This window comes from Lonchura striata, chromosome 3 (genome assembly GCF_046129695.1).
Source record: "Lonchura striata isolate bLonStr1 chromosome 3, bLonStr1.mat, whole genome shotgun sequence".
NCBI lineage: Eukaryota > Metazoa > Chordata > Aves > Passeriformes > Estrildidae > Lonchura > Lonchura striata.
In genome coordinates, this window is record NC_134605.1 from 7408645 (window position 1) to 7480733 (window position 72089).

A 72089-nucleotide genomic window follows, 5' to 3' on the forward strand; every position below is an offset into this window, starting at 1 on the left:
GTCTTTTTTGGTACCAGCATGCAGCAGTGTTTGCAACAGCTGTACATGTTCAACTGAAAGGGAAATGATGGGTTTTGACAAATTTAAGTTCCAATATTAAAAGTCTGTACTATAAAATTCATCAGCCATGAATCACTTGTGTTATAGATTTGACTTTAAGACCTTCACTGTCAGGGCAGGCTATGGACCTGTGGTATGGTCATACCCATGCTAAATGTCCATTCAGCAAGCCCTGATGTCACCTCTCTCTTCCTTTCTAATTTAAAGGGGGAAACAAAAATTACTGATAGAATTACAGTTTTCTAAAGAATAGAATTAATGCACAGAAGTTGGGAAGAATAAAAAAAAAAAAAACAACCATTGAAGTAAATTCCTAAATCAAGTGAAGAGAACCTTTGACAGCAACTGCAGCTCAAGGCTCCCATGACAATGAGAGCAGTGAAGCAAAGTCTTGTGCTTGACTTGTTTCCCAACTTGCATCTGGGAACTCCTTGGATGGGGCTGGCATGAAACCTTCACAGCAGGATGACCACTCAGAGGCTTACAGCAGACACACCACAGAGAAGAAAAATGTCTCATACCTACTCTGTGGATCAGATGAAACTATCATTTCAGAGGAGGTATCAAGGGAGAGGATTAAGAGCAAGGAGCAATCTGATGTCCTTGGGCCAGCTAAGCTGCAGTCTTCCTTGTCTAGTGGGTAACTACCCCAACATTTTGGGGTTTAGTAATCATTAAAAATGAGTGTGGCAAGGAGGAACAGCCTGAAATAACAGTTGTATGTATATGATGCTTGCCAGTATCCTCTGATAGCAAAATGATCTCTTTGGAGGGCTTACCACTTCTTCTAACAATCCAAAAAGGTGTTAGGTACAAACTGGGCCTTTTTATCCTACCAAATTTGTCCAGATTTTACCCTGCTAGAATCATATAGCCAACAAGCAAAGAAAACCTGGAGCTTTTTGTTCCAAGCACCAAGGGGAAGCAAGTTCCCTAGAGCGTTGTGGACTTTGCTGGAGCAATAAAGTCTGCACCCATTCAGCAGTCCCCAGTGCCTGTTAAAGTTTCTCAAAGAAGCTTGGGTGTTTGTGGATTTATCTCTGAATTCAGAAAAACAGAAGAAAGCTGTTGGCAGAATTTAGCTCACACAGACACTGTAAGAAGGCCAATGACAATGCTACACCAGCCCTGCATCTCTGCTTATCTCCACATTTAGCAGAATATTTTCTACTCTACTTCAAAGCATTCAGCTAGTCTCTAAGAGTATCTTTTAGTTTCATCAGCCAGATTCTGGTCTTTAAGGTACGGAGACAAATATATATATTATTTAAGCCTGGAGACAAATATAATTTTTATGTGATGAATTCACTATTTTCAGTTCTCTCTAGCTTCAGGAGAGACTTTTAAAGTCTGCAAACAATAGGGATTCCTCTTAACTTTTATTTTCTAAAAAAACTCTCAAATTTGAAAAACACACTATTGGAGATTTTTGTACTTAGAAGCAACATTAGATCAGTCCAACTTCCTTCATTATCACAAACAAAATTTAATGCAAATATGATGCCTATTCTGGCCATTATCTCTAGATCTCATAACAGAAAAATTCTTTGGTTAATAGACTTTTCTTTATGTTCTGTAGCTCAGAACACTACAGTACTCTTTTAATGTGTCTCTTCACACATGATAGACCTTTCAGGGGTTGTCATTAACGGACATTACTGTTTCTCATAATAAATTGGTATAAATAGGAGATTCCATCCCAAAATGAGTAGTCCCATTAGGAATGGGAATGGGTGTATGTCCCAGTTTGCAGTGTAAAACTCTAACATAATAATGTATATTAATTTGTAATATTAAAAGAACCATTTCCACAGGTTTTCTCCTATGTATTAAGTCAAAAGTTTCAGGCAAAGTAAATGCTACAGAAATCTTAATTAAATAGATTTAAAAACAAATATTAAAAAAAAAAACAAACAAACAAAACAAGCCCAAAACCACCCAAAAATCCCAATGACCAAGCATCATCATCAGAACAGCAGGTCTGGTCTATTAAATTTCAACAATCACGATAGGAAAGAAAAGGCAGTGAATTACTTACAGTTTGTCTCTGTGCCAGCTTCAAACAAACAAACAAAAAAACACACACAGAGAAATCCAAGTTAGTTTTTAAATATGTCTACCTTTTTAATCACAATTATACACACAAGGCACAGAGACAAACAGGACCTTGTTCAAGTGACAACACGTGTAAATGAATTACCATGCTCCATGTTCACACAGCCCATCTTTATAATCTCTGAGAAGCTGAAGAGTCTTTCTCTTGCACAAGCAATTGCTGGGATTGTGATCAAAACTCTTTGGGGTATGTCCTGATACACCAAAAATTGGGATATTTGTGCAATGGACAGTTACCTGTGATGTCTCTGCAGCTGGTTTCCCTTGCTGGAAGTCAGCAGGCTGAACCTTCCGAAAAAATCTCAATATCGCCACAGCACGAGGTGCACGTGAGGCTTTGCCACGGCCACGTAGGACTGCTTTTGGCAAGCATGCTCCAGGATGACCACGGGTCTCATCCTAAATAGTCTGACTGTAAATATGCATGGAAGACCTGGGAGCAACAGGGAACACCAGGCTGGCTGGTGAGGACAAAGGGCGAGCTGGCTCAGCCCGCACTCGACGTGGTGATGTGCCAGAGGCTGAGCACACAGGCAGCCCAACAGCAAGCAAGGAATAAAGGAGACTTAAAATTTCTTTCCACAAGTATACAACAAGAAATCTCTTCTTTGGAGCAGTGACCTCATGCCAACACTGAACAAAGCACAGCTGTGTTCCTGGAAGACCCTGGCCTTGCAGAGAGGGTCTGGCAGAGTAGCTGTGGCCTCAGGGCCACGCCGTGGGACGTTTTGAGGAAAGAGGTGAGCCTGCACTATCTGTGGCCACCCTTCCCCATGTTGCAGCTTCCATGCAAACAACATTCAAATGCACAGCTCAAAAGCTGCAATACTTTCACAGGCTGGCTGAGTGGGGAGCTAGGGCTGGGGGTGCATTCCACAAGGTATTCCATGAATGCTTCCCAACCCTCCACCACACAGGCAGTGCTGCCTAACCCACTCCACTGTTTCTGAGTCTACCTACTCAAGTTCTCACAATAAATCAAAGCAGCCCCTCACAGCTTTCCCTTAAGTCCCCATTGTTAAACTCATACTAATTTCTCATCTCACACAACAGCATTTAATCACTGCAGAATAAACCAATTTAATCAAGACAAAACACGTAAATGATTAAAACCTGCAGCTTCAAATTCTGTATTTCTAGATCTACAAGCTCAACTACAGAAAATTATAGGTGACATGCTGATCCAGGTCTGGATTTCATACAGGAGGAATTGTAGCCCTGTCATTTTTAACCTGGGTTCCAATACCTGTTGACCTAAACAGGAACTGAAATGCAATGATCCTGACAGGTCATTTCCAACTCAGCATTTCCAATTCAATCTTATTTTATGATTCTATAACCCATCACACATATGCCAAGCACACCTTCTAAATTTCATCTAACATCTATGCTGACCAACAACTGCACAGTAAGTTCTGGGACATGACAGAGATACATATGCACAAGTTAAGTAAGCTGTAGAACTTGGAAGGTCATTCTCTATGTAAACATACTGTAAGAAAGTTTTAAACTTCTTTTGCATGTTTACTAATTAGCTCAAAAACCTTTATGTGAAGGCATTTTCCTAAAGTCTTTCAATCTTTTCCTCATCCATGCAAAGAGATTGGCTTGGCACAGAGAAACATCCTCCCAAAGTACAATTTCAATAAGCTTGAAATTTTTCAGATAATTAACCATAAAAAGTATATGTCTGTTAAAGCGCATATTCACTACACAAGAGGTCACAATGTCATTTTTACAGGAGCAAAATCCATTCCCACAGACTCTCCACTTGGTAGAAAACCCTGCTATCCCTGAAATCTGAATAAATGATGACGTGCAGTGTTTTGCAGTCCCTTGGAGAGAGGGGAGCAGGGCAGTGCTCTGCTGAAAGCTCACATTCCTGGAAGCCCTCCCATCAGCACACTCCTTAGTAAAGATGCAACCACACTTCTAGGTAGCTGCTTTCATTACCCAGTTCACCAGAGTAGTCCAAGCTTTGCTGAGTGGCATTTTAACCACATTTAACATTTTCACCTTCTCACTTGCATTACAGGTGGTGTCACAACCAGCTCTTTGGTTCCACAACCTTTAGATAAAAGAGCTGAGACCTGGACTTACACTGAGGAAGGTGGTCCCAAAAGTTTTCACGCTGTTCAAATAGAAAACCAAAAGGTTCCTCAATCTCCAAGATAAGATGAGATGAGATGATTCAGATATGGTATAGTTTTGGGGAAAACTGTAATTAGCACAAACCAAACTCAGATAAAACAGTAAAGCAAGTGCAAAAGGCAGTTTTGTCAAGAGAGAAGCAGTGCAGGGAGGGCCAGCTAGAAGGGCATGCATTGCTCACCCTTGTCATCAATTTGACACCCAGCAGAATGGTTGCTATGGGCTCAGCCATCTGATCTTCACAAATGTCTAATCCAATTTAAATACTTGCTAAGGAAAGAGGTTTTAAAATAACATATAGAAATGAAAATTGAAAGAGAATGAAAGGTGATGTTTCTAAATCCATAAGGCTTCTAACCATTGCAGGATGGAGGAGAAAAATAGTGTTTGAGCAGCAAAGATGGCCACAAACTTTTCACTAAGAAGCTCAGACATTAAACAGTATGCCAGAAAGAAAGGGAAGAACATGTCCCTGCAGAGAAGTGATGACTAAACTTGAAGGAGAGAATCTAATTACTTGGCTTAAGCATTCATTGCTGCTGTTAATTAGGGTATCTCCCAACAGAAAAGCAAAGTCATGATTTAACACTGAGGACTGTATGACTAAGGGCAATGAATAGAGCTTTGAGTGGAGATGCTGATTTAAAAGACTGTGAGCAACTCTGAAGCACAGTGCTGATCGGTGTCTACTTGATTGTTACTGATTAGTTAATTGCTTAGTTATTTTTGGCAAAACTTGCTGTACCACAACAAATTATAAGCTATTACTGAGTCAAGTTAAAATGGACATAGTAAGACTAGACAGTGTTTTGAGGAAACCAAGAGGAGCCTTTTGAAACAACCTGAGGGGGGCAATTATACTGCAGAAATTCTGAGGAAAACAAGAGGAGCCTTTTGAAACAACTTGAGGGGGGCAATTATACTGCAGAAATTCTCTTTACACAAAGCTGAAGACAGCTCACTGCTGAGTGCAAATTGCTCATCATACAGGTACAGACATTATCTCTGTACTCCAGGAAAAGGCAGCCTGAGGAGAGCCCAGGTCTATTAACCAAGGCAGATGGGCACAATCTCTTATCCTGTACATGCGGAAGGGGATGCCAGAACTGGCCCTATTAGGATGGAGGGATTTGGTCTGTAGGATTACTCAGGCAAGAGCCAGGTCAGATTCTCTCCTGTCACCCCAAGACTTCTGTAAAGGAGGGTAGTAAAAGCTCTCTAAATACAGGGCATGGAAACAAGGTTGGCCACTAGATCCATTCTCTGCCCAGTCTGAAATGGGAATCAACTCTTGTGCCTAACCCCTTCTCTTTCCACCTACAATAGGTGTCCCCAGGGAAGCAAAGGAAAACTGAGCCACATTCAGAGCCTCAGACCATCTTAGGCTGCTTCATGAGGTAGCACTGGTCCTGGGAGAAGCATAAGGATTAGAAATGGAACATTTGTGAAGAACTTAAAACTGCCAGAACACGACTCAGGGCAAGCTCTGGAGGGCACCAGTGCCTGTGAAGCACAGAGTGCATCCAGCAAGTGATGACCTGCTGGAAAGTGACTTCCAAGGCATCCACCAAGGGCTGCAGCCAAGTAGTGCTTCAGGGCGGTGCTCGACCTCTCTAGGCAACCGTATCTCTGGAGCCAGGGCCAGTCTTAAATTCCAGCCAGAGATACCAGACACCTGAGAATTTAAGGAGGTCTTAAAGTGACACAGATACAAGTCTTGGAAATAGCTCTTTCAAAGTTTGTGCTGGAACTATTTACAAGCACTTTTCCCCTGCTTTTCCTATACCTTCCAATATAACAAAACAAACAAGCAAAACAAAAATCTAGTTGAGGTGACCCAGAATATAGATTAAGGCTCCTTTAAGTATGGAATCAAGATGCAGCTAAAATCATTTAGGGGGAAAAAACAAAAAGGCTGAAGTTGTTGCTGTTTCTTGCAAACACCTGAGTTAAAACCCTCCACACAGAATGTTTCCCACTGGCTTTTTCCTGAACAGCATAAACACTGGCAGGACTCATCTGATGGTCAGCATTGACTCCACCACATCTGGAACAGTTTACCCATGGCCTTCATGCAAAGCCATGCCCACAACATCAGGAAAGCAAACCTGCAGTTTAAAAGAAAAGCTGGATAGCTCAGGCTCAAATGGACATTTAGAAGAACAAGGATGAAAGCGTTCTCCAACACACAGCGTGTGCCAAGGCTGGGGGTGGAGGGAAAGAGAGCATTATCACAAGCACTTCTAGGGCAGAAGAGGATTTAGCTGAAATACCAAGGTGTCTGCATGCCCGTAGTATGAATGGTTATTCACTTGAAGGGAAAGTCTGTCTTTTTTCCTCTTGGCACATAATGAAACTGAAGACAAACGATGTATAAATAAAACAGGGTGCTTCTGTAGTACAGAATGATAACAATCTCAGCAATCCCTCGGCTCATGCCAGGAAATTCTCCTCACACACTGCTTGCAGGTTTATCAGCCTTATCAAATCAGACACAAAAAATAAAATTACAAAAGTGAGGAGGCAAAAGCCAGTGTCTCCACAACGGAGCTTCTAAGGAGCAAATGCCACTTTATGTGGGAAAACCCAAAGTATGGCTTAACAAAGACTGGGTTAGGCCATAAAGGGCATTTGGCACTCAGTGCCACACCACATAAATACATGTCAGACAACCCTGAGCACAAACACTGAAGTGCAGCTACACACACCTACCTCAGCTCTACCGCTCGCTGAAGGGAGAGTGTCACACACGTGATGCTCCTCACTACAGCACAAACTGTTTTACAGATGAATCAAGTATCATCATCCTTCTTCCACGAAGGGGAAACCTGAGCAGCAACACATCCCACTTGCCCCACGTCCAGCCAGATTCCAAGCAGCTCTTTGTGGTCTTGTGAAGTCTTTGTCCCACTCTTGAAATCAAGATGAATTTACATATTCCTACTAAACTAATATATGAGAGATACAACTAATGCTATTCTGAAGATCAAAGACCTTGTAAATACCAGTTTTTATTCATTTGGTAACTTTTTAGAAGCTGCAAAACCCTCACTGAAGGTTTACAACTTTGACTTCCCAGATACCCCAGGACATCTGATGGGAGTGTGAAGTGAAAACCATCTTCCAAGCAGGCCATGCCAACATTATTTCATCCACACCCAGGCTATCAGATGTTGGAAAGCTCAGATGTGAAACCACACTAATGCTCCTCACACCACCAGCTGCTTCAGAGGTGAAGTTACAATACAAACCTTTCCTATGGATTAGTTTGTCCAGGTCCTCTGTGTTCAGTGGCAGCAATGTCACTTCAGCAATCTCTACTGTGCTTAGAACTCTTCCATTCAATCTAGGTAAAGAAATGCTTACTGGACACTTAGAAGCCCAAGAAAAACCCTATAGGAACTGATTCTGCTGTGCACAACTTGTGCTAGTGTAACAGACAATTTCTTTGCAGGGCCTCTCCTGCATCTATTCTATACAATGACATGTTCTTTTCTAGATACCTGCAAAGTGACAACACAACAGCTTTCTAAGAGACTCCTGTAATTCCCTTCCCTAGGAAAGTGACACAGAAGATGCTGATTTTAGGAACTTTAGCTTCAGAATACCTGGTGTTTTGAAACCTTTTTGAAATATTACTGTGCCTGTATTTTCCTTAGCTAAATGCATAAAAAATATAATATTAGGTATCTGCCATAAGTTTTACAGAATTTGAGATTAATATTTCAAAACCACCACTACAACAGACAAATCAATTTCCATAACTTTCATTTCTTAATCAATTATGGATTTATTCAGGTGACTTTAAGACACATAGGCTTCTCCATGTACCAATGAAGCTAAAACTACAACGGCAATCTTTATATAAAACAGCCAAAAACACATGGTTTGCTTTCAAGGTTTCAGTTTTCTATTAGTTCACCAGTGATGAGCTATAAATACTCCAATGAAGCCTAGACTGAATGTATTTTTAGGAGAAGTGGTCTAGAAAAATATATAATTAACAAATTAAGAAGCCCAAAATAGTTCCACAGAGCAGCCCACGACACTTCTTCAGCTTGTCACATGGTTGTTGCTGTGCCCAGCTATAACTGCTCACCAGCAGCATTTTGCTCAGTTTTCATAATTAGCTATAGGGTTTGCACTAATTTGCTCTCAGAGCAGCTCCCATCAGGCACAGAGGAGAAACACTCTCAGTTTACAGGATGACATCTACATCTGTTTCTGAGTGTGTGCTCACGGGGATTGTGCTCTAGAAGACACGTTCATGTCACAAAAAACATGTCCAGCCCACAGCTGGAGAGACAAACACTTTAAGAGATTTAAGTGAAAACTTGCTAAACTAATTGATGAATTTCAGAGACTGATAAAACTTCTGAAGACAACGTGTATCTCTTCACTCAAGTATTTTAGATGAAACAGAAAAGAACTCTAACATCAGTTACTGATTACTTATTGTTCTTGACATGTGCAACTAAGTATTTGTAAAACTATGCATTTACAGCATGGACTTAAAATAAACTCATTAAACCCACAACTTTTTGCTCCCAAACAAATATAAAAAGAAAACAATATGGCAGTTTATACCCCGTTTATTAAAACAGAGCCGTCTATTACTTATTACACTGGTTGGGTAGCCATAAATCACATTATTTTCTTACTCTATCAAGATGCAAGACATTTTGGCAACCAAATAACAAAGACAAATTAGGCAGGGTGGAGAAACATTTAAGCTGCAGTGAGTTAAAAAACATCTAAGCTGGGGGAGACCTAAACCAGCAGAGTTATACAAGGTGCTGGCATCGGGTGACGCTCGGCATGGCGTGCTTGCCAGCCAACTCCTCGAGTGCCCCGTGGGCCTGCCAGGCCCCTTCAACTGGAATGTCAGAAAAGGTCCAGGGACCGTCTGGATGCCGCTTTTTTGGACATCTACCAAAGAGCGCACCACCAAAGCTACAGTTTCTGTGTAGGGATCGCATAGTTCTTTGTAAGAATGAAGGCTTCTGGTAAGAAAGTTTATAGTGCAATCTGAATTAATTTGTGCCCACAGTGTCATTATTCATTTTCCCCAAACAGTTTAAATATAATTGTGTAGGAATTTGATATCTCCGTAAAGATATTACAAAGCAGTGCTTACACAGTTGGTGACTACATAGATTCAATTTTAATAAATACATCACTTCAAGCTTTTGCAAAACTACAGGTACGAAAGCAAGAAGTGGCAAAGCAGCCAACTGCTTCTGTATCTTCTGAATGCTATTAAAATTCTCAGGGCTCTAAGGAGTTCAGATACCCTACTGCACAGGAAGCACACACTGTGTTCAGTTTAACAGCTGCTCGGGGAAGAGCAAAACCCATTTCTGCTTCCTCTTTGCCAACGTGCCACCAAGTTACAGCTCCTGCTGAGAAGTCAGAGAGGTTGCTTTACTCCAGACAAGCATGTTCAGATATGTTTCTGCTTGTCAGCATAGCTGTGTGCTTAACATGGAAATTTGTAACACGAGCTGTATTGCGCAGACATACACACTTTTTTTACTACTGTAGACAAAAAGGGGTCAAGCACCAGGAGCTTCAGCTCATAAACTCATTGTGCTGGCCCTAGGGAACCTCGCTGGTAACAGCTGTAGCCTTAATGCAAATTTACAAAGTGAACACTTACTCAGCTCGAAAACCGTACATACAGTAGTTACCCTGATAACAACAAATACAGTAGCAGGTCAACATCCTGTTGCTAGACAATTTTTGGAGATGGAATATTTTATAAAATCACAAATAGCAATGCTTCATTGAAATAACAGATTTAATTTGCTTCTTGAAACAACTATTCTTAAATCAGTCTGACAATATGCAAGCAAATTAAGTAAAAGCACCAGATTTCCTTTCAGTTTTCAAAAGATTGTAAGGTTTAAGTCATCAAGAGACTGTTTGGGTTTTGATTTTTCCTTTTTAAAGAGTCTTGATTTAAGACAGTGACAGAGGAAAACGTCTAAAAAGCATCTTCAAAAGATTCTTATCTCATTGCAAAACACTCACTTTATGTATTTTGACATAAAAACATCAAATCTTTTTTCTTTTCAGAGTCCTCATCAGGAGCATTTTCAATTTTAAAAAATTGCTTAAAAATCAGACATTTAAAGTCAACTACATTCAACAGATACAACTCATGGTCAAGCTAAATGATTCTCTGTACATCAATACTGCAAAAAGGAAAAGAGTAATTAGCAGTGTTACACCACACTCCATAGGAATTAATCCTTTAAAAGCCAACTGATTTGATTTCTATTTAAAAATAAACAGGTATGAAAAATCTCCTTTGGTCACAGTCCAGAGACAACTGTTTAGGTAAGTGTGACAACAGCAAGAAAAAACACACCAATCAACTGGTCATAATATATAAGTGCAGGTGAAGATGCAAATAAAATAGCCCTCTTAATTGCAAAGCATGCCATACACAGATAGAAAACAGACAGAATTTTGAGAATTCCAATATATTAATGCTTACCATATTCGTGTACTTCAGTAGCTTCAAAAAAGACCATGAATGTAAACATGCTTGGAGGCATCTTATTAACATATAAATATACATGTGCCAGATACCTGCAAACTAAGGTTTGGCACATACGTGCTCACTTCACAACAAAACTTTCAGAAAATGAGGCTCAAAAAGTGCTTTCATAATTTTAAATGTGAATTTTAAATGTCTGAAGTGGAGAAACACTATTCTAGAAAAGAATCAACTAAGATTCAGTTCATATTTTTCCATTAAATGCTGTCTTTCAAGACAACTTTGGAAAAAAAAATAACCATGATGCCTGCAGATATTTCTCTCTGGCACTCAGCAACTTCTGACAATGACAACTTCTGTCTTACATGCAATTCTGCAGCAGAGAAAAGCTTTAAAGCATTCTGCAAATATTTTGGCTTTCACATGGAAACTGGAGCAAACAGGTTTTTTACTACAGAAATTCAGAACCTTTGCTTGTTTCTAAGTAGTGCCGAAACTCAAAGATAAATATGGACTTAAGGATGAATGACAGCTGTAAGGTCTGACTTCACATTGTCAAACACTACAGATAAACAGACATATCTTTTCACAACTCTATACTTCTGATTTAAGAACTATCATTTTGTAAGCAGCAAGTCTTCACATGCAAATAAAAGTACATAAACACTAAACATTAATTAGTAACTTATTTTCTTCACAAGTTCCATTCTGACAAGTAAATTATCTGGACAAGTGTACTTGCCTTACAAGTATTTTCAAGAGTTATGCATTTAAAACTGATAAACACCATAGACCTGATAAAACTGCTAAGAGATCCTAAACTCATAAACCCTTCCTGGATACTCAAAATGTAGTATATTTTCCTTTCTCCAATTCCACAGGGACATAAAATACCTTTAGTAAGATTCCTCACTAAACCTTCCTACAGAGTAAGCACTTTCTATAGCTCTTTTTGCTGAAACAAGAATCACTTCAAAAAAAACATTTGACAAGATTGAGGCTCAGAAACTCATCTGTCATGTAACCAAATTAGACTGGAATAATACAAGTGTACCTTTTTACATTGAATCCTACTGTTAAATTAAAAAAAAAAAAAAGCTGTAGTTTGTACACCTTCTTAAGAAGTTTAAGGTTTTCTAAATGAAACCAGAATGAGAAACACAAATGAGAAATCAACTAGTTGCATTCTCCACCTACTAGCATTTTAATGCCTTTAGAACTGAAAATGTATTCATTAAGCAATACACTGTAACTGGAATAGTCAACACTCAAGTCCACCAAAATTTAAAAAGCGATTCATTTCAGCATAACCACACTAGCAAATTATTCTGTATATTTCAGTGAAGCAGAGCTTTAAAAAAATTGTAGAGAAATAGATCGTTCCTTTCTTGTGTTTTAGGGGAGCAAATCTCTCCATAAAGATGATTTATACAAATGCAAGAGCAAACTTTCTGAGAGAAGGGTTTGGGGGTTTTATTGTTTTTTTTTTCCCAAAGATTTCACCACATGATTGAAAATTAGATGAATGTGTATTCCTGACCACACTGACAATGTCACAGCTAGTTCATGATAAGCAACTGCAACGAGTGTAAATGAAAAACAGGTCCCTATACTGGGACAAAGCTTGGCTGCAGGCTGACTGTATGACACTAATATTGAAAGCAAGAATTTAAGTAAACTCATCTGGCATTCAGATCTGACTGAGGGAACAGTGACAACGACACAGTGAAGGTACACTTAGGTGCAATTTCATGCTGGTGACTTTTTCCTCTTTTTATGCTTAGAGTAGATTTTAAACCAAGAGTTGCATATTCAATGACACGTACACAATTCAAAACTTAAGAGACCAAGAGCACAGTTATACACATAATTACATAAACTTAGTATTTACATATTCTAAACAAAGTTCCATTTTAACAGTTGAAGTCTTTTAACACATGAAAGAAGATAAGGTACTACAAAGAATGCATAACGGGATCACAAACTTTCCACAAGCATATAAACACATGTTTTAAAGTGCTTTCTGGGTGCTTCAGATTAACCCCTCGCAGTACAAGCTTTTATGTAGTGCTGTTCCAGTCATTACAAAATTATTTAAATCCCTCCTCTTCAGGTGCATTGTGAGTTCAGGAATAATGACAACACCATTGTAGAACTTTAGGCTCTACAACATAAACGTATACATTACTTAGGTTCAGATGAAGTTGTCAAATACTTTGGTTTATCATAGCTTGGGATAAATATTTGATAGAACAAAAATTGCACCTCTCCACTCTTGAGTTTATTTTTTTTTTTAACTAAAAAAATACCCCAACATAAATTGACAGTATTCTTTGGTAAAAACAGGACATTTGGCCAACTTGTGTGTACATCTATTTATCAAAATAGCGTAAAAGTGATCAAATGCCACTGCTGTACTGTCAATTTACAGGAATAAGTATTCCTCAGTGGGGAGTATCAAAATATTAACCTTAGCAGTTACCTATACAACAAGCTGAAACACCTTCAGCAACCATTACAGGGAATCAATAATGTTTTAGAATACTTTTTGCTTAACATTTATCCTTTCCATTACAAAAACCTGTAAAATGCTCTATGCCTGCAGACAAGTCCACTACCTTGCAGTGACTACAGAAACGTTATTCAATGGTGTACACTGTCAAGTTGCTTTAACAAAAACCAGGAATAAGGTGTGCTGACCAACTAATACTCAACTGCACAGTACTTGTGCATTACCTATCCTAAATACTAAGAAAAGCCTATTAAAAATTCATTTAACTGCTACAAGTTACGTGAATATATAAAAACAGAGCAGATATACAAGTATAACACTGAACATACTGTACTTTATTAGCACAAAAAGCCAGAACAAGGCACAGCAAGCAGAAAAATACATCAATAGAAGGGTTAGTGTAGCATACAAGAATAACGTTTATTGTACTTGCAGCCAAAATGTTTCCTACCTCGCACAGGTCACTGCCATAGAGAAGTAAGAAATAAAATACTGTAGCAGCTGGTAAAGAAACTAGGGAGCACTCAGAATTGGTACAAAACATTAAACAGGGGTCAGGGCATTCCAACAAAATTTTAGTGCAAAATATCTAAGATAGAACTACTTTTAAGTTCCATCTCCGTGTAAATAAGCAAACAGAAGTTAGAATCTTGTTTCTAAGTCATCTGTTGAAACTATCATCAGTGCATATTACGTTAAAACATTTTTAAAAGCGCAGATGGAAAGATATTTACAAATAAAGTGTACCAGTACCTTTGAAACCTGACATTTGCTTCAGATATGTCAGATTTTGTACTCTGATTATAATAATTCATCTACTTGACATGTTCTCCATAAAAATATCAGACGACTTTAAATAATTAAGCATTTTTTCCTGTCATTATTACCTTCCATTGTAAGTTACTAGCAGTCAGGCCACCAAAATCTGTTTTGGAAAAAACCCACAACCTTCTGTTGCACAGCAATAATCTAATTCTGTGTCCTGACACAGAAGCAGCAATTCACACTGGAAGGTATTTTTAACTGTCTGAGACAGCATTACATTTGCTAACAATGCCACTTAAATCTCCAAGTGTTTGTAACAGAATTACAGTACTGAGCAGGCATATTCAAGTCTTAATGATTAGGAAACCTTATACACTGTGAAAAGCATGATTCATCTGTTAGCATCAAAGCACCATTAACTCTTAATGGACCGCTTCTAATGAACTGCTCTTCATTACAAGAAAATATTCACTAGTATTTGGAAACATGTTTGTGAGCTAAATTATTACTTTGAGTTGAAGAAAGTTTTGAAGAAGAGAATTAAAAAAAAATACTTCAAATATTAGCAAAAATGCCCCTCCAATAAAGCCTTTCTTTAACAGCATTACATGAATGCCCCATGGGAAATGCCTCATAGTTTCTTCATCCAATTACTACAGCTATAAAAGGGAAAAGAATATTTAGAAATTAGCAAAAATATTTCATTAGGCCTTAATGAAAAACGTGCAGAATTGTGTCTGCTTATTGTTTCCAAGAGGCATCACAACTTAGTTTGATTAACAGCAGGCAGCATCTGACAGGATACTAACACTCAGCTTAAATAGGGTATTGCAGAAAAGCAAGACGTCATCGGTGCGCTTGCTGCAGTTAAACTGTAATACACAAAAAAAAAAAAAAAAAAGCATGTTCCAGAAGCTTATTTTGTTTTCCATTTACTTTGTTTTTATAGGTTCCCGCTCCAGCCATCGCACCCTGACTTTTTGTTTATAGTGATACTCCTTTAGAAAGTCTTGCAACATTGAGGGTAGAGGAAGGTCATCAATTCCATCGTACGTAGTGCACCTGCAGATTACTGCCCGGCAGATATACTGCAGACTAAAGGGGAAGGTCCTGTTCAGAGATACAGTAAGCAATGGCTCAAAGAACATGCAAGAGCTGGGGTCTTTGTAGTGTTCCAGAAGCCCCGTAACGGTTGACGAGTGGAACACACAGGGGTCGTGGGCATCAAAGCTGAAGTTGTGGTTCCACTGCTCGATGCGTGCGTGCAGGGAGCGGTTGTAGCGGCGGAAGCTCACCGAGAAGAGGTAGTCCTCCTGCGCAGAATCCCTGAGCAAAAAAGTGCCTTCGGGTTTACCCTCCAGAAGTGCTTCTGCTTCGTAGCGGTCCATGACGCCCCAGTAACACGGGTTACCTGTGATCTGGAGCAAGTCTGGCACGAGGCAGTGGATGTAATCGATCTGAGTATGCACTTTCCAAGCCCCCTGCCTGCTGATATGGCCATGGCTCTCTCCTGACATCTGACGCTGCTTCTGCCGGCGCGACTGCAGGCAAAGCGTTGTCGTGTCCTCTTCGGAGTCACAGTTCCCTGGAGGTGTTATGGTTTTGTCCCCGGTCAGCTCAGTCATCCCGGGGGCTAACTTTGGTCCCAGTTTATACAATGGATTTACCTGTGCTGTAGCTTCAAAAGTGTGTATTTGGGCATTGGGAGGGGGATCAACCCCTTCTTCAATACTAAGCCTACGTCTCTCTCTGAGCCGGTCTTCTTCATCTTCTGTGGAAACCAAGGAAGGATCAAATGTGTCAAAGAAAGTTGAATGAGGGCTCACAGGTGCTGTGTGTTGTTTAATCAGATGCCACTTCTGGGCCAGATCTGAGCCTGCAGGAAAAGGGCATTTCTCAAGCATTAGTTCAGAGAGATGGATCTTTCTTTTGTTAGAAAACAGAGGTTTGGACTGTTTGCTATAAGTTCTCATGGGAAAACACAGCCCAACAGTGTCTTGGAGACGCTGTCGCAGAGAACGGCTGCCTACTGTCCTGCTGGATACTGTGTCCATGTCATGGACTGAGCTCACCCCGTACCTTCTCTCCCTCCTCTGCAAACCACTTCGTGTTCTACCAAACCTTTTTTCAGTATCCAAGGAGCTCTGTGTTTTGGTAGAGCAGGAATGCTTCTTCTTCCCACCCCAAGGAGCATGCCGAGAATAAGAGTCCCTTCGAGCAAGCCTGGCTCCTGTAGTGACACATGAGTCATTCTCTTTCTCAATGCTTATTTCAACAATCTGAGGAATTTCTGTGACACAGTTTTGGTTCCGCCTTGCTGAATTCTTTGAAGGACTTAAGCCTAATTGCAAAGCAATGTCTTCTCTCAAAGGGCTGCTGGGCTGTTGTTGAGTCAAGTCAGTTATCTGGATGGCTTTCTCTTTACCAGATGAGCAATTATTGGAGTTCACAACTATACTCTCATTTTGGCTTCCACCCTCATGACTAAAGAGATTCTGGCATCTGTATTTGAAATTGTTCCACATCTTTCCCACTTTATCCATGGATTATGTTATCTAAAACAAGAGGAGAAGAAATAGTAAAATAAAAATATAGTTGTAAAACAGGAGGATATATCTTCAGTTCTCAATTAAGTTACACACCCTAGATGACTACTATTAACTGAATGCAATACATTTTAAAATAAGTGCCCTAGTCTTTGTAGGATTATGTGGAAGCAAGATGCATCACACCATTTTGACATTTAGAAAAATATCCCTATTTTTGAATATTTTCTAAATGAGTGTTTAGAAAAATCACCACAAAGAAGTGTTTAGGAAATGAGAAACATTTCATTTACAAGTAGGCCCTCCTATTTTTCTGTAGGCATGCAGGTAGGTCTGCATAGTTGTATTTGATGAATAGGAAATACATAGTCTATAAATTCTTCATTTAAGAAAGAATTTTTAAGTCATTTGTTAGTTATGACTCTCTGATAAACTTCCAATAAGAAGCAGTAAAACAAATCCTGAATAAGGCCTGTTCAAGTCACTCCAAACTAGCAGAGCTGTTAGTAAAATCCAACAAATGCACTGCAAATGTCCAGATACATCGTGTAAAACAAAATCTCCAGCTGCACACCACATAAATTCCAAGACATAGCTTTGTAAGATTAAAAGAATTAGGACAAAAATAGAAATTTAGGGGGGAAAAAAGCATTCATCCTTATTAGATGAGACAATCACCAAAAGACAATTTTAGAATTATAAAGTCTCTGATACATTAATGTAAGCCATATGAAACAGCTGAAAAAAAATCCACCAACCAATGGTCGGCTTTATTACTTAAGATATAAAAGAATGAAAGAGCCCAAGGAGCTTTTCTATCTTTAGTAAGAACACTTAAAAAGAAAGCAGCTTCACAGCAGAAACACGATGACAGTGAATCATGAAGATACTGTAAAAAGATAAAAACATTAGCAGTGTGTATTCTGAAACTACATCTTTAGAAACTGAGTTTGATAATTGGAACAAGACTGCCAAAATTACAGGACTGCCCTAGGACAGAGAGAAACAGGCTAATTCTGTACTAAAAAAAGTCAGGCAATGCCAAACTAAATTAGATCTAATTAAGTTCTGAGAGAAGTGCTAAACTTAAAAGAATAAAACACGTCATCTTATCTAATTTAACTCTTTATGGAAACTGCTCTGTTCTTTGGAAACATTATTTTGCAGCAACACTCCTCTGTTGCTGCACTTCTTTTCTGTTCATAACTGGAGAGGAATCTGAAGCAGTGACTAAATGCACTGGGGCTCATGACATAAAGTGGATGATGAACAAGTAGGCAATGCTCTGGTGATCCAGCCTACAAGTCCTTACAACAGGAGCATAGCTGTAAGCCTACGACTTTATAGCAGAATTCACTGAGACTGGAGGAGAGTCAGAGGCATAGTTTACAAGAGAAATATGAAAGAGAATGAATGTGTAACACCTGACTGTGATAGGAACAAAAAACAAAAGCTTTCTATCTCACTCTATCATCAGATGATCCAGCAAACCCAGCAAGCCAGGTACCTAACTTAAAAATTGAGTGTGGATGAGGAGCTGGGGAGAAAGGGGAAATCAGGCCTCCAGTCTCTGCAGGTTGCTGGTACAAGTTACCTACAACACAGTGCTAAAGGACAATCTGCACAGCACTTTTGTGGTTATTAAAGAGGCAGACACTTGCAGAGCAATGTTACACATGGAAGATGCTACACAGCTCCATGTATACATAAAGACTGTAAGCAAATGAGCAAAGAATGTCTTCCTGAATAAAATAAAAAATCCTCAAATTGTTTTTCTTTCTGGAGTTGTCTGGATCAAGCTGAGGAAATTCTAGGAGCAACAGAACTACTAAAGTCAGACCACACACAAATTTGCAGGAAGCCCCCAACATGTATCATGTCATTTCAATGATCATAGCTGTTTGTGGTGTCTCAGAATACCCATGCTGACCATGAAGGAGCACATGTCTGCTGGCTGCCAGCCTGTCAACAAAATATATACAAGGCTGACTTCTACACTTTCATCTCAAGTTTTAAATTTTTTATTCTCTTCCTAGTCAGAGAGATGTTTAAAATTTCTGGGAAGAGAAAAGAATGAGATACTATATAAACTCCATTCCCTTGGCAAGTCAGGCGAGAAAATGTACACGTTTTGTGACAATGAACTGGAATTACTTTTCTATCCAATCACATGCTATTCAGTGGTGTCTTTTATTCTGAAATTGCTCTTTATTGCTCTTCCTTTGCACTACTAGTCTAAAATGTCTTAAGACTGTTAGATGGGTGGAAAGTTCTCTACATGTGCCCAGAAAGCTTCAAGAACAAATAAAAATAAAAACCAACAAAACACTCCACCCACAGCCCCCCAGCATCCCGGCTTGACAGACTGTACTTCTCAGAAGTTAAACTTAAAAGGTTAAAAGTACTTTTTGTCACACTCAAGAGAATAAAGATACCTTTCTTACCCAGAAAAGCAAATGAGTCACTGTGTCTTGTCTTGAGAATATACCTCAACATGAACTTGCTAGATTCCTTCCTTGACTTGTGGACATGTTTACTACAAAGGGAAAAGCAGAAATTTTGTTAATAGTTAGAATATCTTTTCATTTAGACATCTACTGTTAATCACTGACATCAAAGGGATATTTTACTATTTATTTCTGAAATGTATCCATGTAACTGCACGCTCTTTATATATTTTTAATGCATATTAATATAAACAAAAAGCTTCACAGAACTTGCTTTTTCTATACATTAACAACATTTGTCAAGTGCAGTCATGGGCAGGACTCTGAAATAAAACCTTTGACAACCAAGAGCAAAGCCACGGTATCTGCATCATTGAAGTGCCAGGCACAATGGGCATAATCAAGCCTATGAAATGGTTTCCTCACATTTTGGTCTCAAGTTGTGGTTGGCAGTGCTGTCAGATCACCACATACTGTCTCTCCTTGTTTCCAGCTGCTACATCACATCAAAAGGCAGCTAAAAATACACACTTTTCTAATATTACTTTTCCAGGTAAGCAACTGCTGTACTCTCCACAAGGATGTTACATGATTGTGAAGCAAGAGCAATATGAACCATGATTCTAAAAATGGGAAAGTGGAATACAAGACAAGTTCTTTATTAAAAGAGTAGGTCAGCACTTCCCTAAAATAATCATCATTGTTTTTCAGAAATCCAAGAGGAGTTGAGGGATTTAATATGCTCACACCACTGTCAGAAATCTAACAGTAACAGAAGAGAATAACTTGCTTCTCCATGCTAGATCCAAGCCCAGGAAAGCAGCAAGAGTTAACAGAAAACATTGGGAATTTACATGAAAGCTCTACACACAGAACAAGAAGAAAAATATTGAAATGTGATGCACATGTACTTCAATGAAAAGCTACAGGGTTGAGCAATCAGTAGGTGGATATTAAAAGTTCATATTCCTAGGTAGAAACTCCAGAGCAATGGCAGGAAAGTCCAAGTATTACTAGTTTCCATTCACCTCTAGAAGTGCTAAAATTCCTGAAATATTTTTAAAGTTAGGCCACACTATTGCTATTGAGATTCCATAAAAGTAACCTTTTCAGAGAGCAACAGAGTGACAAGTACAAAGTATTTATACCAGATGAAGATCAAAACACAACTACAGCTCTTCTGCAACTGTAACATTTACTCTCATTTCTTTTGTTCTGCATTATGTTCCTAGTAAGCCTACAAACACAACAGTCAAAACCATTAAAATTTGTTCAGTGCAAGGCATTAACAGAGCAAATGCAAGGTAAAGTTGGTAGAATAAGGGCTATCCAACTTTAAACAAAACCTTACTTGAAACATTAGCTCATTCAGCCCTCTGAAGTTCACCTTCACTGCAAATAAAACCAGTGATGCTGTTTTACTGGGCATAGGTGGCAAAGGGGCTGCATGCTAACCATTTTAACACATCAAAAATTCAAAAAACCCACATGGATGCTTATCCTGAAGTGTCACACTTAATGGCACTAGCTTTATATATCCCCATTCTCCTCAGTTCTGCTCAGAAACATGAGCAGTCAATACAGCACCTATCACATCACCACTGCCAGCCAGCTGACACGGCCTGTTGGACAAACTGCCAGGTGGCTCCAGGAGGGAGTGATTTCTTTGGGAATCAGCCTTCCCTAATGGAAAACAGTTCCTTGAATTTGGGCAAATTGTCTCAGTTAAACATCTCAGACTTGCGTTAGAACAAAAGCTGAGTCACTGGTAAAGTATTTAAAATTTAATCTAGTGATTTTAAATGAGTTTAAATCCATGTGCAACAGATGTGTGGTTTCACAGATTTCTCATGGCAGCACTAAGTTTGACAAAATAAAAATTATTTCTGAACTGGTTCTAAAGCCATCCCAGTTTTACAAAGGAGCACCGCCAGTGGTTATTCTAGCCTAAACAGGAAATCCATTTCATTCCATCAAAATCCACAAAGTGAATTCAACCATTCGTAGATTTTCTAAGAAAAAAAAACCCAATTATTTTTTCTAAGAAAAGTAGAAGTTTTACTGATCTCTTTTCAACTAAAAATTATTTCTGCCCACATTGACCTGGCATAAATGATCTTAAAAATAACAGATAATAAGCACTCTACATGGATTACAGAAGCGTGAGCAGCAATACCTTAGTGCTATATTCCCATTTGCAGTAAATTTAGAGACATTCCAATGCATGAATTTTGCATGAGTATAGTCGTCAAGTATTCTGAGCACACAAATGCTGAGACAACAAAGAGATTTTAAGCAGTATGATAAATCTACAGTTGCAACTTGTTTGTAATCCTAAAATACCACATATTAACAGATTACTGTGAAAACTCAGACCATTCTTCCCAGAAATGTCACAAGATCTAGCCAGAGCTTTCTGCCTGTGACTTCATAGGAACACTATTCTAAGTCAAGGCTGTGCTCTGTCTGAAAGATAATACACTCATTTCACTCTCACAGTTCACCCTATTTAAAATTTATTCAGTATGGTCTATTATATTCAAAGTATTAACTGCTAACAATGTACCATCTTCACAGAAGATGAAATAGTGCACAAAATATGATACCTTACAGAACAGGCTCAAAAAAAAAAGAACCTACAAGATTATTTGTTTTGGTATTTTTGTAAGATGATAGCTTCAAAACACTGAAAGATAACAAGGTCAAAACATTGAAGGAATACAAAACCAGATAACTTTTCCAAGTCAAAAACCCAGTAATCTGACAAAAGGAAAAGAGAGCAGGGAAAGAAATCAGTCTCCCTGCTCCTTGCACACTGTTTAGCTCAATGTTAGCTGGAGCCTATACAAGCAAACTGGCTACCACATTCCATGGCCCTGGTGCACAGACCATGGAGGTACAAGCAAAAGCCTGGAAGGAAACGATGCTTCTATTTGTGTCATTCCTCAAAATTATTTGCTTAGCAGTGACAAGATTATTAAAGACATTTGCTTCCATGAAGGGATGCTTGCTGGAGAGGTCACTGTCCTGTCTGCACGCTGCCAAATGCCTGCTGCAGGTTCCTGCTGCAGGTTCCTGCTGCAGGGATGTCCTGAGCGAGCTGCTCCCAGGAAGGACAATACTAAAGATTACAAAGCAATTTCCTCCTTTCCAATGCATATTCCAGAAATAATGAATTACTACTGTAATACTAGAAATAATGTTTCTTAAAAGACAAAGAATTTGTTGGCTCAAGAGGAACCATGCATTTTTCTACACACACAAAAATGTGCTCACTGCAGACAGCTCAAAGAGCTGATTTAGAGGCCTGGAAGGAAAAGGTGGCTGCTATTTTTTTAACTAAACAAGGTAAAGGGGCCAAGTGTCTCAAGTGCTCATGAAAGCCTTATTAGGATAAAGTACTACTGGTTTTTAACTATTAGGCTTTGATAAATTGGAAGGGCAGTTGCATAAGAAAATTAATACAAAGGTTAGAATCCTCAAACCAAAACTCAAACCTCCCAGAAAAGAGGTAAAGGATACAGAGCTCCAATTCCAAGAACACATAGAATTGGCCTAAGTTGGTGCTGCAACCAAGAGAAATGGCATCAGCCTCTTCCTGGCCACCTGTGCTGGTGCAGGAGGTGGTCTGTACACCATATGGCTGCTCAGTCAACCAGCTCAAGGAACTGATCCAGACTAAAATGAATTCTCAGAAAAAGTCTCAATCATTTACTCCATCTGGTTTATGACTTCTGTACAAACATTCAAGTTAACACATGTGAGGAGCAGATGAAGAGGGAGGAAGCAGCAGCCAGGGCAAGACTGCTTCCTTCCACAGCAGCACTGGTTAGCTCTGCTGAAGTTATTAAGCTCTTAGATGGCTACTTTGAAGAGAAGAGACATCTCCATTCCCAGCTAAGAGGCTCTGGCTGCAAAGAGATTAGAATTCTACTTAAGATGCTGCTTTGAACACTTGCATTGAAAGTTCAGCCACTGAAAACCTTTACTACGAAAATAAAATGCTGAGTTGGCTTGATGCATTGTGCTAAAACACAAGGAAAGCTGCAAGTTTCAAGGACTTGAGCTGGCAGACTGTCAAGTCTAAGTAAAATAATGATATTTTGCCATTGTTCCAACCTAGAGTAAGAAGTGAAGTCCTCCCCCTCCTTGGTGCAGATTTGCAATGAGCAAAAAGCAGTCTTAGCTTGGACAGCTGATGTTCTGCCAGTTTCTTCCCAAGCAGCTACACAATGGTAACTTCTGACCAAAAATACTGCTCCAAAACTTTGGGTTTCCAGAAGGACAATTTTGGCACTATGTGTGTTCACCCTGGGTTGAAAAGTACTGTACAGTTGCTATCTGTTTCTTTGCTGTAAGAAAATCTGAAATTCCTGAAGCACACAAGATATCAATAGATGAACAGAAAGTTATGGCGCTGAATCAAAACTAGGGGCAACTGCTTTTTAAATACTCCTTTGCCTCTACTGACACAAGTCTAGGAGGCAATAACCACGAGCAAAGTTGGTAGTTCTAATTATGTAAGAATTACAGCACAAACATGAGTTTCAGATACTAAAACATAAATAACACTATACAGATTTACCAAGAACTCCCATAGTGGTAGATTTCTAAGCTAGAAACGACAAAGTCAAGACAATGGCACACATTATTTCCAAGTCAAGAAACCTTCAAATCATTTTGGCAGTATCCTGATGGCAGCCACTCATTGTAACATGTAAATCCACACAAGCAAGATTAAATGAAAGCAGTTTCCTTTAAACTACCTCCATACACCCTAAGCAGGCAATTCAATTTCACCTTAACATTTCAAAAAAAGAACCCAAAAGAATGAGCATTAAGTTAACAAGGTAAAGTACCTGCCATGACAGGGAACTCTAGGTGAATTAGTGTAGTAATGGTTTCCATACTGCTATGTTTAACTCTTCTCACAGAGAAGCTGCCACTATACTTTTTTAAAATTCATGTGGACAGAATAAATGGTTCCAGTCAGTGTTCCAGCAGCCCTCTTGATGACCTCTGCAAAAGCCATAAGTACTCTGAGAAAAGTTATGGAGCTCTCCCTTAGTAGAGAAGAATTTGCTTCTACTTCTGTGAACACTAATGAAGCATATCCTCCTCTACAAAGTTCTAAAATATAAATAGGTATCAAATTGATAAAAAGAGTGATCTAATGGTTATTTGTATGTAATTCTTGGGAGATCTGAGTTAAGAAAAAACATACCTTAATAGCTGTGCCTCACTAAAAGCAAAGGAAATTGGAAGCAAAGTTGAAAGATGAGTCAAATCACATCCCACATCTTTGACAAGCTCAGTAAAAACATCCAATTTAATATATTTTGTAAACAGTGCATTTCATTCAATTGCAAATGGCCTATTTTCCAAACACAATCCTTCTGTTCTGGGATCAATTTATACTGGTTTAACAGTCCTATTTCTTCTCATTACATTTTTCAAAACCTCAACAGCCTGTTTAATGCCTCTCCCTCACCACTGTACCCATGCCCCCCATCAGCTTACAGTCCTCCTGGACACAGAGCTTTTCTCGTGCACCTAGCCACTTCCCATGTGTCCTTTTAACCTGGCCAAGCAAAAGATCGTATTCTCCAACACAAACTAGCTCAACTAGCTACCTGACACCTCTAATGAACCAATAAAACCAAAGCTGTACTTGTCTTTCTCTAGCAATGTATCTAGAATGGTGACCACATAGTCACCATTATTGCCATTCATGCAGTTTGCAGGAAAAATAAAATAAAGCAGCCCTTCTCTCAAATTTAAGTGAAATGGACCCAAAAGTTCAAAAGTTTCAAAGCCATAACAATTGAGAAAGGTAACAGCCCAAGCTGCTATCCAGCTACAGCTATGCTTACACCAAGTAGAAGGTGGCCTGAGATGGACAGTTCTAACAACATAAACTTATAAAGTGACCTTCATAATGACTTAACTCCCAACTCACATTCTTTCACGCCAGAAGTTTGGCAAGTAAATACTATCACTACAGCACCACTGGAAATCTCAGATCAGTTTCTGTACAGAATATGCTTTCATAAAATAAAAAAAATTGAGTAACTACAGAATGAGACCAGGATTTAACCTGCAAAGCATTTGGCAGGCAAGGAGTTAAAATCCTGCCTAAGACTAGCCCACAGCTGCTGTCAGCAGTCAGGCTTGTCAAGAGAAGCTCTGGGCTGTCTTGACAAGACTAATTGGCAGCAAGCACCTGGTTCCCCAGGCTGGGCCTGGGGAAGGTAAAGAACATAAACCCTGCAAAGAAGAAGGAGAAGCAGCTGGAGGGCTGCCAGTAGGTCTAGCCTGTTTCATGTTTTCACTTTAATCCACAGGCAACTTTATCCTAGACTGTACCCAGCTAGAGCAACCAGAAACATTTCAACTTCCCAGCTGAAGGCAACTTGTGCTCTGTGGTTCTGTACTGGGAAGTTCTGCCAGCAAACAGTCACCAAGCCTTGGTGTGCAGGGTCCTGCTGCAGCACAGCCAGCTGCAACATCCACTATCACTAAATTGCAGTGGAACTGAAATTTTGGTTTTCTAATACCCCCAAAAATTAGCTTAAAGGTGTTACCGTAACTTTAAAATTATGGACTAAATTGCCAGAAAATCTAAACTAAGACTGTTCTGGATATTCTGTACACTGAACACATAAAGCATGCGTGATGACAACTTATAAACACTTATAAACATAGCAAATTAAAGTGCATCTTTAAAAAACTTAAAAAAAAAAGTTTACAAAATCCCCAACATTCTAAAAACTAGCTAGAAGTAGGATGAATGAGGAATTTTAACTGGGATTTCCAGAAAAGTTAAAAGACTTTAAACATATTTTGACCTCTGCTAAGAATCATGATTTCAGTGAATGTGAAGCTTTCTGAAATTCTGCCCTTGGTTTTTTCACATTATTAAGACTCAAGTGAAAAAAACTTAAAGCATTAGCCTTGCAGGTTCAGCCCGAGATAGGAAGATCTTAATTAGTGGTAAGGGACAAAAAAAAAAAAAAAAGCCCTTAGTTTAGCTGAGTTTGCATAACTGAACCAACAAGTGTCTAGTTATATATAAACATACACAAAAATTGATATATGTAAAATATGTATAACATCAATATACCTCAGAAATTTTTGTGTGCAAGATGGTATAAGTATAAACATTAAAAAGTCAGAACTAAATTCTTCAAAGCAAATTGCTCAGGAAATACATTGACTATGTCTTGGCCAAGTTTCACATTTTAGGCGTTTTAGCTTGCTAGTCAAGAATTCTAATAATGCCGAGCAGCACTAAGTTTCCATATCTTAAAACCCTGGAAATTTGGAAGTGTACTCATACACAGTCTCAGTTTGAAAAACAGTCCAATCAATAAGCATTAATGCCAAATGATGGTGCTGGGGAGGACAAAACATAATAGTGGAAGTGCTTGACAGTCAACCCACTGTTAGCAGAACAACTCACCCAAAGAGCCAGAGTGTGCCATTGTGCTCACTCTGGCTCACTCACTACCTGAGCACACCAAAAGAACCATTCCAACATTCCTTTAACTGTTCATGATACTAATGTACCAATACAACAATCCATTAGCAATATCTAAAAAGAAAAAAACTCAGGGTAATGATTATAAGTTATTGTGTTCAGAGTTACTGCTCTAGAAATAACAAAAAAAAATGTTTCTCTGCCTGACAGCAAAGGGTCCAGCCCTTTGCAAAACCTGCTCTCCATTTGTATTCAAAGACTACCAACGAGTAATCTAGAGGCTCTCTTGGTCTCTACTCATGAGCTTCATGACTCAGTGTTAAAAACAAACAAAAAAAAACCAAAAAAAAAACCCAAAAAAAACCCCAAAAAACCAAAAACCTACAAAAAAAACCAAAAACAAAAGCAACCGAAAGCAACAAACCACCCCAAAAACAAACCAAGACAAACAAACAACAGTAACAAAAAAAAACAAAACAAACCAACCCACACCACACTTACTTTCCTTGTACCATGCAAAACAGGAATGCCCATGATTCAAAACATAGGATCAAGATGTACCATAAAAGCTTCAAGTAATAATATCTAGCCCTTCACATATAAGAAATGTAAGACTATGACTAAATGCACAGGATACATATTAGAGACTGAACAAGCATTGATAAGAAAATCAGGTCTTTCCTCTTAAAAGTATCGGTTTCCTCAGTCCATTACAACTGAGGTGATAACTAGATTATTATGGTACTATCTTATCTTCAAGGCACTAGACTCCATTGCATAGGAAGATGAAATAGGATAGCAAGATTGTCAATATGTGGCTACATCTTTCTTCTTGTTTTTACATAAAGCTATCAGTTAAATAAAAACTACTTTAATGAAATGCTCATTCTAGCAAAGAAGCACCTGTGCATGTTATGTAAGCCCCCACAGGATAAGAATTTTCTAAGAAAAATATATGTATTTGGTTAGCTCCTAAATTCTTCTCAAAATAAAATATATAAATGCTTTGTCTTTTGAAATAATCTATCCAATCCAAAAGCTGACTCCAGTTATCACTACAGGATTGTTGCAGCACAACCCTAGCCATGAATCACTAATCCACTGATTAGCTACTGGGCATTCCTATTAATCAATAGGCAAATGGCCTATCTAAAAAGACAACTCACTAACCTGTGATACCACCTGAATACCTACACACCAGCTCATTCAGTATCAGGAAACTGCTTGGTGTCCAAGGGCTCCTATCTGATGTGGATGAATATAAGTTACAGGCTGCAGGAACTGACTAGCAAAATGAATCTTTACAGCACCATTGCCAGCTGCACAAGACTAATAAAACCAGTAATGCTCTGTGAAAGCAGAGACTTGGCTGTATGAATGGCTTACCCTGCTTGAGCAGTGAGCTTGGACCAGATCATCCACTGCAGAGCCTTCCTTCTAACCTTACCTATTCTGGGATTCTGTAATGGTTTAAGAGGCTGCATTTCATGCAGTCTGAAGCACCACAGAAAATTGAGCAAACTTAAATCAATGATTACTAAGTAATAAACTTGTCAGAGGGCAGCTATTGAAGAGTACAGTTCTTTCTAGATTATTCCTCTTGAATTTAGCCATAGAAAGGGCACCCTAAGGGTGATAGTCCATTATAATTAATCTACTGCTTTGCTGCAGATATTCTTCCCTCCCATCCCTTTACATCAGTTCCAACATTTCATCTGACCTCCATTTTCACTATAAGCTAATTGATGGAAGCACCAAACACACAAACAGCACTATAATGAGGAAAAAAAAAAAAAAGAGACAAGTGATAGCATGGAGGTGGGAGAATTTCCAGTCTTATGCAAAGAGAGGAAGGGAAAAGAACCATGTCTACCAGCAGCAGTGAGCCATTAATGCTGGTTTAGCCATTTCTGTGAAACCTACTCCTTAATGTTAACCCAGATTCTCCTTATAACCTGAAACACATCTTATTAATGAAAGATTAAATCAAAACCTTAACTGTAAAGCAAAACCTAAAATTTAGCTTCAAGACTAACACTCATCTAGAGAAAACACTGTACCCTTCAGAAAACCAGGAACTGTAACACTTTTAACAGGGAAAACTATTAATATAGAAATATAACTAATATTCACCTTTATTGTTTCAAAAAGGTGGTTCAACTGCTACTTGAAAGACCAGACATTTTCTCATATTTTTTATAAAGCAAAAGAAGATTTTAAGAGCACAGGAACAACCTGTTCAATAAATGAGTTCAGAAAGTTGTGATCCTTAAGTATCCTCCATTATGAAAAGTACTTTGATTCTTGATATTAAAAAAAAAAAAAAGAGTCATTATGAGACACGGCAATTTCCACATCTAACTACTTTCACCTAGTGGCCAGAAATTCCTGAAGAAAAACTTGCATGGTGATCACAAGGATGAGAATTCCAAATTCTAGATTCAAAACTAGATGAAAACAAAGAAACTTTCTTGAAGATACTCATGATCAGTCACAGCTTGAGCACCCTTCAAACCCTTATATAAACTTGAAGGGTCCAAATAACTCAAACCAGTTGTGCAAGTTCAGAGATCTCAACCTCTTGTGCTACAGACTGGCAGGAGTCTGCCTGCCACTTAGGTGGGGGGAGGGAAAATGCCTAATGTTTGACTGTACACAAGGCTACAAAATTCTGATTGTACTGGCATCAGTGGCACACACATAAAAAAAATTAACTTGTAGCTAACTTAAAATCTGTCATGATTTGGAGAAAAATTATTTATCTTCATAAGAATTCTGATAAGCAGCCAGACTGGAACATTCTTTGGAACATTCTCTGGCAAATTCTGTTTGCTCCTATCCTGAAGGAACATGGAAAAGAAAACACCTGATCCAGCAGGTACCAACGTCCTGAGAAGTTCACACTGCCACAGTGGGCTCTGCTGCTGGTTCAGAGAAAGACCAGCAGTGAAACTCAGGGAAAGTTCTCTCACACAGCTGCAAGCATCTGCATAATTGACACAGATTTTGCTACAGGGGAAATGCATTTGAAAAAAGAAACTTTCAGCTGTACTGTGTCAACAGGCAAGGCCATCTTTCTTAAAGTTTAAACTAGACACCTTAAAAAGAGCAAAGAAAGTCAGTCTACTTGGTGGCCCTTAAGTCTTTTCCCAACAGGAGGGACATGCTTCTGAAATATATTTTTTTTCTCTTTTTCCTTTTTAAAAATTAATTTATTTACTACTATTATCTAATGCTTCCCATCATCAGACACATTCAATTGCTTTCTGTAGCTTTCTGATTTGGTCAGAATTTCATAGGCTAGGTAGCTACCTAAAATAGTTATTTAAATATATAGTTCTAAAAAATAGTTCTTTAAAAATAATAATTCTAAAAAGTTCTTTAAAATAGTTCTTTAAAGTTCTTCCTACTTGCTGTAGGAAAAATATCAAAAAAAGTTACATTTTGGACATCTTTAAAAAGCCACCTCCTAATTTTATAAATTCAGGAAGTGCAGCCTCTGTGTGGAGTATCTTCTGCTATCCTTATAAAAATTCAGACCAACTTGGTCCAATTTGGAACTCCTAAAGAAAAATACTTTTAGGTTCATTAACCTGGTAGCCTTTTGAGATTTTATTTGTGAAGGTCTCTGAAGAATCATAGTGAGCTTTTTTTGGTTGCCACAGCAATTGGTCCTGACCAAATGCAGGTACCCAGTGTGTGGGAAGTGACTGAGCACCCTCCCTACAACCACAGCCACACAAGTGTGAAGAGTGACATCAGAAGAAATAAAGATATTCAGATACAGAAGAAGCCAAACTTTAGCCCAGTATGGATACCTCAACTTCTCTTGAGTCTTAACAAAAAGTCAGTCAGAATACCGGTGTTGGCAGGAGTCTGGAGATATTGCAGAGCTGATGGGACAGGAAAGGAGGAGGAACAAGGGCATGACTCTGGAGCTGACACATGGCAGGGCTGTCTCAGATTCCCCAGCTGGTTTTGTGCCACAGGACCCCCCTCAATCAACTAATTAACTTGGGACAATTCTGGCTCCCATGCTCTGCACAGCTTATTGCAGCCCTGAAATGTGCTTGAAAGAAAAATCCTGCTGAGCATACAGAATGCAGACAGTCTCCAGGGTACCCCACAAAAAAACAAAACAAAAAACTGCCATGTCCAGATCAGAATTTTTCAAGAAGAGAATTGGCTCAATTTTGACAGATTTTAATGTAAAATTAAAACAATACTGCTCAGCCAGGCTGCCCACAGACAAATTTCATGTAAATGTTCCAGTTCAGAGGTGCACTATAACATTTCAAAGTAGAGATTTAAATTTAAAAAATGGCACAATTATTCTAGTTCTGTTTCTGAAAACAGATGAAGAATTTTGGCAAAAAGCTTTAAACAAAATTAAACTCAAGACAAAGAAAAGGCTTAAAGTATTTTGGTCTAGGAGATTAGAAATGAAGAAAGTTATAAATTATTGAATATAACATCTCTTAAAATTTTTCCAACACTTCCTATTATCTATGGAAGAAACAGATGAAGGAAGAACACCACTGAGAACAATGACTTGTGTGAACTCCCATTTTCACTTAAGCAGCAATGCTCTTTGTTACAGAAGTTTACAGCTGCAAACCAAAATAGGATGCTTTGTCAGTGATGCAAAATCAAACTCTTCAAATTGTCCATTCTGACTTTGCAAACTGCTCGGTGAACAGCTGGACACTCTAACAGTGTCTGTGCAATGACCAATGTCAGGTTTGGTGAAATGACAGCACAGGATGGAGCCAGCAAACACAAATAAAACATGATACTATCTTCCTTCCTAAAAATTTCAATCGCTTGTTTACTCATTGTGATCAGGTAACATTAACACTCTACACCATCTTATTTTTTCCTAAAAAAATCTGAAGGTAAATCAGAGTGACCTTTGCAAGCCTCAGAGACAGACTCAACTGGAAGACTTCACAGCCTTGATCTCAAGCAATGTCATGCTCCATCCTAAGAGAGTGCACAAGTGAAGTAACATGGGCATATACAAAGAAAATATTCTCTTAAGTTAACACTGACAGTAGAGGACTTTTAGGCCTACAGTAAACAGGAGCTAAAGTCCATATTTAATCCTTAAGCCCCTCAAAGAGTCTCAAGATGGGAAAAACCCCACCTCAACTGTAAGAAAATACACAAGGAGACTCTTTCCTTCACTCTTCTGATTCGCTTACAAGCAGTCCTGGACATTCTATTTAAATTCCAATCATATATAAGTAAAACCAGAAACTGCGGTGGCCATTAACTCTTCATATCCAGTTACCATTGTTCAACTTCCACTATGGGCAATTTTAAACTATTTGAAGTGTCATGACACCAGCACTACCTGCACCCAGCCTACAATTGCATTATCTTTGAACATGGCTACATTTGGTATAAAGTTACCTTTGTCTAATTACTCTTTTGTGTTGTTGGGGGATTTTTTTTACCTTGTTTGTTCTAGAGAATAGAGTATTTCAGTTGTGAGGGACCTACAATAATTACCTGCTCCAACTGCTAGACCAATTCTGGGCTGACCAAGTTAAAGCACTTTTTAACAGCAGTGTCCAAACACCTCTGAAACACTGACAGGCTTGGGGCATCCACCACCTCCCTAGGGTGCCTGTTCCAGTGTTTGAAGTAATGCTTCCCAATGTTCAGTCTGAACCTGCCCTGGAGCAGCTTCGAACCATTCCCACAAATCCCATCTCTGGACCCTAGGGAGAAAAGCTCAGCACCTGCCTCTCCACTTGCCTTCCTCAGGGAGCTGTAGAGAGCAATGAGGTCATGCTCAGCCTCCTTTTCTCCAAACCAGACAAGCCCAAAGCCCTTGGCTGCTCCTCACAGGGCATTGCTTCCAGGCCTCACACCAGCTTTGTTGCCCACCTCTGCACGCAAGGACTTAACATATTCCCACAACAGATCTCCAAGGTCATATGTCCTTTCTACCTGAATTCAAGGGAAGAAGATGCAAAAGCAAAAATAATAAAAAAAAATTTTTACCAGGCTGGCACTGTGTTACAGCCCAGAGATCACACACAGGTTTGGCACCACAGCACCTGTGGTTGTGCTACTGCCAACTTCAGCTCGGCAAGGATGACACAGAACTCCACTTCCCTCACTTCATGATACGTTCCTTTGCTACTGCTCCTCACCAAGGAGGCTCAAGTCTGTCTTCTTTCTTTCTACTCCCACACAACAAGCAGAGTGCATGAACACACAGTTTACCCCTATCTACTTGACTCCTGCATACACAGGACAGGTATGTTTGTGCAAAGCCTTTCGAGTAGCAACTTTCCACACATACTTATTTGAGCCCCAGGCTCAGCTCCTGTGTAGAGGCATCACTTCCCTTTAGAGCTAAATACTGGGTTCAACTCCAAAATTATTAAGACTACAAAATGCACATTCAAAGCTAAATGAGTAGGAAACAAAGATTAGGAGTACTGGATTCAGCTACACTTAAAGAATTTGCAAACAGTGCTATACTGGTAGGCCCACCTAGTGAGATTTTGTAATAGAATTACCTCTGTACATTGAGATTCTTTTCCAGTTTTGGCTTTCATCACTGTCCCAAATCAAAGACGAGAATATTTTCATATGTAGCTGTATCAGTAACACTACAATTTCTATATACAAATCACAAGGGTTTCCAACAGCAAAGACCAGGACTATTTTCCCATGCTATCAACAAACTCCTCTATGTTTGCAAAATGCTTCCCTTTGGATCATTCCTTATTGCAATACTATGATGGTTTTATAAAAGAAAAGTGCATCCTGGGTATAAGGAAAACTTACAGTGATTAATGAAACCACAGAACTAAACATCCTTCAGAAGAGAGGCATCAGCTGAGTACTCTCACACGCTATTGAATGACTGAAGTACGTCATCCTGCTGCCTCCGAGCACCACTGCTGCCTCTTCAGCCCCTCCAGACCGGAGGAAGGCACATAAACAAGCAAGGCAGAAGAGAAGAAGTTCTGTTAGGTATGTCATCCGTGATGTCAGCATATCCTTAAATCAACAACTGCTAACTTACTGTCCTCTCTGAACTCAGAGTAACTTGAAAAAAGACAGGGTACCATGCTTTAGAGATGACGACCTTACTGTTGACGGGAAGCCTGGCGGCAGTAGGTTTTAAAAATATCTCAACATCAATTTGCTCGTAAGAGTGAACACTAAAACACTTGCAGAGAATTGCTGTCTATTTTACAGGTGAACTGCACTCCAGTAACTTTCTCACTAAATTAAAACAGTTTTATACTTCTTTGGGCAACAGCTTGTGCTACATCTACAAATTACCTAGGTAACAGTTTTGAAAACCTTACTAGCACCTACTCCTATATTTGCCTTTGGCAGAAAAAGTTTTTGACTCATTTTTACATTCAATTAATCCACACTCACATTCTGCATAAAAAGACTTCTGGAAAAACTCAACTTGCTGGAAACAGTAACTGTAATTACTGACCCTCTTGAAGTCAGCCAAAATTAAATTGCAAAGTAGATTTTCTGGCATTCCAGCTATAACTCAACAGGATGAAGAAAAGCAAGTCTACGAGTAAAAGAAGAAACCAAGCCCAGCATTTGTGAGAACCCAGAAAATGAGACACAAGTGGTGAGTTTATAGGGGAAAACTGAGAATGGACCCTGAACATTCTCCTTCTACATTTGTACTGCATAACAAAAAGGGTAAAACTTCTGCTTTGCTCATCTTCTGTAAAAAAAAAAAAAAAAAAACCATAAAACTTTATTATTAAAAAGGAGAAATACAACTTTATAAAATTTCATACTAAATAAGAAATCATAAACTGTAACTGTATGGCATTTTATCTCCTTACATAACATTATTCTCTTCTCTCTAGTTTTCAGGTTTGTTTTACTTACTGCTCTCTGCAGTTAAGAACAAAGTAAAACCAAAAATCATGGTGTTTCTGTATTTCTCGGGAAAACAGAAAACACCATTAGGGAACTTGTGTGAAATTACACATGACACTGTCAATGAAATTGTCAAATCAAGATTCTTTTCACTTATTACAGGCTTTAAAGTAAGTACAAGGATCACACATTCCTCATCCATGCACAGATATACTATTAGTATGCCACATTAACTTTACTAGCATTGAGACAATTGGCTTATCATGGTGCAAAATTGATGAACATTTCATATTTGACTAATGCTTAAAAAATACAGAATTCATGGGCTATGTACTTGCATAACAGGAAAAAAAAAGAAGTTTCGTAATGGGATAATTTTTGAGCCTATAAGCAAGAACTTCCAGGACTAAAACCCAAATAATTCCTATCTTAAAAACCATTTCCAAAATAAGCTGAAGATTTGCAGTTACTGCTATCTATTGTCATCTATGACACTCCAGGAGAATATTTTCTACCCACATAAGCTATTGCTGATAAAGGGCTGTAAAGTTCCTATAGAGCACAATAGCAACAGGGATTCCCATATGTACTTAAATATAGGTACTGTCAAAGAGACAAGCAATGGTACATTGCTATTTTTTTCCATTCTTAAAATTCTGATGAAAACTAGTTGTGAAAAAAGCTAAACATCAGTCACCAAAAAATAAGACAGTAATCATCAAATGTGGGGAAGGGACAAAAAAAAACACTCGAAGCAAGGACATTTCAAACTTTCAAGCTGGTTAAGAAACCAGGTTCTGACCTGAAAGCAAGTGTAAGTTCAATCAACAAAAAGTCAGCTTTTCCTGAATTATACAGAACTATAGAACACATTTTTTTTCCAAAACTAGTGCCATACTGAATCTAAGTCCAAACCTTGATCTAAGATACAAGATGCCTACAACTATTTTAGACAGAAGTTGCTCTACTGGTCTGGGTCTGGACCTTAAGGCACCAAACCTCATTTATTTTTTTCACAACTGTTAGACAAATATCAAAATAGAAATTTTTTTCAACACAGTGGTCATCAGTCCCCTAAATGCTAAGTCCTATGCTAAATATTCTAACAAATGCTTCAGACCCCAAGGAATTGGAGAAAACAAAACCATATCATCTGCACATGAGAGTTGATACTGGGCAACACAAACTCTTGAGGCAAAACAGCTCTCTCACTTCTCACAGCACAACTATTTGAGTATTGTAACAATTAAAACTCCTGACTGATTATCAGATTTTATCTTTTTAGTTCCAGTAAAGGGAAACAGGAGATCATCAGGTCAATCTGAAAGTCTGTGTGTTTATTAAAATAAATTTGCTAGAATGCAATTCAATAAAAATACCTCTTTAATGTAGACTACTGTGTAAAATTAAGTGAACTTGGAAATAATTTAACTGAGACATGAAAGAACCACAGAAGACCTAAAAGAATTTAATTTGGAATTGTCACACTGGAAGACTAATTGCTAAGTTATCTTTCTCATAAAGAACAAGAAATGGATTTTCTTTCTCAAATAGATTAGGTGAATAGGGGTTAAAAAAAAATCAGTATTTCTACAACTTACCAGTGCACATTATGCTAAGTGTCAAGTATAAAGCCAGATTTTCTGAAAAAGACCATATCAAACCTTCTCAACTAAAGAGAACCAAGTTATGGAAAGAAACCACCAATTACAATGTCATAATCCAAATGGGACAGAATTTGTTAATTGCCAAACCAGGCTATATGCTAATCATGTCAGCAAATACTAACAGGCAGACGACACACTCCTGAGATACAGCAATGGGATGCAACATAAGAATAGCCCTGACCATCAGAGGGTACACCTAATAAAAAACCTGTCTGGCCAATATATGCTGCTCAGCAGAGAAGACAAGAACAGGTGAGCTATTTTTTAACACAGTTGTCATATGCTCTCCCAGAGTCAGCACTCTGCAGTTCAGCATTTTTAACCCAGAAGTAGTATTGTGCATTCTCCAAGATATACAATCAATACCTTCAATATCATAATTTAAATCTGAATTATGACACAATCCGTTTTACATCTGTAAGAACCAGAGCTCCTGCTGTCAAAGTTCTTGCTTCCATAAATAAATTTACCAGATCTTAAGAACAGTAAGTATGAGGAATCTATTTAGTGGATAAACCATACACATTTTTGAAGATAAAGCTGGTTTGAGACTGAAACTTTAAATCTGACTTATATTCCAATCCACCATCACTGTGACAATCTGCATTAAGGTCTCAATGTACTAGGAACAATAAAACTAAATCAAAAATCAAAGATCAGGTTTGTTGCCAAAGTTTTTGATCATGTCAAACGTCCAAATGAGTTAAACTGCTGGCAAGAACCTGCCAAAATACCCAGTGAGCTACTGGCAGCAGAAACTTCACTCACTGGATTCAAGAGACTTTTCTTATTTTATCAGCGTGGCTGTATGAAACAGACTTAAGAGAGAACAAGTCACTGCAGTCTGAAGGGACAACGTAACACCATCACCCCTCTGTACCCCCACGCCCTGTCACACACCCCAGAGTTGGTCTCCCTTAACCCACTACCAACTAACCCAGAGAAAAAAGAAATTAGAACAGTGTGGATTAAAAGAACTGGTTGAATAAAAATGGAGAAACTGTGTCAGAGAATCTCGGGACTTCAAGTGGGTAATAACACAAGTGCAATTTAAGACAGGTCAAACAGAAGCTCTATTAACTATGATCACAGTGAGAGAACATTGACAGCATCTTTCCTGGTTCTCTGGCAAGCGATTGCTGAGACCCAAACCATACATTGTTTCAGAAAAAGGTAAGGAAAAGCAATCCCATCAATGTTAACAAAGCCAGGTACCTCCCCTGGGAGGGATGGACTCCGTAAATCTGTTGCTAAACATACACAATTCTAAGGAGGACTCTGGCAGTAAATGACATGGCAATATGGAGATGGCTCGTGGTGGAGCCTACAGGGATGGCCTGGTACTATCCTATCTGAGATGCAAAGTTGGAAACAATCAGACTGCTAGCTTTTGGTAGAAAAGAACGTTCTTTGAGTAAAGATAACCTCTTAGCCAGACCTCTCAATCTTAACCATTAATGATTTTACCACCACAACTCTTTGACAGCTTAAAAACACATTGTTACCTTCTTCTTCCAAGCCACAAGTAAGATCAACAAATGAGAAATTATACCTACCAAGTCAAAAACACTGCAAGACACAACTTAATAGAAAGTTTAATTACTGAGCAAATTTTAAATTAAAAAAAATTATTTTGATAAAATTGATGAGTTAGTGCATTAGTGGAATGATTAAAATATCTCCTTCACAGATCCCAAATATAAAAACTCCCCCACACCAAAGTTTAGTGATAGGTACTTTGTCCACAAGTAAATTTGTCAGTAAATCAAACAGTGCTGCACACATCTTGCTGCAAAACCAAAAACCCAAGGTACAGAGTATGTAGTTTGATAAAAAAACAGATGGACCTAAGCAGATGAAATCCTAAGTATCAGAAGTTAATGACATCTTGGAGGTAGACGTTTCCTGTTCAAGTACTTTTCAAGAAATATGAAATCAAACATGCTCATCCTTAGCTAGGCAAGTTCCATGAAGAAAATGAAATCAAACTGGCATAATGACCACTACAAGCTAAAGTTTTGTTATAAGAGGCCAAAAGTCTAAGAGATTATCTTGATCAGTTTTTATCACAGCCTTGATCAAGCCTAATTCATTCAACTGCAGTCCTTGAGTCTCTACTAGTCTAATGGGAATATTAGGTAGTAAGCACCAGACATTTTTAATCCCAGAATTACAATTCTTAATCCTGTGATTGACATTTGAGTCCTGAGCAATGAGGCCCAAGTTATTTCATTTGGGAGCCAGGCCGACGTTGAATTACCATTAGAATTCATTCTGCTGAGGAGGAACAAAAATATATCAGGTTTAGTATTGGAGAAAATTATTTTTGATTGCTCCTACTCCATTTTTAAACAATACCTCAAATACCTCTGTAAATGTGCTCCAGTCTGAAATCACTGAAGAACTTAAAACACTGTAAAAGTTTCTGCCTCTAACAAACTGATGCTCACTATAGGTATTCCAACACAATAGCATCTTAAGGAATGCTCCATACACTTACAACAGCAGTGAAAATATTTATTGTAAAAACCTTGAGTTTACACAGAATAATTATGTCCTGCACTGAAATTGCTGTTATTCTGCTGCAACAAAAAGAAAAGCAAATTCCTGACCTCTTTGACTCTTCAGCTACTGTAAAGATTCAAACTTTCATAAGAAAGGAGTACTGGTTTAAATACTTCAGTTGATAATACATAACCAAGTAGTCTCCAGCTAGCCCTGAACACACCGTATATGGCTGCATAAAGAAAATACTTCAGAGTCCTCAAGAAGTATTACTTATCTGGGCCAGCCTCCATCTCCCCCTCCTTCTTATCCCAATCTTTCATAGATAGGCTTGAAATGTTTTGCAGCTGTCCAATACTAAGGCTGAAGAATTCAACAACCACAGCACTATAAAAACACAGGGTGAAAAGCAGCTACGTTCAAGACCTGTTACAGAACTTGAAGAGATTCCCGACTGCAAACTTCTTCAGCAAAATCTGGATAAGGTCCTGAGAGCAGATAAACCTGTAAAATTATTCCTTCTTCCTTCCAGATAATTCTTCAAGTGAGTGCCTACCATATAACTAGTGCAGACTATGCATAACTGCATTGAGTTTTAGCCAACCTCTGACAGCCAAAAATATCAACCACCACCACTGCACACATTTTCTTACTGAGATTTTCAGAAGGTCTGCATAATCTTGCAACTACGAAGTTAGTGAGCCATTTCATATTTCCTGAAACTAAACAGCACATCAGATGATTCACCAATTAGTGTATTCATGAAGCTTTAAGAACCAATCAAAATTTCATTTTTGTTGAAAAATTTAACAGAAATGTCCAGCTGTATGCATGGAGAGAGCATGTGGGCTCTTCGCCTTTATTTAACTTAACTAACAGCTACGTTAGCTGGTGAAAAATATTCAGTGTGTCAAAGTTAATTTATCAAGCTGACAAAGTATAAGGGCTCCAGAAGGTATAGCATACATTTACTAAATTTTAAATACAACATTTTAGCTAGATGTAGCTCAAAGATTAAAATAAGTTGTCCAACAACCAAACCGCACAAATACTTATCAGTCCAGGGCACTTCTTATTGCATGCTTGTTTCAAACTAACGCATAGGCCAGCATATCAGAAAAGCTGATCATCCTTCAGACCTCAAACCCCATAAATCAAAATGTGTTTTTAAACTAGGTGGATATCTTTGGAAGATAGAGGGCTTGTCAGTACAATGCAGGCCATGATCAGATGGAGGGGAGGCACTGCATGTTGCTCAACACAATCAAATCCCTTACCTCCCGCAATACCACAAGGTAAAACTAAGTGCTAATTTCCCCCGAAGGTTGAAACTAGGAAGCACAACTCTTGGGGAAACAAGGCAAGGAAACCAGCCTAAAGTAGACAGTTATTCAATAATTACTTAACTAGCCAACGTATTCCAATACTTTGCAATAAAATCAGTACTCTAGGAGTTTATGATGGAGCATTTACATCAAAAGTTCTTTCATCTACAAAGTCAGGAATGTGCAATTTAGTAAACAAAAAGGTATCCTGTTTAAATTTTACATTTGTTTTCACTATTTGCAGCAATAAATAAAATATCACCACTTTAACTAAATTTTAAGAATAGATAAAATTGCTGTATGGAAGCTACATGGAGTGATCTGAATCCATGAAGTATCTATCAAAAATTGAACTATTTTGCAGGAAGCTATCAGAGGATGAGATGCTTTACAACTATTAACAAAAACCATCACTATCGTTTGATTAGACTAAAATCCATCTCTAAATATAATGAATGAGCCCCAAAAATGCATGCTATACCATCTTGGGTTATAAGTCCGTCATAGAAACATCCAATTTGAAGAACAGTCAGTCATCTCTCTAGAACCTTGCTACAGAGTGACAGGTTTCACATGGTCAAAGAAGACTTAAAAACCCCTTTCTGCCTGAACACAGTTGATTTCTAGTCCCTTGCACTTGCTCCATCTTTTTTAGATGTACCTACCATCATTAAAATAGCAACAGCAGAGAGATTCTAGATATTCCTACAAGCACTAACCCAGGCATTTTTCCAATGCTCTCATACACATGAAGTCATGTCAAGCTACTGCTACCCAACTGTCTGAATTCACCACCTGATTTGTATTGCTAATGTAATCCTGAAAAACAGAGTAGAGGCAGGACATTTAGACCAACTGGAAAATCAAAACAGATCTCATCAGCTCAGTCCACCAGGTCACAAAATTGGTTTGTTTTCTCTCTTTTTGTAGTTTGCTTTGGATTGACAAATAATTCACACGAGAAGTATAGCTATTTCACTCTGCCATATTTAGTTATGTATGAAAATGGAAAGAATTGAATCAATTCTGACAGAAACTCTATTGCTAAGACCATTTCGATATGAGGTCCATTTGAGTATCTTGGTTTACAGACTGACAACTGAATGAAGTAGGAGGTTGCTAACTTGGAAACTTGCCTCCTTTCAAATGTCTCACTGCAGCAAACTCATCAGCTGAGGATATTCAAGGTAACAGGGGTTATGCTCAGGTTGAGAGGTGCCTGAGATCTTCAGCAGGAAGCCTCTAATGGCACAAACTTGCATGACACAAGGTCTTGAGGTGCACGGATCACACGTCAAGATTTCTATGGAAGTAACATTCCCAAACAATACTGGAATTAGCTCGAGTGAAAAAGCATCTTTGGTTTGTGTGGTATGGCCAGGGATCACATCTCACAGAATGGGATATGGTGCCATAAAATGAACAGCATAAAATTTATCACTTACAATCAGAAACAGTGCAGAAAACTTCAACAAGCATTAGAGGAGAGGGAAAAAAATAAGAGGGGAGCATTCCTTAAGTACTCAGAGAATGGAAAGAGACATGTACATGCTGGGTTCATAAGACCACATCACCAGATGAAACACAACTCTGATGAAACAAATACTCAGAGACAAACGTATTCCATGGGATTAAGCTACTGTAATTCTGTGCAAGTATTGAAATACAAAGTTAACAACAAGAGCAAAAATAACTCGATTTACTGCTCCTACAATTCCAAGAAATCATTCATAACTTCGAGTCAGATGCTCATAAAGACCACTCGCAAACTTTTAGGGGCGCTCGGGAGGGAAGGCGGCCTGACGCTTAACGCACGCCCCTCGCAGAAGGGTTAACGGGAGGCTGGAGCCCCGAGGGCTCCTTGGTGGTCATTCCGCCAGGTGATTTCCACACGGACTCGGGCACAGGACACCGCCGACCGCCCCGCTGCTCCTGTGCCGGCCCACGACCACCCCGGTGCCGACACGGGCAGCCCCGGCCGGCCGGGCAGGTCCGAGCCCCGCGGCCGAGGCTCCGCCGCGAACGCTCAGCGGGGCCGGCACGGAGCCGCCCCCCGCGCCGCTCCCGCCTCCCCCGCCCCGGGCGCCCTTCTCCCGGCCGCGGGGACAGCCGAGTCCTCGCCGTGCCTTCCCCCGGCTCCCTCGGGCCGGGACGGGGCGGCAGCCCCCGCCGCCCTCCCGCACGGAGCCGCGGCCTCGGCGGGCGGCGGCGCCCGTGGCCGCCGGGGGGCGAGCGGCGCAGGCAGGTCCCGCCCGCCCGCCGCGCCCGCGCCCCGACCGGAGGCAGCACCTACCGCTGCGCCGTCCCGGCGGGGGCAGCGGCGCCTCAGCGCCGTCCCGGCGGGGGCAGCGCCCGCAGCATCCCCGGCCCGGGCCCGCCGCCGGAGCCGCTCCCGGAGCGACCGGACCGAGCCCCCTGCCTCCCTCCCTCCGCCCAATGTAAAACAGTTCCCCGGGCCCCGGAGCGGAGACACCGGGAGCGACACCTCGCCGGCCAATGAGAGCCGGCCTGGCCCCCCGCGGCGCCAATGGGAGCGGCGGCTTGGCGGGGGCGGGGCGTCGCCCAGCCAACCGGGCCGCGGCGCTGGCGCTGACCCGCTAGGCTGTCTCCGGTGGCCTCCATTGACCACCATCTTGGAGTCGGGCGCCATGCCCGCGCCGGGAATGGGCCGGCCGCTCGGCGGCCATCTTGGGTCCGGGCGGAGTGACGTGAGGGGGCGGGCGGCGGGGAAGGGGCGGCCGGGCGGAGCCCCCGCCCCGCCGGGAGCCGGCATTCCCCAGACAGCCGCGGCAGGCGGAACGGGAGCGGCGGAGGGAAGCTGCCTTCGCGCAGCCCCCGCCCCGCCGGGAGCCGGCATTCCCCAGACAGCCGCGGCAGGCGGAACGGGAGCGGCGGGCTGAGCTGCCTTCCAGCCCCGCTCCCGGGCGGCCGGATGCCGCGCAGGCGTCAGGCGGCTCCTTGCAGGGAGCAGGAAAAGCTTACGCGTGGAGAGCCGTGGAGACACGTCGGTATTGTTGGGAGTAATTCTCCGTTCGATGCAGTTTCCCTTCCTCCGTATAATGGAAGGAAAATCCATGGCTTGGCCTGAGTGCAGGTGAAGTAGCATCCGATCAGGTCGGGTAAAGGAATCGCTCTGTGCTGTTCCGAGTAGCAGAACACATCGCATCTTCCTGTGTCTGGCAGACACACTGGGACACCACAGGGCAGAGGGTGGCATGGGAAAAGGTGCATACATGTCAGGCTCGGAGGGAAGGCTCCTTGGGTTTACTCTGCCGCAAGCAGAGAATGGCAGGAGCCGGTTCTCTTGGCATCTTTCTCAGAGACCTTTAAGCAGGAGACAGACTTTGTGCTCAGCAAGCTTGCAGGCAGTGCTAAAGCCAGGAGCAGTGAGTGCTGAAGGACAGAGCTGCCATTTCAATGCATCCAGACCGCTTGGGGGAATGACCTGACACGAAGTCTATAAACTCAGCAAGGACGAATACAAGGAAATTTGACAAGTCCTGCACTTGGGAAGGAACAGACCTCTGCAACAGTACCGGGTGGTGATTGATGGGCTGTGGAGCAGCTTTGCAGGAAGGGATGCGGGGTCTTGTTGGACAGCAGTGTGTCCTGGTAGTGAAGGTGGCCAAGAGCATCCCAGGTCATACTGCTGGAAGCATAACCAGTAGGCCAAAGGAAGTGATTATTTATTTCTGCTCAGCTACTTGTGGAATGGTGTATCCAGTTTGGGGTCCCAAAATGCAAACAAAATGTCAACAAACTAAAACAAGTTCAGTGGAAGCCACCAAGTGCTTTGGGGGAAGGTGCAGCACTTGTCCTGTGAGCAGAATCTGTGCTAACCACCCTGGATTAACTTGAAGAAGAGACACCTTAAAATACTTCAGCATACAGAACACAGCCTAGCATATACATTACCAGCAAAAAACCCCAAAGATGAAATAATACACTGTATAAGCAATTCTGCACCTTGGAAAAGCATGAAAAATATAACGAAACATACATAATTGATGTTAGTTGCATTCAAAATTATACTGATGAGGCCAATGTGTGAATTTATATTTCTAGAACAGGGTAGCACTCATGAAGGATTCATGTGCACCCTGCACAAATGCAGCTAAATTGCCACTTGGCAGCCCTACATAAACAGTGCAAGAAAGAATGTGCTAACAGGTAGCAACAACAGGCAAAATAAATACAGAGCCAGCATAGCCAGGATCTGCTTAAGATTTCAACACAGGGAAATGCAAAGTCCTGCACCTGGGGAGCAGCAGCCCTAGGTGCCTGTACATGCAGGGGGCTGTCCCAGCAGCTTTGTGGGAAGGACCTGAGGGTCCTGACGGGCACCAAGTTGAACATAAGCCTTGATGCAGAGAAGGATAACAGTATCCAGGGCTGCATGCTGCCAGCAGGTTGAAGGAGTTGATTCTGCTCCTCTCCTCAGCACTGGTGAGGCTGAACCTGCTAAACTCCCCAGTACAAGGGAGATACAAAGCTACTGGAGAGAGTTCAACAGAGGGTCGCTAAGGTATTAGGGGATTGGAGCACCTCTCCTGTGAAGAGGGGCTGGAGGAGATGGGGCTGTTCTGGCTGGAGAAGAGAAGGCTTAGAAGAGGAGCTTATTGATGTGTATAAATGCCTGAAGGGAAGATATAAAGAGGATGAAGCCAGGGGTTAAACCACAACAGTCTTTTCTGCAGTTATCCAGCACTGACTCCACTTGTATAAAAATTCCAAAAGTCGGTTTTAACCTCAACTTATAGGCTCGCTCACTTTTTAATTAATTCTACAGCAAATGGTAGCATCTTCATTTCCAATATGCAGTAAAAATTTTTATGCTAGATACCTAAAACTTATAAAAAGTATAAAGTTTTAGTAACATAAACCCTCAGATTTGCTACATCTGTTTATATTTGTAGAGTTGGTCCTCTTAATATTACCATTTTTGTCATGATTAAGGATCAGCCAACAGTTTTCATCTAATGAAAACACCTTCATGAAAATTCTGGCCTGCTACTAGGGCAAAGAAGTTATAACTGGCTGGAGGGAAATAATCAACTGCTTTGTTTCATTTTGAAGATCTGATGGTAGAATGGAGGGAAAGAAAGGAAATAGGCTGCTACATGCTATAAACAAGAAGAAAACTTCCAGCAGAATTAGGCTGTGGGCAGAGCTCAGCAGGATGAAGACTGCAGCTGGTGGTTATCATGCCCAGGCTTCACCAACCTGACCCACACAGCTATAAGCCATACTTTGATTTTGTGAGGAAGCATTGATGTAAGGGACCAGCTCTGAGCCCTCAAAGCATGATGGAAATTGCTGTGGCTTTTCTGTACTAATTGGGCATCTGTACTAATTGTTGGGCTTCTGAAGAGCTCTGTCAGTAAGACGGGGAAGGGTATGAGAAAGCCATAGACTGTTGTGGGTGCTCCAAACTATGAGGCTGCAATGAACATATTGGAGGAAATCAGGTCACTTCCTTCCTCAGGGTCTGCACACACCCTTGAATGAAAAGCAATTCCTTGGGGAAATTTCTGGGCAACCCCTTCTTTCACAAGGCAATTCTGGTGGAGGGCAATGATCTGTGCATTGTAAGAGGACAAGGGGATGCTGTGAGGAAACACCACTTGGAAGAAGGTGATCAGAGGCTGGAAACTGAGCTGGCTGCTACCTCCCACATTGGCTTGCTTTCATCTTTCAGTGTTTATTTCCCAGGCATGCCGCCAGCCTGGGGTGTGTGCTGCCAACAATGCAGCGCTGCGGGGCATGCTGTGCACAGTGCCCTCAGTCTGCCACTCCTGGGTGACACTGCCCACTTTCTGTGCCATGGGCCACCGTGGTTGCTACACCAGCCCTGAGCTGCCACATTTACCATGGTTCCTTAGCCTGTATCTGCTGGATCCTTGCTACCCTGTGTGTCCCTGGCTGATCCTGCTTCTGTGTTGCAAATTGTCTGACCCTGGCAACCTCTGCAGCTCTGGCCCCAATTACTCTCTCCCACTCCCTTGTCCAGAGTTTATCCTCTCTGCAGCCTAGAGCAATTCTGAGAAAGCAAATGCAGGCATAAACCTTAAATAATTCTTTTTCATTCCAGGTGGAACTTAATAAGTTTGATGAAGTTAGTCAATGTACATATTCTTCCCTCACTCCTAACAGCATCAGCCACGTACCAAAGCTCAGTGTCAGGGCTTGTAAAACTGAATTGGAGTTCAGCAATTCAAAAGAGCACTTTTCAGTTCTGGTTTATGTGGCAAGCAGCCTTCTCTGCAGACCCAGCATCTGTGCCCAGAAATCTGTATGTGTGGAACTGAGGTGCAGCTACAGTGGTAGGAATTTCCTGTGCCAGGGTGCTTTTTCTAGGCCATGGTGACACACAGCCAGAGGATTGCCCATGGGAATCAGAACAGTCATTAGAAGTGTGAATACTCATTGCTGCCTTCTTACTTCCAGTCTTTTTCCATTCAGAGCGAGATGAACACTACTCTCTCTGAATAATTAGTGATGGAAAACCTAATATAATAACAAGGACAGAGAGCAGGAGTAAAACAATATGTACTTTCATTATCCTGCTGAGGAAGTCTTGGTGTCTGTGGATAAATCCTGTCAGCAAAGGATACCTTGAAGCAAAAGGCTGATGAGCATGTACTAGATAAGCCACAAAATTTAGCAAGAGGGACTTGCAATAGGGACAGAGACCTCTGCAAAGCAGAAGTGCACAATCCTGGAAAAGGTAGAGCAGGGTCTTGTCTGGTGTTTAATCTAACAGAAATAATCCCAACATGGCACAGCTTCAGGATTAAGAATAGAGGAACCCTCATCAGCAGGCCAGCCAGCTCCTGCTGGGCACCTTCACCTACCAATTGCTGCCCTGCTTTGCCCTCACTGACCTCTGGCAGTTTTGCTTGCATGTAAAATCAGTCACAGCATGGTGACCTGTTTTTTCACAAGCAGACTCATATTAATTTTACAGGACCAGAAGTTCTATCTTGCCTAACAAATAGAAGGCAAAGTTGCATTTAAAAATGCAAGAACCTCAGGTATCAGAAGAAAAATATATTTTTGAAATGTTGACTGAACATCCAGCATACCTGCCCTTTCTTTGAAGGGCAGTCCCTGGCAAGAAAAGAAAAGGCAAGGCTGGTAAAGTGACTGGACAGAGCTGGACAATATAGGTCCAAGTATTTTTAATCTGGGCTAACTGAACCTGACTAGAAATAGAGAGGCATGAAATCAGGATACCCCAGTGTAATCACTTTGATGGAGGAAGAGCTCAGAAGGAGCTGGTTACTTGCTTTCCAGTCCTTTGCTTTCCTCTGCCTCCTCCACTTCACCTGAGCTGGGGAAAAGACCTAGAAGCCTTTCTGATTTTTTTGGAAGCTGAGTCATTTGGGTGGATGAAATAAGAACATCTATGATGCTCTTTTCTCCATTGTTCTGTACTTTGAATAAGCACTGACATCAAGGCTGAAACATAAACTTTCTGATTTGTTTGCAGGTTCCCCTCTTTGCATGGTTGTTAATAGTGACTCCTCCTGCAAGAAAAAAGGACAGCTGGGCTCCAGGACAGCTTCAGGCAGGCTTAACACATGCAGTGACATTCAAAAGTACTCTGACGTGTCCAAGCACCACCCAAGACTGTAGTATGCATTCTTCATCTTTCTTTTACTGAGTAATACAAAGCAACTGCTAGAACCAGTCCCTAGCCTACTGTCTTTTGCTTGTTTGTTTGTTCATTAAATAACTTACAATCATCCCAAAAGTTTAGAAGTCTGTTATTGCAGGTACAAGGAAGGTATAATTTTAAAATATTTTCCTTTGAAATGGATTTATTTGTGATCTAATCTGGTGGTCTGTTACTAATGCATGAATTGGCATACTTTTGTCACCAATAAACAATATCTACCATGGTCTTAAAATGACAGGATCTAAAGTTTTTGAGAGGGAGCTTGACCATCTGCAGAAAATCAGTGCTTAGCATTTTCTGAAAACCAGGTCCATCTTCCAAGTATTTCAAACTGAATACATAAAAACAGAGAAACCTCAAATCATTAGTTACTTTTGTTACTTTTGAAAATTTTAGCCAGGGAACATTTTTTTAGTGCTGGTCATGGAATCGTTAATTATCACTGCATAGAATGTAATAACAAAGCAGAGATCCCCAATGGATGAAAGCAAGCCACTTCTAGCTTTTTTTTTTTTATATAGCAATAATAAAACATATTATTATGCACTTCCAACCATGAATGTTCTCCAAAGCAATTTGATATTAAACTCCAAATCATCTGACTGGATGAGTTTTTACAGATTGTTACAGCAGAGCAAGCCAGGAATGTTATTAGAGTGCTTGAGGCACAGTGCTGTTTCAAGGAAAATGAGGAACAATTAAAAATTTAAGGAGTCCCAAAATTCCTTTTCTCAAAGGGGATCTGTGGAACTGTTAAGATTAGAGCCATTCCTATGCAAGCAGCACTATTCCTGAGGAGATCTTTGTTTGTGCCTGTTTAGTGCAAAGGATCTGGTTTATTTCACCAGGGCAGAATAGTGATGTGAGGTGGTGGTTCTGTTCTCTGCACTTGTTTTGTTTTCCTTCCTTTATTCAGCAGCAATGCATTTGCACAATTTTTTAGACTACAGCAACAGTAGGAAGAGGTTGGGTTGAAGCCTAATTACACCACCCAGATGCATGCCAGGTTTGTATTTTCAGTGCTTTTTCCCTCTGACTGTCCACTGTACTGCAGGATTGGCAGACCATACCTTCCGTGATTTAACATGGAAGACTGCTTTTCAGCACTTATAAGAGCAATTTTAATCTGCAGAAATCACCATTAGTTAAAGAGAGGTGAAGCAAAATTGCATGTGACACCTGACACCAGCATCAACGGGGTTGTGTTCCACCAACCAAGGTTTTTTACTGAACAACCTAAAAAACTGCTTTGAAAAATCTCTTTGTTCTCCAGATCACTTGACTGTCAGCACAACTTGAGTATAAATCAAAGCAGCTGGACAGTCTCCGAATATCTGTGCAGGTTTTATTCTTCTAAGGCAATGCCTACCATAATACCTTATGCCTGGGAGACATTCAGATAGGTGGCTTCACTCCACTTGGAGATTTCCACACTTGAAGCAAAGAAGTTTTGAACTTGTGTGTTTTCAAAGCACTGAAGATCAGCAATATAGGATTTAGATATTTTACTTTCATGAAAAATCAGATGCTAATCAGTAATGGCTGGTGTTAGTGGCTACTAATGTGATTTCTAAAGGCAGCAAATGCTCCTCAATAAGGCCAGCAGCACTACAGTGGTCCCTGGGTAGCCCAGGCTGTCTGAGGAGGAGTGAAACAGGCTAGGTTAGAAATGAAGAGGGACAAAATTCAGGGCAATAGGCAAATTGAAGAAGTTGGGAAAGTGTTAGATGTGAATATTAAACTTAGAAGGGAATTAAGATTGTCTTAAATGTGCTATAATTTGAAAATATTTTACAATTGACTTATTTTTTAAATGAGAGGAAAGTTTTATCACATGTTTGGCTAACTAAATAGAAGCTAATAACCTTATAAAGTAGTTTTTAAATCTTTGTCTCCTAGGCGAGATCAGAATATAGTTATTAGCCTGCCTACCTTGCCATTGGCACTAAGAGAGCATAGATTTAGTTTAGGTAAGTCAACTCCTGGATCTCCTGCCTCACACACCTACACACAAACAGACCCAGAGTGGTTTGCCAATGTCATTAACAATGCACTGAGCACATCTGTCAAGCATAGTGCTCTTCCCAAGCCTGTTCTGGTGGGGTGACAAAGAAAACAGTGAGCTTTGGGGCACTGTTGTTGTTCCCCACAGGCATACCACATTGTTGGGGATCTTTTCCAGATGCTGTTTTGGACTTCAAACGGGTTCTTGGGATTGACTTTGCTTAAGTCACCCAGGTTGCAAAATGGGAACAACCAACTGTATGTCTCATCAGACCTTCACCAAGTAATTCCAAAAGTGCCACACTTCATTGCCAGCTACAAAGACATTCTTGCATTTAGGATGGAGTCCTCAATGTCTGTCAGGACCAACATGGACTCCAGAAACAGAGTCACAAGCATGTCTGAGAAAGCAAGCAGCAAATTTTGGTTGTTTTCAAGCCTCTTCTGAGGTGAGAGCAAGCCTCAGGGAAACATCTCAAAGTGTGAACCCATGACCAGATTAAAGGAGATTTAAAACACAGATTAAAAGGAGCCCTTATTAGAGAATACATTAGAAGAAGTAGGACAACCAGAACATTTTCTCAGGATGTGCTCAGAACCACACAGGAATTGTTTCAAAGAGCAGTGGCTCATAACTGAAAGAGACAGTTTAAAGTGTTTTTGGAGATCATTCTCTCATCTTTACCACAGGCAAACAGTCTGTCCACATTCCAGCACAAGGGGCATCTCATTTATTACTAAATGATGCTACTTAAATGTTGGCAGTTTGAAGCAAGGGTGCAATGCTAGATTTTTATGCTCTTTAACACTCTTCAGCATTTTTGGGATGAAAGCCCATTGAGTTAACCTCTGCACAGTGGCTGGGTGAGAGCACAATTTATGTTCAAATACTCCTAGTTCCAGTGCTTATTTACCTAAGTGATTGTATTGTCTCCAGTCAGGCTATTTCCATTGATAAAGACTGTTCTTGTTCTAAAGGAATGTACTAGTAGGTTTTTTTTGTTTTTGACTGACAAGTAAATTGACTTTTAGCTGGCAATATCCCTAAAGTATATGTAGCTGTATGACTAGAACAAGATTTTTCTTGAAGTAACTCAAACATTCATATTGAACTTGCCTTAAAATTTAAATGTCAGAGTTTCCTATCTTTGAAATATCTAACTTCCACTGATTCCAGTGAAATAGATAATAATTACTCTTGAGGATTTGAACCTGGAGCATAACAGAAGGCAAAATATAACTCACAGAAATGCATAATAGAAAAATAATTATATTGTAAAAAGAACTTGAAGTACTGTTGCAGTGAATATTCTGCAACTGGATATTTCTTTTAAAGGAATTTCAAGATTTATAAATCTGGTTCTACAGTGTTTTAGAATTCAAATCTGAGATAGACCATGTTTTTTTTCAATGCCACAAACATATGAATTTAGTTTAAAGTGGTTCAGCCTACAAGAATGAGTATGATCTTCTTGACAGGTTCTATTTTCTCCTATATGTATTTGATAATGTAAGCTACAGAATCAGTTGGTTGTTCCTGTGTAAAGACTGTACCTCTGTGAAATTCTAAAAGCTCTCAAATTGGTGTGCTATAGACAATGAGATACATTGACTGTTATAAGAACAAGATATGTATTAAGCTTTGATGTTAGCTCTCACCTGTGGGAAACAATAGAAATTGGCAACAGCCAGCATTTAACTTTGTGTGACAGGAAATGTAAGCTATGAGGTTAGTCCCAAAATCCAGCTGATTTTGGTCAAGGAAGTCAAGTTTTCACTTTTAAGCACAAACCACTGTAAATATAAACAGGCAGTTTGTACCTGCAGACAGACAACTGTCTGCCCAAATGACACTTAAAACTTCTGGTGTGCTTTTGAGTGAGGTGCATTTTGATATACTGAATCTGGATATGCTTACCTTGGATTCAGTTGAACATAACAGATTTTCAGGTACCTTGTGGTCTCACTTTGTGAAATTGAAACATTCAGGTAGCTTTCCACTCTTCATTATCTGTACTATATCACTTATCAACCAACTGAAGGCTCTATATTTTAATCCTTGGAAAGACTGCTACACCTCATATTCCTCAGAATCTCCATAGGCCACACAAGTAAAATTTGGACAGTAAATCTGAACTTCTCATTCAGAGCTGGACCTGAGTCCATCATTCCCTGGGCTTGGCATCTGCTTTTTGAGTGAAAATTACTGTAGTGCCATCTAGTGCTACTCTGCTGATCTTTGTATTTGCTGTATAGTTTCTAAGGACATTGCTCTGGATTCAATACTTCTACCTCTGAACACTCTGGAACCTTGAAAATGCAATTACTTTTCTTGGAAATATTCCCTGCTTTTTCTCAGGCAAGTCATCATATAGATTATATACATCTCTATAACAGACTTTGCAGCAATGCATTAAAATTGGTTTTGAGCAGTGTGACAGTATGGAGTGGGGAAGGAGCTGGAGATTATCTTGCAAAGAGCATGTGTTCCCATATCTTAAAATGTGCAGCTTTCAAAAATAGGAATGCAGAAATTGCTCTGGAAAGTATGCCTATAGAAGGGAAGGAATCCTTGTTTCAAGGATGATTTTGAAGCATCAAACCCAGCCCAGTTGATGAAGAAACTGTTCTTTATTCAGGGTGCTATATCTGTTGTAAAACTCACAGGGATTGTTACAGAAGAAGAAGACTTCCAAGACATGCTGTGCAATTCTCTTCACTAAAATGTACCTGGTTCATGTAGCAATTCTCCCTGTTAACCCATCCAGGTCTCCTACATTCCCAGACTGGGAGGACTAGAGGATTTTGGTATGGATATGGGACAGCTGCCCTAACTGTAGTTGAAAACCAATCCCCAAAAGGCAGCATCTGGCTGTCTGCAGCCTGAAGCAGTGTGCCTTAAGACACCTAATGCCATAGTTCTGAACTGGTTTTAAAGTATTCCTACAAAGACAGTCCTAGTGAGAAACCAGTTGCCTGGGGGCTTGTGAAGATCCTGCTGGGTTCCTATCTACAACTGCAGCAGTTTTTGAATCTGACCTCAAAACAGTTTGAGGTCAAGTAAACCTGCTTTGCTAAAAGTGACTGATTTTGTGAGCTGTGGTACAATGTGATCTGTGGCCCGTGTGATTTAAAAAAGTAGCTGCTGTTGCCAGATGTTCACATGTCTCCCCTGACCTCTTATTTAAAGTAGCTGGCAGCAGCTACCCACCAGCAGTCCAGCACCCAGTGGGCCAAATGACTATTTCTGTTTTCTTGAAGAGCTATAATATTTACATATTTATCTGGAGTAGTTTGAGGCCATGCCCATGATAGCAGCTGGGGGATAAATAATTTCAGGTATGTAACAGGTTCCAATAGATGAGTAAACTCTATTCTATGATTTATTTCATCTCATAATCATTATATAGTTCAAGAACTATATTGGGCTTGCTCTTGAAAAGTCCTACTGACATTCCCAACATTTGCCTTTTCATCACACCTTCAATATGGATCTAAAATTAGACTCTGTTCCTGAAATGAATATATTGCTCTTCAATATACAAGCTGCAAACTGAACAACAAATTCTTGTCTCAGCATGGAATTAACTTGAGGTAAGGTAGGAAGTTTTATGTTTTGCCACATCTAAGATAATAAAGTATATAACAGAAATTATTTTCCATGTTGTCAGCTTGAAACTTACAGCAATTTACTGGTTCACAGAGCAAACTTAGCCTGATAGAGGAACTATAGGTAAGATACTAAAATAGGTAAGAGAGGGAAGCTTATAAAACTCTAAATGAATATTTACAAGAATTTAACGCAATATACAAATCTAGAAGCATTATCACTTTTTTTAAACTTAGGAATAGACACAAACTTCCACATATTTGATATAAATGTCTAGACCTTATTTTGTTTGAGTGATTTCATGTCTATTTAATAAGCAGAATGGTGCCAACTATTTTATAGAGAGCACCACATGGGTTTTTTTCCTCTGGAATGTCTCCAAGCAAGTCACGCTCTTAAAAAAAAAAAAAAAAAAAAAAAAAATTGGCCCTCATCCTGTAAAGCCTTGTGCATGTGTCAAGTTTTACATGCTGTGAAGAGCCTCATTGATTTAAATAGAGTTAGTCACTAAGTAAAATGTTAAGCCTCTGCACAAATTTCACCAGGTTCAGAACTTTTGTTTGACATATGTGTTCTCAAGCTTCCTTTTGGAAGATCTCCTACTGTCCATTGCTCCATTTTTGTGTATCCAACACTTTCTATAGCTGTTCTAGTATTACTCCAGCCCAAATTTGCTGGAACATTTCACAAGATCCTGTCAGCTGTGGAAGAGGAAACTGCAAGTAGGAAAATTACCCACTCTATATTTTTCACAGATCAAGAGTGCAATGCATGGTTCTTTGAGCATTATTAATATATTTCTGTTAGTGACAGAATTTGATCCAAAAAATTGTCTAAAATCCACTCAGCAGGATGTTCTCTGCTCCCCACCATGAATGCCAATAAGTTTCATTTTTAAAAAAAGTCTCTAGTGTTGTTCCTGAAAAAAACTTCAAATGTGACTTAAGAATGACACAGTATAGTACCATCTTCCTGAGTTCACAGAAGTTTATTCCAGAGTCTCTGCTGCTGCCCAACACCTTCCCAAATTGCAAAGGGGTAAAAAAACCTTATGTGAGAAGACACTTTTCAGATTTTACCATGTAAATCCTACAGAATGACACAAACCTAACATCTTCCTGAAGCCTTTGAGGTGACAGTATAAGCTATTTCAGAGGTGTTCACTGTCTATCTTGGACCATGGTCAAAACTGAAAGCAATGATTTATAATTACCATCTGACTGCCATCCATTTGGAACATATCACAGGAACTGTGGGAAAGACTGATACAGTTTAATTTAGGGACATTCTTACTGACTTTTACTTTCCATTCTATGTTAGCTCTGATAAGAGTTTCAATTTTAAGACTGTGCTAAATATGTCTTAGCAGTAAAATATGCCAAAAGTGAGAATGAGCTATCTAAATTTCACCCTTTTTTAAAGGTCAGGATTACACTCCCATTCTATCTAGAAAACATTTCACACATTTTGTGAGCACAGTGTATTAAATAAAATTGAGCTGATTGACAGTGGCACAGCTAAAGACAGTACACAACTGTCTCATTAATTTAAAATGTCAGATGTTCTCCTCTGGTGTACTTCAAACAGGGTAAGAGATTTAGATATAACAGGTGTAGATCACTTTTCCACTTACTCCACAAGAGTAAGAAACAATATAGAAACAGAAGGCTTTAAATACAACACTTCCTTCCCATAGGAATTGTACAGGGGAGCTAACACGTGACTTTTGAAGATTCAGTGACATCTGGCCTCAAATTTTTCTCACATATTTTGTGATATTTGTCATATAAAGTTCTCCTCTCTGATACTGTTCTGACTGCTTAACCTTAAAGTCCTGTCTGAAGGACATTTTCTTGTCTGCTTTCTTTTGCATGGTTTGTTTTGTTGGTGGGTTGCTTGGTGGTGGTTTTGTTTTGTTTTGGCTTTGTTTTTGGTTTTAGGGAGTTTTTTCATTACCCTTTGCTGCTTTTACCTGTGGGACAGAACTGGTCTAATTTTTCCTTTCTTTCGTGGATCATCCTGAACGTGGTACCAAGCAACAACAGAGTAGGGAACCAACCACTGCTCCAATACAAGTCCTTTCCTGTGTGAATAAATGATGTCTCCACTCAACCTGATGCAGGAAGATAACCAACCATCTACTGCCATATTAAGCATGTATTTCATAAATAAGAGTCACATAATGGATGTGTGCACATGAGCATGAAGAGAGAGGTCAAAACACTTTTCTAGAAGATATTGCTGTTGGGTGTTGGAGATTGATGCAGCAAGACATGGAGTTTACAAAGGTGAAGAAAGGAAGGAGCAGCAGTGTAGGAAGAGAGCAGGGAAGAGGAGGGTGTGAGTAAAAGCCAGGATGCAAACGAAGAGTGAAAAGTGGGTGAATGAACTAAAAGAGAAGCAGTAAACAACAGCAATGGGCCAGCAAATAGAGGCTGATGCAGAAATAGCAGAAGCCAAATTTTGGAGTTCACGATTGTAGGTTGTATCCCAGAAGGACAAGGCCCCTTCCAGCTGTTGCTCAGCATCTCTAGACAATGGGAGAAAAGAAAGAATTTCAGGCCTATTGCTTTTACTCCCTGTTCTCAGCCTTAAATGGATGCTTTGAGGAAGAATAAGATTTTAAAATGCTGAGAGAGACAGAAAGAAACAACAAGGGAAGGTGAGATAGGTGTCAGGCCCCAATGTGACTTGTGATTTTATTTCAGGCTGCTTACCAATGATTTATTTATTTTTCTGGCTACTATTGGATAATGTAAAAATGTGTCTCAAGTTGTCCCTTGTCAAAGGTGATCAGAAGGCTTTCAGTCCTTAGCTGGGAAAAGGTTCTGCCACATCCCAGGTTAAATATTTAATGTGGCCAAGGGCTGTCTGTGAGTGCAATGCAGAATTCAACTGGAGCTGTGCAGGGTGGAGGTGATCTCTGATAAAGATACCAGATAAACGTGAGAGCAAACTGCAAACTGAGCTATGAATCAGCCTGTAAGTGTCAATGTCATCTGTACCCTAACATCACACTGAAATAAAATACATTTTTAATTTACTCTCCCAGCCTTAAGAAAGATTCAGATACCTTGATGTCCTTGAGTGCCTGGGATCCTCTTCCCAGCTGTGCTGCTCTCCCAGTGCGAGGGACGCTATCTGATCTGCACTGAGACCCCAGCTTGTAGTTGTGATGGTAGCAGGGAGTCCATTTCAAACTTTCTCACCCCAGATATCTTCTTTAGTCCTTAATTCAGCACCTTAAAGAGTGAAGAGAAAATTGGTGAACGCACACCAGTTGCTGTCACTGAGTTTCAGGGCTTAGGGTTCAGGTGCAAAGGTGCTGCAGCATCCATCTCCCTGGGGACTGGGGTCCTCCATCAGCCTCCACTACTAGAGCAGGAGACTTCCAGAGGCAGTACTGCAAAGCCAGCCTATGGAGCAAAGGAGGGATGGAGAGAATTATTTCACCCCTTCTCTGTTCTCTGTTGCAAATTAATACTGCATGGGCAAGTCGTTTTCATAACTCACTACAGATTATCTGGGATTTAATAGGAGTTGCTGGTTTTGCTTTCAAAAGAATTGACATGTTGCAGGATTGTCAGCTCTAGAGCCAATCTATTGCAAAGATATCCCATTTCACATTGCTGACTAACACACCCGTCTCTCAGTGGCACGGTTTCTTATCCTTTCTGTTTAACAGTCAGATTGATTTTCATTCTTTATTACCATTTCTTTAGTTTTACACAGTTCACTGCTGTAAATCCAAATAATCTCCATCTGGAATACCACTTTGGCTCTCTTTCTTTCATATTACTGGGAACTCAGTTTTGTCAGTGTTTCAGTTTAACTCTGCCTTCTTTTATTTTTTTTTTCTTCTAATTTTGGTAGCGAGCTGTTTCTTGGTGGATTGCATTTAGCTTCTCATTCTGACTTTAAGGTACCAAATGCTAAAAGTTAACAGATTATACCACAGCAGAGGTAATTTTTTAAAAAAACAGGAATAATGATTGTAATGGATTCTTTTTTTTCCTCCCAACACTTGCTGTATATTTGTGATGGACAGTATCAAGATAGCAAATTCAGGTATGAACTTCCACAACTGTGCAGTTGTTTTCTGAAATCTCTGTAACTCCTTCATGGTAGTGGAATGCCTTTCACCCTGCTCCAGTATTTATGCATCTTCATGTCTCAATAAGTTTAAATATTATTTTTATTTAATAGCAATAATGTGGACTTCTATATAATATCACCTGACTTTCCATAAGATCATTTTCTTTCTACTATTCTTTTCCCTAGCAAATGTAAGCAGCATCTTAGAACAGACTTGCCTTTTTATCAAGTGTTCAATTAAAATCATCTAAAGGCTCCTCTTTATGATTTCTGCACATGCAGAGCAGAAAGCAATGATCTGATTCAGGACCAGGCTCTGTCCTCCTTTTCACAGTAGATCCTGAGATCTCTGCTGACTGCTCTGGAGTTGTGGGGCCTTCACATGAGAACAAAATTTTTGCTTTAATGTGTAGCTAGCAGCACATATTGCCAGGAGGATCTTAATTTCTATTAGTGTTTAAATCTTGCTTTCAGAATGGTTACAAACTTATCTTTTTAAAGCATGGTCTGAATTCACATTGGTAGATTCAGGTGTTTCACAAAGTACTCTTAGAAATCCACTACACCATAAAATAAAGACAATTGATTTTTTAAAATTTTCCCTTCAAATTTGAATGAATTTGAAATTTCTTTGACTGTCTTGGCCATCCTTTCCCACACTATAGAATTAGAGTGCTATTGAAGCAAGTTGATACCCACTGGTGCAGCAATCAAACTCTCTCTGAGGTATTAGCTGTAGATGTCTCCTAAACTTTTCCCCCTTTCTTGGACCTAAAATTTAGCAAATTCATAATCTGCTCAGAGGGCTTTCTGTAATATGGCTGAAATGTCTTTTACAATGAACTGAGCCAAGAAAGGGACAGAGAAATTATTCTTCTTACTCTGTTCATTTAGCACTGCTATGTGATTTGAGATTCTCTGACAGAAAAAAATACGTGGTTTTCTGACGTGACTTCTGTGATCTGAAGTAAATATTGTCAAAATTCAAAGGTTTGGAAAGGAATTTTCATTATTTTTGAATTTTTAATAGTATACTCTTTTCCAACTCTGTAGATTTCATTCTAGGCTTCTGCATGTAAATTTAAAAAATCCTGTCCCAATAAATGGAGCTTCCCTTCATTAACAGGGACACTGAGAGAATAGTTCCCACCCACTCCACACTGGTAAACTCCCTTCTTTTCTGGGACCTTTGGGTTTACCTGGAGGGTTTCAGGGAAACTGGAGAAGGTTTGCCTGTGGATCCCTTGGCATTTGCCATTTCAAAAGCCAGGTTGGGTATCTGTCTAGTGGAAGAGATGGGCTTGATTAGTGAAATCCAGCTGCCTCTACCATGCCAGAATAAGACAAGATGATCTGCAATGACTCTTTCTGGCTGCAGGGCTTATGAATAAGTGAAGTGATTAAGAGGCATACAGAAAAAACCCATGTTCTTGAGGAGTCCTGCACAGGAGGAACAGTAAATATGTTCATGTGCATGAAAAGCAGAGTTAGGGAGGCTTAAAGGACCTTCAAATTATTTCTCAAGATCTTCAAACTTTGCTTTCTATTTTTTGAGGTAGAGATTTTCCATAGAACTCATCTATAATTTGAACACATCTGACACCTTTTATTATTTTTATGTAGTAATTACCTTCTGCTCCTGACAGAGCAGTACTGGCACAACACAGTGACAGCACTGACACTGGCTGCAGGATTCCCATGTGCCACTCATTCTGTCTCAACACATTTTTCTACCTCTGGAATGTTTTTCAACTGCTCTCATCTACAGTGGAGAGACACTGAAAAAAGTTGTGGGTTCTCCTATGATATGTTTGCTTCCTAGAAAGACTTATCCCTTTTGTTATTTATGAAAACAAATTAAATTTGTTTTAGAAAACATATGACTTGCATTATTGTTTTAAGGGTTGCAATGATTTAAAGAAAATATCTTTCTATAGCTCCTAGGCTCTGAAAGAGCATAAGTTTTCCATAAAATAATGTTTTATTTTTCAAAAAGAGTTGGTTTTACTCCACATGCCAAAAGCTAAGATATTTGAGAATGTGAAAATCTTTTTCTATTTTCATTGGAAAAGAATTCCCATTTCTGATGATATATGATCTTACAGCTTTGCATGGTGATATTAGCCTCTATTATTGCTAACATTTGTTTCAGAGAAAAAGCAAGGAGGACTACGGGGCTTAGCAAGAGAGTAGAGACCATTTTAACTACATTAATTGTCCTGGCATTTCTAATATTTCTTCAAATAAATTCATCTTAGTGTTAGAGATCCATTACAGTTAAATGCCAGTCAGCTTTACAGTGCTGTAATGTGGTTTTAGGATTTAGAATGATATCATATGAAATTATTTCTCAGACCACTGTACTTTTTCAAAATAAAGCTTATTGTTAAGATAATTATTCACCTTGTCTTTCCTTAGAGATTTGCCTTTTTTTAATAACAATGCTGCCTCCACATTTTTCAGATAAGGGCCATGCATGGGGCTGAGCATCTCAGCTGCTGCCCCAACTTTGTTTAAAGGTTAGTGGGAAAAAAAGAAAGTTCTGGGATGAAGTGAAAACAATTAAATGGAAGGAATTAACTGAAATGCAGTGAAATTAACAAAAACATAATTAAATTATACTTATGGAAATCTCGATATATCATTTGCTTTCATACAAATAAATAATTTTCATTAAAAGGAAATTAAATGAGAAATTAATAAATGAAATAAAAAGAGAAGAAAGGAAATAGAATGTAATTACATGAAACTGAAAAAAAGCAAGATTCTGAAATGAAAACAATTAAACACAATAGAATGGATGGAATTTTAGTGAAATGACCAAAAGCTTTATGAAATTATACTCGTGAAAATCTTAAAATTTCATGTATTTTTTCATGAAAATTCTTCAGTTCATTATAGGAAATGAGATAAGAAAAAAAGGAATGAAATGAAATGAAAAGACAGGAGAGAAAATGGAATGGAACGTAAATGGGATGAAAATGGAAAAAAAAGGAAAATTCTTAGAATTACTTTTTTTAAATGGAATGGAGTGCAGTGTAATGACCCTAACCTTAACAAAATGACACTCATGAAAATATTGAGATTTCACTTCATGAAAGAAAATTAAATAATTTTAATTTCATGAAAGGAAATGAAAGGAAGATCAAGGAATTAAGTGTAATGAAAGACAGGAAGGGAAATGGAATGAAATTAAATGAAACTGAAAAAAAAAGAAAATTCTTAGGAGAAGAATGGAATGGAATGGAATGAAGTGCACTGAAATAAACTTAGTGAATGGATACTCATGGAAATCTCAAGATTTCATTTCCTTTCGTGAAATGAAAATTCTTCATGAAGCGAGAAATCAAGGAATGGAGTGAAATGAAAAGACAGGAAAGGAAATAAATTGAAATGAAATGAAATTGAAAGAAAATTCTGAAATTACTTACAGGTGTTCTAAGCCCTTTTGCAGCAGCAGCTGAACTCTGCTTAGTGTGTAAGAAGAAAACTGATGCTTCTGATTAGGCAACTGAACCTCAGTGTTTCCACAATGTGTGCTTCAGGAAGGAGTTTCTCTTTCCCTGAAATATTTGATGGAATTTGCCAGAACCTGAACTATTATAGCTGGAAAGTTACTCCTGAACTGTGAATACATACCTCTTGGTCCTAATTTTTTGCCAGCTGTAATCTTGTTGAGTGGTCAACTTGAAATAAAGGGCATAGAATGTAACATGCAGTTACAGCCAACCCTAGGTAATAATTCTGTATTATTTTTTTACACTCATGAACATTCGGATTGCCTGTACAGTGCATATATCTATCCTAAAGTGTTAAATTCCCTGAAAGCAAACACTAAGCAAACAATCTGAGGGTATGAGGGGTGCAGGGAATGCTACAGACATCTGTGGTAGTGACAAAATGAGTTAAGTACTTTGCTCTGTCTTCAATTTCCTGATGACAGGAGTGGAAAACAATTACCATTTTTCCAGTTGGACCTGATGTTTATTGTCTTGGGAACATTCCTTACGGATGACAGAAAGAGAAGAAACTATCCTACCAGATGTACTTTTAGCTATTCCATTATTTATCTCTCCTGCCACTTGGAAGTCTGTGTATTTGGTTTATTAAATATTACAGCTTACTGTTTAAAATACCATACAGCAGGACTGCTAGAACTGCTCTGCTATCCTGCTTTGTTCAGCTCTTATCTGACAAGGTCATTGTTTGAGGAGTGAGGGAACATAAAACCTTCAAGACACAGTAAGGCAATAAACTGTTCTCTTTTTCCTATCAGCTGTAAAATCTGCAGGATGACTGACAATTATAAACATCTCAGGAGGTGAAGCATGAGATCCTTTTTAATGCTGAATTCTGATGTATATCCTCTGTGTTGGAGGCATGGTCTCTATAGCAAAGAGCTGTGTTAAGCAAATAATTGCAATGTGTGAAATGTTCCTTTCTTAAGGCTCTGTTGCATCTTCCTCTTGCTAATGTGCACTCGACATTAGTAACTTCCTCCCCTGCCCCTCTCTTCTGTTTCTGCATCAGATAGAAAAAGCTAATTTTTGATTTTCAGATTTCTGAGCAACTGGTGAGCTTCTTGAGCACTTTACAATAAAGTATAAACCCATACCCCTGTGCTTCCTACATGGCACACTTAGTTCAGTGAGGAATGTATCTTTCACAGGACCTTACATTCTAGATTGGTTTGTACTTTAAAAATACATGTGATAAAAACATTTAAATATCTTAACTGCATTTGGTTCTTGCTGTCTCTTTACTGAGACAAAGCAATACAGTGACTGAACCCCATGCTGTGATCTGTGTATGACACAAAACAGAGCATGAATGCACAGTTCTGAATTAGTTCAGATTACCTGTGTTCTGATGAGAGCTGGGACAGAAGTGAGAAATGGATGGACAAAGGCAGCACAGTCATTGTCCAAGACAGGTACTCACATGTTCATAGGGGCTTCCTGCCACCACTGCAATTTGCACATTCAGAGGCAGGCAAGGCATGCCTGCTCTAGGGAAAAAAAAGGCTAGGCATATTGTTAAATTGATGGAAAAGGTCATGTGTAGCTGTCATTCCATCTGAACAAAGTAAATACTGGTTTTCCTGAAGTTTAACAGCATTAACAAGACTAGAGATCTATAGCTGGAAGGGATTTTCTGGTATCATTTACTCTATTTTCCAGCATCAGCAGAGAATAATGTCAATCACATTATTCCTGACAGATGCTTATTTATTAACAGCTGCCAGTTAAGGTGATTCTGCAGTAATCACAAGCAGCATTCCTTCACACTACTTCATTGCCCTTCTAACGTGACATTTTTTGTAATTCCTAATCCAAATCTGGTTACAAACAGGTAATAATAATAATAAAATAACAGATAATAATAATAAAAATTAATAATAATAATAATAATAATAATAATAATAATAATAATATAATAATAATAAAGGTAATAATTTCTTAACTTTGTACCTGTAGTAGCACAAACCAAGTTGAATTGGCTTCATGAAAACTGAAGACATATTCAGCAGATTCTCAAGACTGTCATGCCTATTCCTTTCAACCTCCATGTGCTGAAGACCAGAGGAGGGAATCCACACTACTAATGGTGTGCTTTTCTTCAGGGGGCTTCTTCTCACCTCACTTCCACCTCCAAATTAGTAGAGGGTTCATCCCATCTAACATCTCAACTGGTGTCATGTGTAAGCCCTTTTTGGTTTCTTCTGTAGTCTGGGAAAAAAAAACTGCCTTTCAGCCCTGGATTCACCCCATTATACAATAAATGTCTTAAGAGACGAGGTAGGAGTAACCTCCTGAATGTGCTACCTCTCTCCATTGAGGAGTGCCTAGGTCAGCCTTAGGCCAGCTGTCAAATTATCTGACAGCCATGTAAAGCCAATCACAATTATTTCCTTAATGATGGGCCAGACTCTCTAGTCAATCTGATTACTTTTCCAGAAAAGCACTCATAATCTGTTCCATGCATAAAAAAATTCACTATATGGATGAGAATCCATAGAATTTAGTTTAAATGCTAAATACCCCCTCTGTTTCCTGTCTTCCACACATCCTCTGCCTCTAACTCTAGTTAGCTATAGGAGATTGTCTTTTCCCAGCCATTCCTAGCAATACCTCAATAACCAGCAGCTGGATCACATTCATGGAGTCACAAGAACAAGACAAAGCTATCAGTTAAAAATTGCATCTCCTTTCCCCAGCTTTCATTGGCATAAACTGAAAAAGGAATGTAATTTTTTTTGCCTGCCCACATTTCTCACAGCACATAGAAGGAAGTGCAATTTGCTGTCACAGCATTTTTTCCCTTTCACACTTGGCTAGCCACACTGTACATTTCACACAGATCTTCTCACTCAGCTGCTGCAAGTCATGGCCCCGAGGTACCAGGAATCAGAGACTGTGGTGCCTCAGCTTTGTTAGCAGCCACAGAAGTTTGTGCTAAAACAATACACTCCTTACTCATCTTACTAAAACAAATACTTCGGTAACAAACTCATGAAATGCAAACTGGTGACAGAATGGTTTTGCTGGCAGATTTTTACAGAGTAGCACATGTACTAATACATACATTTATATGTACCTTTGGTTCTGTTTCTGCCAAACTTCATGCAAGAACTGGAAGGTAAACATCAATCCCTGGAAATAGGGATAATTAGTAGTTAATGTGAAATGCAAAGGGCTGCTGTTATGGCTGGGTCAGAAACTGCAGAAAAGCTCTAATCTAGACCAGAAGCAGAAGATAATTTTCTCCATCCAGGCTGTACTTGAAGATTTATTTATCATACTTACCTCTATGAAGAGTACTGTGCATTTGCCACTAGTGGGCATGCAGAGATCCTTTTCTGACACTGACTTGATCTTCTAATTCCAGTGTAATATCATGGGAGAGATAAGGGACTGGAAATCACAAGCATAGAAAGTCTTTTCTGTATCCTGAGCTGCTGTATTTGTATTTGGTAACTGGAAAAACACAGTTGTGTGATATTAGGTGATGATTCAGAGCACCATTAGCTTTTATTTTGGCTGAAAGCTCTTTGTAGTGATGTTCTGTACTCAATGGGTGAGAGTTGGTCTGCATTTTCAAACACTAGATGGTGCCAAGTGTTCACATATAAAGAAATGCAAAGAAAATACTCAATTTACTGGCAATACTGGTGTAATTTAGTCGTTCTGTAGTTCTGAATTAGTTCAAAATCTATTCTTAGAATGTCTTGTTACCAAGGAAGTGACAGGGAAGAAAAATTCTGAAATTCTGTACAAGAGGATACTAACCCAAGTAACCCAAGTCACAGCTGAATTATTGTTGGGGTCCCCAGAGAGAACAGCAATTCAGACATGAAGTTTTAATACAGGGATATTATCAGCATGGACAGTGTTTTCTTGGATAGAAAATGTTATATTTGCTTAATCAATACTCTTACTGGTCTCACCATACAACCAAACTCTCAGGAACAAGAAACAACTCCAACTTTAAATCAGAAATTCATAATATCCTCTGCATACTGCTTTACAGCAATATTTGGAGAAAAATCTGTGACCATTTTTCAAGCCAGTATCATACTTTCTTGAGGCAGTTTGTATGAAACTGTTATCTGAGAGACTATGATACTGATAGTTTGCAGGAAGACTGTTATTAAGTTAACAGCAAGAAAGGTCAAAAAGAAGAGGAATATTTGATACCTCATTAGCATTTCTATTCTAATACTCTATTGTTTCAAGGTATTGACACTATTCCGTTTTTCCAGTCCAGATTTCCTGTTTGTGTTCAGAGTTTTGGGGAAGAGGAATGTCTGTCTGCCAAGGATATGCAAGTGTGGAATTATCTGAGTCTTGGGGAAAGTGCCCAGTTCATGCTATTATCTGGCAGTACAGGTGCTAGGTCTCAATCCTGAATTCAGGAGTTAAGTTCAGGCTAAGGAGCTAAGGAATAAAGAAATACTGAACCAGATCACCATCCATTTACCAGCTTATAGCCATTAATTTTTTTAATATATTATCCATATCTCAATTTTTCAACTTAAAAAAACAAATCTTAGTATTTCCATTATTCATAGTGAAGTCACAAGGTCTAATCCATGAAACCCCAAAGTGTGATGAGGTCCTCAGCTAGAAGATAGCTGGAAGAACAGTAAGATTTATTTGAAAGTACAGAAAATTATCTGAACAACTAATAGGAGGGAAATATACCCTGTTTCACTCTATTAGGATGAATGGCATTTTGCCTAGAATATGAGTAATGAAAAACATTATATTCTGAGTGTAAGACATGGCTAGACAAGAAGGAAGGGGGAATAGTAATCTGGAGGATAAATTTCAGGAAGAAATAACTAAGAATACACTGAGGTGTATATTAATGCATTAATAACTACTGTAAGATTAAAAATTCAGCTGCATCTTATCATTTTGAAAGTCATTCAAGTTAAAAGACTCCAGAATTCTGCTGAGAGAATTAATCACATCTCAAAGCTTGTTAATACAGCATGTGGGAGCATAGGACAATGCATTCTCAGTCTGGGACACCTGCTTCTGGAAAAAATTTTCAGTACAGGTTTGATAAATCGCAGTCAAAACTTTCTTGAGTCATTGCAAAACTTTCATTAGCAGTTTTAAACCCAAATAAACATTTGCAATACTAACTGAAACTCACAGCTCTCCCACAGAACAATAGACACAGCCTGGTCCAATGCAAAGCTTTGAAGAAAGTGAAATGTGAGAAAAGCCAGGGACTCAAAATTGAAACATTATTGCTTCTATAAAGAATCCCCCAGAATTACTGATGGCACATTCATCTTCTCTGGTCACATGTAGACATTTTATTGGTATTTAGATAAGTGCTCTGGCAGAATGACAGTAGCAATGCTGGCTCCTATAACCACACACAGAAGTCTCAGATTATGGTGGCAGCAGTTTCTGTTTTCTCCTTTTTTTTGTGGACTGGGATCACTCATCCTTCTCTGGTACCACAGGGTATTGCTGTTATTGTCAACAGTGACTGTTAAAAAGGAAGGACACCAGAAACACAAAAGCATGTCAGGACTGAGATGGGAAAAGCTGTGTGGCAGTAGGAAAAAGCAGACAAACTTCCAATGGACAATGACTACATTTTAGCTGAACTGCTTGCCAAATGCAGTCCTATGCCGTGTGATTAACAAAATCCAGTCTTAATAAATGTCATTTATTTAGAGTTTTTGCAGGCCCTGATTTGACACATCTATTACTGACATCACACAAGTCCTGCTTTGAGGAATTTTTGATTGAATGTGCTGATACAAACTGCATCCAGAGGACTTTTGGAAAAATATTTAGAAAGCTATTTCCAGAGGACTTTTGGAAAAATATTGCTTGCAGCAATAAGCTGGACAAAATATGTATCTAGTATGTTTTACACATCATATAGCTAAAAAATACATCAGATAATTTGATTTGCTGCTATCATTCAATCTACTCACTTATGCTATCAGCATAAAAGCAACTCACACAACACTTACTTAGATGCACTCTGCCCAGTTTTTTTGTATTACTGCTCATGGGGCCTCTGAATTTTGGCTTGGCAGTGTATGAAGCTTATTACCTAGAATCTCTTTTTAAGACTGTCAGTTTTATTTCATTATATTCAGATTTTAAATTTATGGCTTTGATTTTTCTGTCTTGATTCAATGCCCAGTGAAATCAGTACAAAGTTCTTATTGACACAAAAGGAAGTTGGCTGAGGCACTTTCGTCTGGCTGGTTTGATTTGACATTAAAGTTCTTCTTTAAATATGTTCCCCATATTTAAAATGGGTTTGGAACTGTCACAACATACTGAACTGTTTTCTGAATGCAGAGAAATTACTAAAGAGCACAGTTTGTGAGAGCCTGCCCCTCTTACTGAAATCAGCAGGAGCTGTTTCATTTACTGCAGGGGAAGCTGAGCTAGAGCTGAAGATCAGAATGACATTTATTCCAGGATTTGTTCCAGAAAGTGAAAACCTAATATAAAAACCAGATGGTTTTGCCCTTTCTGGGTCTTTATTGAGTTGGAGAGAAGGTAGGATCCCAGTGCTGGCCACAATTGAATGAATTAAATTAAATTAAATCCCTAGACTTAAATTTCCAGTGTTTTGTGAAACTCCGCTTTCATCTTTAAAAAATAAAGAACAAAAGGAAAAAAGTCAGCTAACTGCATTTGAAGCTACAGAGAAAGGTGGAAAACCATAAGTCCTAAGAGCTCAGAAATAAGAAAGCCAAGTCTTTCCTCACAGAATGATATGTGGTAAAATGCTATGATTTTTAAATCAGCTTCATAGTTTGGAGGGCTGATTCACTTTGAAAGGCTTAGTGTCATTAATGCCTCTGTCTCACTATGCTGGATAATTACTCTCTGGACCATGACATTTTTCTCAACAGAATCAATGCTCCAATAATACCAGAGGCTGTCCAAAAAGTCAAATTTCAAAAGGTAAAATTCATGCAAGCATGTCATCAAAATTAGTTTTATCATGAACTCATATGCAAATGTATTAAATATGTTAAAGCTACAACATTATAGTCTGCCTTGTTCATTGTATAAAATCAAAGTGGAAGAGAGATTAGAAGTCTTTCTTCAAAACGATGTGAGAATGCACCAGATCACATTTTTTTTCTGGAGGGAAGCCTGTGTCATATACAGGATACCATATGTCTTTGGCAAACAGATGCTGTTTGGAATTCCAAGACTCTGTTACTGATACAAGGATGATTACTGACAACCCTAATTCTAGATGTGATCTGCTGGACTCAGATTTCTTCTAAAGCTATTGAGAGCAACTATATCAGATACTTCTCATGAAATACCTGAGTGCTTCACCAGCTCTGCACACCTCGTTGTGCTGCCCTGCTGCTCATAAGCAAAATGCTGGTTGTTTTCTCAGCTGTGAGCATCTTCAGGACCTTCTCCCCGCATTGCCTCCTGCAGTATGTGAAATATGCCCTACAAACCTGAGCTATAAGATTTTATGATGCACCTACTCAGGCTAGGAAAATCAAACATTCCTAATACAAAGGATGAAGCCAGTGGCTGGCTGCTTTCCTCTTTTCTTGAAGCACCATATTACTACTTCTCGAGAAATCATTTTTACTTAATGAGGTATCCTCTTGCCAAAATGGCCTATTAAACCTCAGGGGTCTGCCATATCAGATGTATAAAGAATATTTTAATGGGAAAAAAAATATTTTTTAAAAGGGCCTGCTTCTAAAATCCAGAGGGGTTTCATAATTTTATTAATCCCAAAGCTTTTATTTTCTTTTCTCCATTTTTAATAACATGGATGATAAATAATCTAAACTTCAACTCCACAGATTACATTTGTAAAATTTAAAATCTTAATTTTTCTTTGGAAACCCATTGCACACATTACTTCTATCATTGCCTTTGCTGGGTAGTTTAATTCTGGATATTCACATTCCAGTTGGTTAGAAAGTTCTCCTATTATTTCTTTTGCTGAAAGTATGTCAAGGATAAGCCTTTTAGTAGGGACCTTTATGAGTCAGTATTTAAAGACCAATTGAAAAAACCATCTCCATGAAAAGAGAAAAATCAGCAAATACTTACAAACACATTGGCCATGTGAGAAATGAAAATAAAAACAAACAACATAACAAATTTTGTTTATTATCTGAGAATATGTTCCAGAGCCACTTGTTGCTGCAGCTCTCTCCACAGAGAGCAGCAGGCACAACTTGCCCAGGCATTGTCCTGGGGATGGCTGTGAGAAGATCAGAGAAAAGAATGAGAAACAATTCTTGTCTTCACTTGCTGCACCTGTTGTTGTGAACATGTGGAATGTGTTATGGAGATTTGTTTACCAAAGGCTGATTTCTTAATTGGCCACTGGTGATGGTGTTTTGGATTCAATTGACTAATCTGGTCTCACTGTATTGGACTGTCTTTAAGGGGATGGGTTTCTTTATAGTATAGTATAGTACTGAACAATTGATCTATAGTATAGTATAGTACTGAACAATTGATCAGCCTTCTGGAATCATGGAGTCAATACTAATTATTGCCATGCTGGGGATGCCCTGCTGTGATAGCCACTTTTTAAATTGCTTCCCTTTCAATTGCCTTTAACTATTTGATACCAAAACCAAAGGCCAGATCTTGAAAGTGTTCACATGGAGGTGTTATCCCTGCTCACATGGAATTTTCCTGGGCTAAGATGGTTGAAGTGATGGTGGTCCCGAGGTGTTCACCAAACCAGGTCATACAGGAGGTCAGAAGGAGCTCACAGACAGTGATCTTAAGACCAGGGAGACATCTGGGAGCAGCTTAAAAGAAATGAACATTTAGAGTGTAATGAGAAGAGAGATTTGCAGAGTTCATCCTTCTTATTCAGTCTGGCTGTACTTTTCCTTTCTTTTGCTAAGGCCTTCTGGGATTCACCTCTATTTTTGCCCTGGCAAGCTGCTCACTTCTTTGGCCAGTTTAAGGCTATGATAATACTGTATCTTCATTAATAATCAGTAAAAGCATATTTTTAAGGAGTACTGCAGCGCTGACTTAAGGACTTGAATGAAAAAATTGAAGATCATGCAGGGAAGAAATGTGCACAAAATAAAGGTACTTTATGGAGAGTAGGAAAAATGCTTTACTCAAAAAAATCTCCTTCAATAAATTGCATCTTTTGCTCACTTTCTCTAATACAGGAAAATTTTATTTTTTTTTATCACTGCTTTCTGGGTTGAACCCTTTTATTTGTGAAAGGAAAGATACAGGAACTTAAGATTCCACCTGAAAGCATGGGCTTTCTCTAAGAATCTTGTTACCAGCAGCCTCCAGCTCTAGGTACATCAATGCTCACTTGGTCAAAGATGTACTTGCTACTCAAATTCTTTGAATAATATTTCACTAGGATAATGCTGGGGCTTGGAACCCCTATCTCTGAGTACAGGTGTTTAGATATGCAATACTATCTCTTTATTAATTTCAGATATGTAGGATGTTGTTCAAAAAGCACTTTGTAAAACCAGACTGTCAAGCTATAATGAGCTTTTCTTCCTCAAGTCCTGTAAAACGCCTTAAATACAAAGATATTAGCAAAGCAGTGTTTTCAAAACCTGCACTGAGGATTGATACTAAACTAAAGCCTTTTTCCAGAGGCTATATGAGAGTAGGCACAGACTGTCAGACCCATAAAAATGAGGTTGCAGGTTCTTCTGTAGAAGTAAAATGCTTTTCTTCTTGCAATTGCATGCAAAATCTGCTTGCTTTGTGTAAGTTAAGGCACATTCATGTTTGGATATTACTTGTATGTAGTTTGATTATCTTCACCTTATCATGCTCCTGTTGAGGTCTCAGGCTGATGCCAGTGGCTCAAATGACAGTAAAGCACAGCCACTGTAGCAAGAGAGAGAGGAAAACAAGGTTATATTTAATAAAAAGACCTGTAGCAAGCATGCATAGCTGCATTTCTAGCATATAGTCAGCCTGTTGTTACAGAAGTAATTTTAGGATCTTTCTGGAGCGATTTAAATTTATATCTCATTTAAATCAGAGTTTTGGGATTCTTAGGTTCAGAAGTAAGTTATGTTCAGGTAACAAGGAAATCAAAGACACATAGGAGGGTACTTTTCTCCAAACTTAGTCCTTTCTGTGGGGAACAAATGGGGCAGAAAGAAGCAGACATGAGCAAGACCATCAGGCTTGCCTACACAACTGCACCTACATTTTGCTCTCTTGATAGGAAAAGCAGGAAAGAAGCCAAAATTACTGCTTTTACCAAAGGTGGCTTCTGGTGCACGTAACTGTGAGAGAATATGTTGTGATGTAGTTACATTTTTCAAAGGTAACCTTTCTAAGGCTACTTATAAATACAAGGTAGATAAATCCAGCACAAATGTTGAGTACTTAAAACCAGCCATCCTCAGTCAGAATGGAGCAGGACAGAACCTACATTCCCCTCCCCACCATTTTTCCCCCAAAAATAAATGTTTTAGAGCTAAATGAACTTACATTAACCAGGTTCAATTCTATTGTCCCACTTTTTTCTGTATCAAGTTTTCTAAAAGTTTCTGTGGTTGGAGAGAGATGACAGACAATGGTAAATACAGGAACTAATTTGAAAGTCTTCCTTTTCCTTGTGCTTCAGGATCAATAAGGAATTTAGTCCCAGCATCTAAAACTTGACAATGGCCTACAGCCCAAATCAGAAAGGGCCACTCCAAAGTCATTGTGCAGGAGCAAGACTGAACATTTTTAATTGTTGCCTAGTATTTTTTAATCAACATTGAGTTGTTTGCAGGGAAGACTGGCTGTGCTTCAGCAGCCTGACCTAAAAGACTGATTCCTGCTTCTAGGAGAAGCCAGACTAATATCTCAGGTTTGAATTTGTCTGAGTACCTTACCCTGGGCTTCTGGACAGGATGTCTGCCTGGACAGTTATCCTGCTGGAATCACAAGGCAGCAGAGCCTGTCTGGTTCCTGTGTGTACTCACTGAACAAGGGTTTGAGCCAAATCAAACAGTGCACCGAGTCGTCAATGACAAGATCCTCATCAGCAAAACGAGCCACGATGACCTGATGAAACTGGAAGTTCAGTTTGAACACTGAAAATACAATGCCAAGGATTTAAAAGACTCTATTTCCAAAGAGTAAACATGGGTACAAAATTAAATGCCTGATCTTTTGTGGTGGCAGGAGGGGAAGGCTCCAGAGTGCCCAAAATTCAGCAAGTTAGCAGAGACTGCATGGCTCTGAGCATC

General features: G+C 39.4%; 2 protein-coding genes and 1 long non-coding RNA gene across 12 annotated transcripts in view; 1 reads left to right on the top strand and 2 right to left on the bottom strand.

Annotated features, from left to right (window-relative positions):
* Positions 1-8900: 8900 nt before the first annotated feature.
* On the bottom strand, positions 8901-42654 carry SOCS5 (suppressor of cytokine signaling 5). 3 transcript variants are annotated; one of them, XM_021552404.2, is made up of 3 exons: positions 42557-42654; positions 19099-19190; positions 8901-16663 (listed from the first exon to the last, which is right to left on the bottom strand). In XM_021552404.2, exon 3 carries the CDS (start codon positions 16649-16651, stop codon positions 15041-15043), a length of 1611 nt encoding a protein of 536 aa, XP_021408079.2. In that variant the 5' UTR covers positions 16652-16663; positions 19099-19190; positions 42557-42654; the 3' UTR covers positions 8901-15040. The 3 variants fall into 3 exon arrangements, with proteins under 3 accessions (XP_021408079.2, XP_021408070.2, XP_077637986.1); XM_021552395.2 differs by lacking the exon at positions 42557-42654 and adding an exon at positions 42256-42358; XM_077781860.1 differs by lacking the exon at positions 42557-42654 and having other exon boundaries at positions 19099-19470.
* Positions 42655-42739: 85 nt separating this feature from the next.
* LOC110483085 (uncharacterized) lies at positions 42740-47718 on the top strand. The gene is made up of 2 exons (XR_002467509.2): positions 42740-43056; positions 47455-47718. It is a non-coding gene; the product is annotated as an uncharacterized LOC110483085 (long non-coding RNA).
* Positions 47719-66159: 18441 nt separating this feature from the next.
* The window catches only part of LOC110482962 (calpain-2 catalytic subunit-like), an 18204-nt gene continuing 12274 nt past the window's right edge, over positions 66160-72089 (bottom strand). For 3 of the 8 annotated variants that reach the window (XR_013339637.1, XR_013339640.1, XR_013339639.1), the window contains 2 exons: positions 71341-72089; positions 66160-70725 (listed from right to left, as the gene is read on the bottom strand). The exon at positions 71341-72089 is cut by the window's right edge and continues 136 nt beyond it. Coding sequence is in view for 1 of the 8 variants with exons in the window: in XM_077781861.1 (XP_077637987.1) it covers positions 70702-70725; positions 71341-71399; positions 71823-71933 (194 nt within the window). In the remaining 7 variants the exon portion in view is untranslated. The remainder of the gene's footprint in view (positions 70726-71340) is intronic. The other 5 variants (XM_077781861.1, XR_013339643.1, XR_013339641.1 and 2 more) reach the window with 5 other exon arrangements.

Bases quoted from the DNA above. Each gene is read 5' to 3' on its own strand.
- SOCS5 (XM_021552404.2), bottom strand. From the start codon at position 16,651: ATGGATAAAGTGGGAAAGATGTGGAACAATTTCAAATACAGATGCCAG.